At 37.1% G+C, this 70,238-nt stretch overlaps 6 protein-coding genes across 6 annotated transcripts; 4 read left to right on the forward strand and 2 right to left on the reverse strand.

Moving 5' to 3' along the window:
- The first annotated feature begins 13,078 nt into the window (after positions 1-13,078).
- LOC143555137 (F-box protein SKIP8-like) lies at positions 13,079-16,105 on the forward strand. Its single transcript, XM_077044753.1, has 3 exons — positions 13,079-13,529; positions 15,420-15,616; positions 15,726-16,105. The coding sequence occupies exons 1-3, from the start codon at positions 13,143-13,145 to the stop codon at positions 15,991-15,993; spliced, it is 852 nt and encodes a 283-aa protein (XP_076900868.1). The 5' UTR covers positions 13,079-13,142; the 3' UTR covers positions 15,994-16,105.
- An 8,425-nt stretch (positions 16,106-24,530) lies between these two features.
- Positions 24,531-27,331, forward strand: LOC143555138 (RNA polymerase II transcriptional coactivator KELP-like). The gene is made up of 4 exons (XM_077044754.1): positions 24,531-24,732; positions 24,883-24,987; positions 25,966-26,071; positions 27,039-27,331. Exons 1-4 carry the CDS (start codon positions 24,538-24,540, stop codon positions 27,131-27,133), a joined length of 501 nt encoding a protein of 166 aa, XP_076900869.1. The 5' UTR covers positions 24,531-24,537; the 3' UTR covers positions 27,134-27,331.
- A 787-nt stretch (positions 27,332-28,118) lies between these two features.
- On the reverse strand, positions 28,119-28,739 carry LOC143555161 (uncharacterized). Its single transcript, XM_077044770.1, has one exon. The coding sequence runs from the start codon at positions 28,737-28,739 to the stop codon at positions 28,119-28,121; it is 621 nt and encodes a 206-aa protein (XP_076900885.1).
- A 9,911-nt stretch (positions 28,740-38,650) lies between these two features.
- LOC143555162 (uncharacterized) lies at positions 38,651-39,277 on the reverse strand. Its single transcript, XM_077044772.1, has one exon. It carries the CDS (start codon positions 39,275-39,277, stop codon positions 38,651-38,653), a length of 627 nt encoding a protein of 208 aa, XP_076900887.1.
- Positions 39,278-41,490: 2,213 nt separating this feature from the next.
- On the forward strand, positions 41,491-42,639 carry LOC143555139 (uncharacterized). Its single transcript, XM_077044755.1, has one exon. It carries the CDS (start codon positions 41,514-41,516, stop codon positions 42,615-42,617), a length of 1,104 nt encoding a protein of 367 aa, XP_076900870.1. The 5' UTR covers positions 41,491-41,513; the 3' UTR covers positions 42,618-42,639.
- Positions 42,640-55,826: 13,187 nt separating this feature from the next.
- LOC143555163 (3-oxoacyl-[acyl-carrier-protein] synthase I, chloroplastic-like) lies at positions 55,827-58,524 on the forward strand. Its single transcript, XM_077044773.1, has 5 exons — positions 55,827-55,896; positions 55,993-56,351; positions 56,475-56,906; positions 58,143-58,316; positions 58,396-58,524. The coding sequence occupies exons 1-5, from the start codon at positions 55,836-55,838 to the stop codon at positions 58,522-58,524; spliced, it is 1,155 nt and encodes a 384-aa protein (XP_076900888.1). The 5' UTR covers positions 55,827-55,835.
- Positions 58,525-70,238: the final 11,714 nt, after the last annotated feature.

Raw genomic sequence — 70,238 nt, forward strand, 5'->3', positions numbered from 1 at the left:
CTCTAGGGTCGTTAAAACGAAATAAAACATCAAACCCTAACTTTCCCGACTATGGGGACCATCGCGTAGCGCGATGGCCATATGACCATTCCATCGCGCTACTCTATGGAAGTTGACCTTATATTTGGATTCCTCTCGTTGAGAAACCCGAAATTCATATATTATGGGTCCCGTAACTCATTTTCTAGCCCAGGATATGCTCGTTTTACTTCCTGGTCGCTTTTTGTGAACCCATCTTGTTCAGTTTTAGCATCGACTTTAGGTTCCTCATCCAAACTCTTCCCGAATCCTTCTAACACTTCCTAAGACTTCAAGTTATGCTCTGGTCATCCCGAGATATCATTCCATGCTCGTACAAGTCTCCAATTTAGCATCTTTAACGATCAATGACCTGAAATACAAAAGCACGTATGAAGTACCAAAGTTTTAACAATATACTAAACAAAACTACATAATTAACACACTAATATATATACAAAATACCCGAACATTACATCCCCACACTTATCTTTTGCTTGCCCTCAAGCAAAACTCTAAAGCAAAAATCAACCTCCATCATAGGTATATCAATTATCACCATTAATACTAGCAAGGTTTAAGGTCATACCCAGTTTCCCAGACTGACACTTTCTAGATTGACAACCCACAAATAAAGTTAATGCTACAATAAAACTCTAGAATCACCCAGACAAGTGTACTTTGTTTTCGGTTAAGGCATACATGTTCATACCCCTCACACTATCAACACTCCACTCGGTTTAATATCTGGACTAGCAAAAGATGTGCTAGTATATGTCTCTGCCCTCAAAATACCTAATATGAGTTACAACTTAATACGCTTGCAGGTCAGTCTTATCTCCACCCATTAACCATCGGTTGCATAAAGACTCGGACTAAGGTTTTGCTGAGGCTTAGGTTCGGGTGCGGATCAGGCTTATTTAGTGACTCAGGTGGATGAAACCCAGTTAAACAAACCAATAAACAGACTCACGAATACAAACGAACTAATTACACAATCACTGCTATTTACAACTGAACAAACTAAACAGATAACTTCTTTTTGTCTTTTTGCTGATTTTTCAATTTTTTTTCTTTTTTTTTTTATACCAATAACTGATAATTACAGCTCAGAACTTTACAGCTTTACAACTCGTCTGACTAAATACAACTCGATATATATATACGACTCGATAACGAACTGGATTTCATCACATGGGTTAAAATAAAATAAAGGCCAAGGCTACAATGGTGTGTAATGTTCAGTTAAGCAAACAAAAAAGGATAAGGTCCAAACGGGCTCCTAGGGGATAATGTCAGGTAAGGAGTTTATTTAGTGAGGAAAATATGTACGGAACGGGTTTTCTAAAGTCCTAATCTCCATGCAGGTGGTGGTATTAAGATCTCAAAAAGCATGTGACAAGCAAGTTCTAATTCTGTAAAACATACCGGTTTCCCTCAATAAATGACAAGACATGTTTTATATTTACTATATAATATGTGTATTAAGTATAGGGGCTAATCTCACAATATGTCTGGAAATAAGGGCTGCCGATATGAAACATGTATACCCGTCCCCTTGACTCGTTATCCCCGCCTAAACGATTCCAACTTCTCATTTTAAAAACATTTGTCGGGAAAACTATCGAGAAACTGAAAAACTAACCATGACCAAAAACCTCTAACTTGGCATTAATAGCAATAAGTGACAGTTAAAATAACTTAAGTTTCTGAATACTGTTCGAGGTACTATCGGGCTAAAATTTTTCAATTTTCCCCATCCCGACACTTGAGGTTGACATTGTCCTCAATGTTAAAATTTTAAAACAATTAACGAACATTTGAGGGACGACGTTGAAATTGAATGTTTAACAATTTAAAAATCGGGCTCTAATGTGATAGTTCTAACACAAAAATCTACAATTACACTCTCAACACGTAAACTAAAATAACAAAATAGATTATGAAACTGAAATCACCTGATATGGCTGATAAGACAATACTAAAAAAAATGGCTCGCAAACCCTCGTGAAAATTCGTCTTCTCCAAAGACTAAAACTGAATCTGCAAAATCTCAAAACGTGTAGAAGCAAGCTTCTCACCATGTGTAAGACATAGGTTTTTTAAGAGTTTTGCAAAAAATGAAGTATTAAATCATTTTATTAAAAATTATTACTGAGCAGAATTAGTTAAGTTTCATAATAAATTTTGTTAAATGAGTTAAAATGTTAAAAGACCTAACTCACTTTCGTAGGAATCACGGTTGCATTTAGCGTATGCAACAAGCTCTTTAAACCCCCCGGTAGCTCGGGTGGACGAGTGAGGGTTTCTAGTGAACTACACCCACAAAGTTCCAATACAACAAAATATACGCGTACCTGGATTAACCACAGCAAAAAAGAACACGAAAGCACTTTGGGTAGCTTAACTGGAACCTCGTTTTCTGACATAACTTTATTGCACACATCAAAATCCCAACTTTTTCCTTGCGGTATCCCCATACTTAGCTTTTGCTATGATGGTATGCTTGAAATACAATTAGTAATATAAAAACAAAAAACAAATACAAACTAAAAATATACAAAATATACAATTACCACCCTTTTGAAAACTTTATGACATTCAAGATGGGCGGCTGGCCCGTTTCATGCAGCCTTCTCGTTACATAAAAGCTCCTCCTCAAGAGGTTGCTTCCAACTTTTTGGCACGCCATAATCTGGCCCAAACCTTGCCAACCTCCATTTCACATCACAGTCAGGTGGTTTCTTTACCTCTTTCATTTTTGTTTTCTTTCCCTTTCTTGTTGTTACTTCCTCACCATCTCTAACTCCATGCAATATCTCATTATGTCCTTTCACCTCCATGCTACCATTTAGCTCATTCCTGTCAATCACAAAATATTTCTCTTGTGTGTGATTCTTGCTCAAGGATTCACACTTGTCAATAAAAGGGTTAGTAGTATTTTCAAACAATGGTAACCGTTTATCACAGTCTCCACACTTAATTCCCAAAACTCCCTTAGCACAATCAATTACCGCATGTGCTGTGGCAAGGAATGGCCTACCCAGTATGACTGCAGATTGTGTATTATTTCCTTTAGCATAATAAAGTACAAGAAAGTCAACTGGGTAGCAAAATTCATCCACCTGAACCATTACATTAGTAACCATGCCCCGAGGAAGTGTATGAGTTTGATCCGCCAACACCACGGTGGTGTTCACCCTTTCTAGAGGGCCAAATTCATGCTGATCATATAAACTACCGGGCATGATACTAACACATGCTCCAATATCTAGAAGTGTTCGATTGTCACACCCCCACCAACGGCGGAAACGCGAGGGCGTGATGACGTCATGGATCATAGGCATTGTTTATAGAGTATACAATAAATACTTCACAAAAATGCTTCTACATGCGTGTGACTCCATATGTGTTTCCAATGCTTCAATTACCTGAGAATGCATGCGTAAAAACGTCAACAAAAATTGTTGGTGAGTTTCACAGGTTTATATGACATCTAAAAATAACGAGTCAACCAATTTCTCAGACAGTTACCATGAGCTCTATAATCAAGACTTAACAGCGTTTCTATGATCGCCCCTCTTGATGTTCTAATGCGAAAAACATCTAAGACAACTATGGACAAATATCACTTGCTAGACCTCCAATCTAAGTTAGTGCGACTAACCACAAGTGGGGTGTGTTACTCCCAAATAGTACTATTCATATCGACCACGTCTACAATAGCTAATGATCACAGATTCTAGGGTACTTTGACCGCATTATTGATTCAACCCATGTAACAAAATGAGACCGCGTTTCTACTCGTTTCCGAACATGTGTTTCTCCATGCATTCTCCCCCAAAGTTTCAAAACAATTTAATTAAAAAGGGGCCGTGAAACTCACCTGATTCTCAAATGCGCTAGATATTATATAAGTCCAAGTCTCGTCCTACAAGTGCCCTATAATGTGTAAGATCAATTTAAGTCTTATGTTTCGTTTCCGACATCTAAGTGTTTCATGACCGCGTTTCACCCAACTTGTTAAACTTGTTTCAATCCGAGTTTCATTTTACTAAATGTGTTTCGACGAACCGTTCGTGATAGGTTTCGTGACTCTTTATTTATATAATAGCTTGTATAAGTATTAAATTATTGTTTTTCCCGCATAACACTATGCCAGGTTTGCATATCCGACATGCTCGCTTTAAACGCTAAAATATATACTTGCATTATATATATTTTTGTTTCTATAGATTTATAATTCTCATGAAATATAATCTACAATTTTTAAACCAAAGTAATCGGTTATTTTTTTTAAAACCAATATACATACATCTATATATATGATTTTTTATTGGATTACATCGAAACAGAAGGCAAGCGGGCAACAAGCTGCGCCGCTACTCCTTTTTGAATCGCAAAACCCAATCTACAATTATATTCGTAATTTCCGAAATACAGTTTTTCGTTCGTTAAAGTTTCACTCTTTATATATTTTTCATATATATATATACACACCTTTTTTAAACAAACTAACATATTTTCAAATTTCTTTAATTCTTCTACACATAATTACACTTTGCAATTATGTTTATGCATTCATATATGTGCGTTTTCGTAAAACCCATTTTTTTCTAAATGGGTTTATATATTTTAAATTTAAAGAGTAGTAGCTTAATTTGTTTATTTTGGCAACTCACTTCGTCAGTTACTAACATTAGATTCATGTTGTGATAACTCACCATATACTTCATAATACAACAAGTTCATTAATAAAAATTTCTTGAGTTTTAGATGAGCTTAACTACTTGGGTGAGTATTTAGGCATGAACAATTCGTAAAAGTAATATTAGTATGGTTAAGACTTACTTTGAGCAAGCAATGTTTGATTAGAGAAAATAAGGGTTATAAGATCTTGAGCTTGAACACCAATTTGAAACCCTTAGACTTGAAGTGTTTTCTTTTTCTTTAATTCAAATTGTATGTTTTGGTGTTTATGGGGTGTTGGCCAAGTAGATGGAGTCAATAAAGAGAGAGAAACTGAAAGTGTTTTGTGTGTTTGTGAAGTGTTGTTTTATATGGAACGTGAGTTTACTTTCCTTGATAGGCTTTGTTTATATACTCAAGTGAGAACATCGGATATATATTAAAATAAATAACTAAGGTACAAGGATGGGATGATGGAGTGTAGGGAAAGTAAACCAGAAAAATAAGGGATGGAGACTGTGAGCATGGGTCAGCCGAAGATTTGATGGGGGGTGGCTTTTGTTGAATTGGTGAGGTTTGTTGATTTGTTGGATAATTAGACCAAAAGTTTACTTTTTTTTTATAAACCAACACCAGCTAGTTAATTATAAACAAACACCAGCTAATTATTAACGTACACAATATTTGATCCTACATGTTTATAATTACTCACATATATAAATATACGTGTAGTTAAGGTTTTACGAGCAATCGTTCTTTTAAAATAAAAATACGTTTATTCGAACATAAATATAATTTTAAGTTTCATATAAGAATTTATAAATATAAATCTCTATGCATTATTTACTCATTTAATACTTTCTTAGTATTAATATTTTATCACCAATGTTCATGTGTGTCGAACATACTAGTGTGACCCGGTAATCATCCATTGATTATCAATAGTAGACATATAACGATATGGACTTTTAGGTGTACATGATGAACTCATCACTCCAATTCAAACTTTCCAAAATGTTTTTGATTTAATTATTACTTAAAGTTGTACGGATAGTAACCTGTTTTGATAGGGTGTCACACCGATCAGTTTTAAATTCTCCAATTTGAATTGATAAAAATGGCACTCCCGGGTAGAGGTGCACAAATCGGTTTTTTTGAAAAAACCGGTTCGGTTTTTAACCGGACCGGTTTTTTTTATCCAGAAAAAAACCGGTTCGGTTAATAACCGGACCGGTTATTAACCGGTTATTATTGCTGAAAACTCAAACCGGCCAAACCGGTTTGGACCGGTTTAGAAACCGGTTAGAACCGGTTATTAAACCGGTTTTTTTATAACCGGTTTTTAAAAACCGGTCTAACCGGTTAACCGGTTTTTTTTTTTTTTTTTTTTTTTTTTTGCTTTAGGGTTTAGGGTTTCGTTGTTAGCATTCTTTGCTTGGAAGATTAAAAACACATAACTTTCATTTATAGCTTTTACATTAAAAATACAAACATTAAATCGTTATCGCATATTCGTAACTCAAAAATACAAACATTAAAGAATGTTTAGACACGATTACATTAACAAGTTGATGTTTGTTACTCATTTTCTTCGCTACCCGATCCCGAGCTATTCCTTAGGTAATCGTCGTACGCGGCTTCTTCATCGGTCATTGGTTGAGTGTGTCCTTGATTGACCTCGTCTTCATACAAGGCCGCCTCATAGTCCATTTCCCCCTCGAGTGAGCGTTGATGTTGTGCCCTGTCTAAAGAGTCCAAGTAATCCTTGTAGCAAATCGACATCTCTACAGCTGGTGGAGTGAGTCGAGTCCTCCTAATCGATATAACCCTGCCAGAAACAGAAAAAGCAGACTCCGAAGCTACCGTGGAAGCTTGGACCGTTAGTAAATCTTTGGCCATGGCGGCGAGGATCGGAAACTCATCCTCCTTACCTCTCCACCAAGCCAGCAAATCAAGACTTCTAAATTCATCCGGAGTCATGTGTTTCACAAAGTTGGTACCACCATACCTTCCAAGTTCACTGCTTGGGGTGTTTACCCTTTGACGTTTACCGGCGTCTTCCCAAATCATGTAGTACATCCCCATTTCAAGGTCGGTTTGGGATTGGGATTGGGCAACAGCTCTTAACGAGTCATGAATTTGGGAAGACGACCCGTATCTTGTAAGGTAAACATCATACATGTTTGCCAAGGTGGTGTTGAAATCATTCTTTAAAGTTTGGCTATAATAGGGGTTTTGATCGTCGTTTAACCCTAGCTCATCACAAATTTTTTCTATTAAAGCTTCAACACCACCAACATTGATGCAAGGGTTTAACGCAGCAGCACAGGTCAAAACAGCGGGTAGTTCTTGAAAATATTTTTAAAATTTTTCTTTCATTTTTACACCCATATCAAAATAAGGTGCACCCCTACAATGAAGGTCACTCAACTTTGTGCACATGACAGCAATTTTTGGTAAAGCAATGGGGCTTGTTGGATAGTAAACCCCGGATAAACTACTTGTGCAAGATTTAAAAATTTGAAGAACCTCCGTAACGATCTCAATCAATAACCAGTTTCTAGGATCGTACGGTGCACATTTACCCCTATTTGACAAAATTTGATGAAACGCAATTAACGATTGTTTTTGTTGGATGGCTTTCTCAAACATTTCACAAGTCGAGTTCCATCTTGTTGGACAATCCCAGTTAGGCCCCAACCATTGACAGTTAGCTTCTTCACAAAATTTTTTGTATCTTGAAAATGTTGAATTGTTGCTAAAAACATCTCGTAACATTCTTTTAAAATTGTTTCTTTGCGTTTCGATCACGTTTAACCCATCTTGCACGGCCAAGTTGATAATATGTGCAATGCATCGGCTATGAAAAAACGCTCCATCACAGATAGGTTTATACTTTAATTTTAAATGGCCAACCGCGGCCGTATTGTTGGACGCGTTATCAAACGATATTGAAAAGATTTTATCTTCAATCTTGTATTGTCGAATGACTTTATCCAAGAGTTTAAAAATATTTCTACCCGTGTGCGGGTAATCAAACAATTGAAACGCAACGGTTCGTTTCATCATTTGCCACGACCGGGGGTCAACCCAATGAGCCGTCACACAAATGTATGAGTCGGGCGAACCATTAGGTACCGACCACACATCCGTGGTTAAGTTCACACCAGTTTGTAAGTTTGAAAAGTATGAAATTAGTTCGGATTTAGCGTTTTTCCATGCTTTAAGCATATCTCTTCTAAGGGTCGAACGACTTACGTGTTGGTAGCGTGGTTGAACATACGTTTGCATCATCTGCGTGAATTGAGGGTTGTCGAAGTGGTTGAAAGGAAGTGATTGTTGAATCACAAAGTTGCCAAACTGTTGACGTACCGCTTCAAGGTCGTACGTAAACACCGTTCCTTGATTCGTCATCTCCGGCTGCGAACTACTTCCGGATTCGTCCTTCAAGACCTTGCAAGAGGGCTTTTCTACATGAGCTCTTAAACTGGAGTTTGCTTCTTTGTTATAAAACTTCAAACAATGTTTGCATCTAGCTTTTTGGGTTCCGTTAGACATTTCGCATAGGTCGAAATGTTGCCAAATATCTTGGTTTCGTTTCGTGGGGATGACCCGAACGACGGTTTCTCCCGTGTTCGAGGCACCCATGTTGACCGATGAAGCAGCACTTTGGGAGGCCATGATAATCGACTACGAATTAAGAGTGGTATACTCGAGTATGAAATAAACGACTACGAAAGAAGAGCGTTTGGAGTTGTATAATCGCGTATGAAATAAACGTTTAGAGCTTTTGGAGTTGTATAATCAAGTGTGATCTAACCAATACCCAACCTAAACTATATATAGATGTTTGTGGGGGTAAAATGGTAAAAAAACCAAAAAAAAACGGCTAAAAAACGGTCAAAAACACAAAAAAACGGCTATAAGGCCGTTTGGTAACGTTCGAAAACCGGTTAAACCGGTTAACCGGTTATTAAAAAACCGGTTAACCGGTTTTTTTTATAACGGTAATAACCGGTTATTTTAAAAACCGGTTAACCGGTTTTTTAATAACCGGTTATTAAAAAAAACCGGTTTTTTTTATAACCGGTTATAAAACCGGTTTTGGGTCCAAAACTTATAACCGATACGTAAACCGGTTACGTAAACCGGTCAAACCGGTTTTTAAAAAAACCGGTTTTTAAAAAACCGGTTTTCGGTTAAACCGGCCAAACCGGTTCCGTAACCGGTTTTTTTGACCACCTCTACTCCCGGGTCTTGGAGTTTACTTGAGGTGGTATTATCCTCCACCTCCTCATCTCTCCTGTTGGTCAATTTACCATTTAAACATTTTTCACAAATGCAATTTTCACAAAAAGACAATTCATCTGTATTTAGTTTCAATTCATTTTGAAAAATTGTTTCATTTTAACCAACACAATCATTCTCATCACTAACATCTTTCACCACCGCCTCAATAAACTGTGGTGGTGAATCAAATTCAACACAAGTACTTTTAAAATGAGGTAAAAGGCTTACCGCATTGATGTGCACATTGTTTCCCTTCTTTGAACTTGAACTGAAGTGCTGCGGGTTTACTATGGTATCGCTCGGTAACTAACCCGCGTTTTTTTGAAATCTCGCCACATCTGCTGCGAGTTGACCAATCTGCTTCGACATCGCCTCTGAAGACTTGTCTCTCAACTCGAACTGTTTCTGCGTCTCTTTCTAATTATCTATCATCAACTTCAACAACGCATCTAACTTCGAGTGTACCAACTCATCTGAATTACCTGAATTACCCTTCTGCTGGTCCTGATTCTGATTACCCGATGGACTGTTACCCCGGTAACCGTCTCTGTTATACCCCCGACTGCTATTCTGAATGTATGAACCCTACTGATAACCGCCCTGACGGTAGCTGTTCTGCTGTCGGTTCTGACTGGACCCCTGAAAGTTCGGGTTCGACTGACTCGAGGCGTTCCCGTATCTGAAATTCGGGTGGTTCCTCAGGCGGGGGTGATAGGTGTTTGAATTAAACCCCTGACATTTGAAATCCCTATAAGCATAATTAACCTTTTCGGGCTCTTATTCGTCTTCATACTCGGGGCAATCATCTGCTGTGTGTCCCAGTTCCCCACAATCTTCACAAACTGAGAAATTTACCCCGACTTTACCAACCTCCTTTTTACCCTTATCATTCTTCAACATTGCCAATTCTCGTTCCAAAGCTGCTATACATTCAGATTCACTCGCTGTTGATGTTACTGATTTGGTTGTCAAGTGTTTTCTTCTTCTTTCAGCAGAGGCTTCGGCTTTTGAATCTTGGCATATAAATTTGAGGAAATCCCAATCATCTTCCTCGGGTTGGTTTAACAGTTGACCATTACATGATGCCTTCAAATACTTCCTATCCTCATATGTCAACCCGTCAACAAAACTCTTAACTAACTCCCACAACTCTATCTGATGGTGTAGGCACTTTCTAATCATTTCCTTAAAACGAGTAAATGTCTCATGAAATAACTCACCCAGTAACTGTGAAAAGTGAAGAATCTCGATCCGGGCTTCGTTTGTCTTCGACTGCGAATAATACTCGTTAAGGAAAACCTGCTGCATCTCACCCTAGTTCTCAATACTGTGCATCGGTAGCGAGTTGAACCAGTGTTTGGCTTTGTCTTTTAATGAAAACTGGAAAAACCACAACCGAACCTCATCCTGATCGTATGTACCGTCACCGATAGACCCGCAAATAGCTGAAAAATCTGACAAGTGTGAATACGGGTCTTCAGATCCCAGTCCGTGAAAATGAGGAACTATGTTAATGTAAGACAGACGGGATTTGAATGTCGGTTGTCCCTGTACATGAGCCTGTGGGACAATCGGTGAGGCACCATCTGAAATAGCCGGTCTGAACCGACTATTAACACCCTGAGCCGGTAGCCCATAATTCCTTCGTCTGACCCTTGGCTCCTCAGAACCTCCCCGGTTAACCTGAATCGGCTGTCTTCGTTCCTCCCGATATCTTCCAATACCACCTTTGTCTGGGTTTCTGTTTCTCTACCTGTTACCTCTCACCCTAATCGGTTTTTCCACCTCTTCAACCTCCTCAATCCGTATACCCTCATTTGCATTTCTTGGCCCAAACCCGTCATTCCTTCTAATCCTCCAATCATCCCCATTACTACCATCATTCCTCGGTTCTTTTTCTTCCTCATCTCCCTCTTCTTCATCTTCAGTATGAATACTAACGTGATCATAATCTTGAATAATCGGCTGTCGGTGGCAAGGGGTATTGTTCGGGGCTGATGGTCCGGGTCTGTCATAGTTTCGGTTTCAGTTTCTGAATTGTCGGGCTGAAATTTGTGGTTGTTGGTTTGTATTGATAGGTGGCATCTGGTCATTGTTTGGTGGATTTTGGGTATTAGGTGGGTTTTGGTTATTTGGTGGATTTTGTTCGGGTTGGAAAACATTGATCTCGGGTGGTGAGTTTTGGTTTTGATTATGGTTCTGGTTCCGACCTTCCATGTCTGGCTGTTTGATCTGAGCTTGGTTCTGCCGAGCTACACGTTCAATTTCTGGCTCGTAAATCAGTTAAGAACCTCTTCCGGAATAGCAGGTGTACATAAACCTGTTACCTGCACAAACAACATACCGCACGTAAAATAGGAAAATAAAACTACACTAAAAATAAAAATAACAACTAAATTAACTAAGAAATCAATTAATCACAAAAACACTAAACACACTAACTCCCCGGCAACGGCGCCATTTTGATGCTAGACTGTCGCTATCTAGTCAAAAACAAGTAAATCAGTGTCCTAATCACCTAAGCAAGCTAGGGTAAGTAGTGTGTCGAACCACGAGGAGTATGTGGTTAGTGTGCAGTGAAAATGATTCCTAACATTATGAAGTGATTCAATTAACGAAGTGCTGATCACACTAGCAAACAGTTTGGTTTTAATATTGATTAAACAAGTAAACAACTTTCAAACAATTAACAAAGACAAGTCATACCCGAGGATTCAAGCAAGTAAGCAAACAACTATCTCATGCAACTTAACAGATTAACAATCAATGATCAACACAGACTGACTAACTATATAAACCTTAGGCATCCACGCTCGCTAACACACGACACTGGTTATCAAACGTTCATTGACAGTGTGACTCAACTAAGGGTAAACGTATGCTTCATCATATTCAACTAGTCAAAACAATCCCATAAGCAATTATCATAGCAACTGGCATAATAATCGTTCTAATCGAAATAAACCTAAACTGACTGAGTGCACAATAATACTAGACATCAATACTCATAGATTAATCAAAGATGGTTACAAATAATTCGTTCTTAATACATGAGAAAAACTGAAAGATACAATACTCTACATCCCGGGCATGACTCGAAGGATCTAGCCGCGTCTCGGCATCTCTCGGGCTTCGGTTATGATGTGGTAGAACATGTATGATGCCTTGAGATGATTGGAAGTGATGGTGGCCCTCCTTGCTGCTTTGAAAATCGTCTGGAAAGTGAATTCTCGCCTCTAGGGTCGTTAAAACGAAATAAAACATCAAACCCTAACTTTCCTAACTCTGGGGACCATCGCATAGCGTGATGGCCATATGACCATTCCATCGCGCTACGCGATGGAAGATAACCTCTTAATTGGATTCCTCTCGTTGAGAAACCCGAAATTCATATATTATGGGTCCCGTAACTCATTTTCTAGCCCAGGATATGCTCGTTTTACTTCCTGGTCGCTTTTTGTGAACCCATCTTGTTCAGTTTTAGCATCGGCTTTAGGTTCCTCATCCAAACTCTTCCCGAATGCTTCTAACACTTCCTAAGACTTCAAGTTATGCTCTGGTCATCCCGAGATATCATTCCATGCTCGTACAAGTTTCCAATTTAGCATCTTTAACGATCAATGACCTGAAATACAAAAGCATGTACGAAGTACCAAAGTTCTAACAATAAATAAACAAAACTACATAATTAACATACTAATATATATACAAAATACCCGAACATAATTTACTAGTTGATATTTAAACTGGACGAGTTTTATCTCACCGCACTACCGTGCCTTTGGGTTAGTGTTCATGACATTAGCTTCCTGTGAGGGTTTTTCTCGGATCGAAATACGAGTTTATCCGATATGATAATTTTAAAAATCTAAAAAAAACAGTAAAGTAAATTGAGTAACGGAACCCTTGACGGCATCCAGAATACAGATCCACTCACCGAGTACCAGTTACTACTTAGCGAACCGGCGTTACTTAATACTCTTCCCGTCGTCAGTGACACATCCTCCTCAATCTCTCTCTAGCATAATAACATAAGGGTTTGATTGATAAACACACAGTGACGTCATCGCTTCATAATAATAATAATATTGACTCACTCTAGGGTTTATGTTAGCCCTAATTCCCATCTCCTATGAATATCGTCAATGGAGATTACCTCTAATTTCTCCGGCACCGGCGATTACCCCTTCGTTTCCTTCTTTCTAGCCCTAATTCTAACCGTTCTCTGTTCACTGTTCCTCCGATTGCTCAAGTTTCCGCAATTCGATAAACCTAGGGCTTGTAATTGTAACTGTGAGTCTATGGCTGTTACGGCGGCGGCGAGGGTGATGAACGGTGGCGGCGGAGTGGTGGAGAGGGAGCGGCAGCAGCAGGTGATTGGCGCGTCGATGATGGAACAGTTGGTGCCGGAGATTACGACTCACGCGCTGAGTTATTTGGATTATCCGAGTCTGTGTCGGCTGTCGATGACTAATTCTTCCATGAGGAAGGCTGCTAATGATGATAATGCTTGGAAGGCTCTTTATCATAAGGTTGTTCTTCTTTTTTACTTTTTTTTTAAATGTTTTTATAATATTATGATGTATGTTATGTGGCTAGTTGTACTACAGGTAGATATTTGTAGTTTGATATAAGTATGTGTATATTGCTAGTCTAGTGGTATTGTATAACTGTATGAGAATTTAGTTTACCGTGTTTGTTAAGTGATAGAGATCAGCCTGGTAACAGATAGCAATTTGAATTTGACAAGGAAATTGAATACTAACGGAAACTCGTGTGAGGATTCGATAGGGCAAATCTAGTCAACCTTAAGGATACAGAAACACTCCCTTAGGTCTGAATAGAGTCCAAAGATCACCACACAAGGAGCCAACTTGTGCTAGCAGTGGTTTTTACTAGTCACGAAGGAAAGAACCGAATGGAAGAAAATTAAACATAAATCACCACCCTTCATTCATCGATAATTGCAGTACATAGTCATAAAGAAACCAAAAAATAACTGACCCACGATCCTAAACAACAGGGAAAGTTTTATAAAACTGCTTACTACCTAAGAAGCTGAAAGTACAAGTAGATAAATCTAGTTAAAATGCAAAGAAAACATGTTAATAAACAGCTGGTGGTGATGAACGTTGGAGAAACTTGACCCGTCACCCGCTTTCATGAATTGCGAACCAGCTCCGTGTTAGACCCGACCTGCTTTCTACGGCTAGTATTCGTTTGCTGAATTGGGGTCCGTCATTAAGTCTTCATGTTTTTGTGCATCTACAACACCCTTTGGTTCTGTTTTGTATGATCAAACATGTCTTCATTTGATTAGTGTTTTTCTCTGTTCTTTAGTTTAGGCCATATGCTTCAATGTTTAGTTTTCAGGATTGATGCAGTTTAGCTGTGTTTCCATGCTGATTTATGTTATAGATTGCAAATCTTCATCAAAGTTTGAAAATTTTTATTTAGAGGTAATTTATAAGTATTCTGTGACTATGTATTAAACTAGTTATATAGCTATCATATTTAGAAAGTATCCAAATGTAATATTATTCTCTATACATATTAACATATAGTTTCTATGGATTTCTGCAACCCTATACTTATTAGCCTGTATTACTTATAAACCGAGAATGTAACCATTTAATTGCTGTGTAGAATTGAAGTGAGCAAACTATGTGCAGGGATGTGCTAAACATTGAGTTGCATATCATGTGTAGTTATCATTGCATGATGAGGCTGCTATCCGAAATATTTAGAAAGAAATTTGAATGTATGGTTGAAGTTTATACATGTTTTGAACCAAGATGAACCTGTAAGCATGCAACAGAAAAGGCAACTATATGCTAACCAAATCTTCTACTTTGCTTCTGTACCATTCAAAATCAAATTTTAAAGGAGGTGTCAGATGGAGTATTTGACACCTAGCTTACTCAAAGCTAACGGACACATATTTTAGAAATGATTCTTACTTATTGCAAAATTTCTTTTACTTACAGGAATAAGCATTTTTTCATGCTAATCACATAGGAAATGCAGTTTATGGCTTAAACATGGCTCTAGAATTGTAGGCGATTTGTGTAGCATGGTTGTATGTGTATATTCAAGATATCTTTGTGAATTGTTTGTATGTTTAAAACTCATGTGAAACATGGATGTTAATATGCCATGGGCCTATTTGTATTCACATGTCATACTATCATTAATGAAAGCACACATTTTTTTGTGTAATCTTTGTGTTGTTTTAACATTGATTTTGAGTTCACGACATTTTACATACTGTAAAAATTAGCTACTAGTATTACTTATTTCTTGTATGTCACGTTTAAGTTTTTCTTATTTCATCTCTTTAAGTGTTTTAGATTAGAAAGGTTTCAGCTCATGAAAATATTCTATTTATCGTGTGTGAATTTGGTACTTGTACTTTTTCTCAGGATTTTACAATGGAACAAGATAGCATAACACCTGCAAATGGGTGGAAGGCCTACTATGCAGCTACTAGAGCCATTGTGAATATCAATCAACAATTTTTTGATATCATTAGAGAAAGATCTCTTCCAGACATGGGCCGACTTTGGCTTAATGCTGATTATGTCAAATGTATTCATGCCTCAGGGGAGTTTTTTACTGGGTGAGCTTCTCATTACATCTTTACTTGTGTTATTATTATCATTAATATTCCTTTTATTTTTATGTATATATGACAAGTGGCGGGTTTATTTGTTTATACTATGATGCAGGTACAGTGGTGTTTTGGGTAGCTGGCAGCTGGCTTTGAACTGGGAGCCAGCGGTTAACTTCCAGGTTCGAGATGTAAGGTCAAGGGTGCTGCCAGGTGTGGCTTGGGTGACAATGAAAGCCTATGCTGAGGTGGAGCATAACCCCCATCCGGTTAACATTACTAATGTGTTTGAGCTCCATAATGGTCAGTGGTTCATGGTTCACCATCACAGCTCGGCCATGAATGTTGATGGTGAGGTGGCTCATCAGCCACCTATGCTTGGTTGACTAAGAGGCTTCTTTTAGAAGATGGTTTTTTAAAAGTAAAGGAAAAGGAAAATGGTACAGTTATTTTGACTAGGAATCTTGAATATTACTTTCATACTTTGGATATGATGATTGGTCGTATATGATGAATCTTTGTTTTTTTACATTTTGGCTTCCCTGTGGCGATATATGATATGTTTATAAATGCCAAGGTTATGCTTGGTTTACACCCCATTGTGGGGATTTGATGCCATTATGAAATGAAAATTGACAACCTTTTAAATGGGTATAGAGTGACTCTTAAACCAATCCTACATTTTCAAATTCATAGCCTTAAAACTAAATCATTAAACCAAGCATTAGGTGGCTACTTTTCCACCTTTAGAGGTTTTTTATTTTAGATCTTATAAGTCGCTAAACTAATTGGCATGCAAGAGGCACTTGCATGCGGGGGTCCAGGTGTGCCCGGTCGAATTGTGCTTACGTGCACATTTTTGCAAGAGCTTGTTTTCATGATTTAGACCCGTAACCTTTTGGTCAGATGTCAATAGTTTTACAGTTACAGTTCAAGGTGGTTTGCAGTTAAATCGCTAAACCAATGAAACTAGTTATTTGGATCGCTTGGCTAGTGTTTAAAAATGTGGTCACGTAAGAGCTGCACGGGCGCCCTATTGAACGAGCACATTCGCACTCCCCCATCTTACAAAACCAGTTCTTGTGGCCACTCAAAAACTAGGGTATAATGGACTTTGCTTCTAGACTTGTAGTCCATTTTCATATTTTGAGTAACAAGATATGCCAGTTAGACCTTTTACTATCTTCCTAGTTTGTACTCTTTCAGAAACACAGGGTAGCCACAAGACCAAAAAGAAGAAAATATTAAATTCTTTTAGCTTGTTTTTTTTGAACGGCCAAGAATCTCATCTGTAAACCTAATCTTTCGGGGCTATGTCCAAGGTCGACTCCTCGACCGCTGTGAGACCGTAACTCCGTGACGCGCGGGAACCGGACGGAATCCGTAAACCCTTGCCCCATGTTGAGTTTATAAAGCCCCTCATCCCTTCACGCAAATGTCCTTCGAAGTTTGAACTGGTTCAATTAAGAATCAAACCAGCGTCTACATTCTTCCAAATGAAAATTATTATATTATATATAATCATTACCAAGTTTGGTGCCGCTAAGTCCCGATTGGGCCACTTGGCGGCACCTTATTGGCCACAGACATTTTTTTTGTTTTTTAGTTATGGTACCGTAACAAATATAACGAAAACCAATCGAATTCGTGTAGATTTATAGTCTCAACGCCCAAAACCGACAATGTTTTTTTAATATTTTTTAGTTATCAACGCCCGAGTTTACCAGCCGATGTCACCCCATTGGTTCACCTCCATTTTGTTTTAATATTTTTTCCGTTTTTTAGCTCCCCTACCAAAAAGAAAGTAATTGAAACCGACCGAAATCGTGTTGAGTTACCGCCTCAATGCCTACGCTTGGGTTTTACCACCGTTCGAGTTTCACCAACCTGTCCCGGACAAAACACTGGTTCAAAAAATAAAAATAAAAAGAGTTAGCATTGGCTTCTTCTCAACCTCTCATCAAGATACGGTTGTGTTGGGTTGGTTCCATTCTTCTCTAAGTTTCCCGGTGGAAATGGCAGCCACCACTACCCTCTTCTCCGGCCCAATAAAACCCCACCACCACCACCACCCATCTTTTTCTTCTTGTAACAAATCATGGCAGCCGTTAACAGTCACCAAATCTCCACTCATCCTCTTCCGAGCTTCCTCCTCAACTCCCACCGTAGAATCTGAATCTGAACAACAAGACAACTCTTCTTCTGACAACCCAATCAATTCAATCCCCATTGGGTACTATGGAACATGTTTTAATAAGTTATAAGTTAGGAGGCAAAACTAAGTTAGATGATTTTGTCTTGCAGGGGATGTAAGGGATGTGGGAAACCAGAGATGGAGAAAGGATGCAACGGTGAAGGAAGGATCCAAGGCGGAATTGCAACCGTCCCAGGCTTTGGCTGGTGGCCCATTAAAGCTTACAGGCCTTGTCCTGGCTTTGTTGCCACTGGCGGACGCTATCGCCGCCAAGGCCAGAGCATGGATGAGGTTGCGGGCTTCGGAACCGTCCCAAGAATATCTGCTGACACCACTACCACTGCCACTACCACCGCCACCGCAGTCGCAGATGCTACTGAAACTCAATGGAGGTAGCCCTTAGGTCTGTAAGGTTCGGTTTGGGTTGGTTCTGGGCTAAAACTGAACCAAAAACCGAAACTTTGGTTTTTGAAAACCGTTCGGTTTCTGTTTTGCCATTTGAGCTGAAATAATATTTTGGCCAAAAACAATGAATTTGGGTTTAAAAAATTTGGTTTATTGATTGATTAATATACATTTGGGCTAATATATGTATATTTATTTAACCGGCTAATTTGGATCACTGAGAAACAACTGGTCCACCCACTCTGGCTAAAATATTTGGGCTACATATTAATTAAGTTCTTATAAATTACTAAATATAAAAATTGAAACTCTCTAAATTTGGTTAACTTTTTATTGCATGCGAAACCAAAACCTAGCTGTAAGTTCGGATTTAAAAAAACAGAAAACCAAGCCGTTGGTTTTTGTTACAGTTCGGTTTTTGTTGTATGCTTTTCCTATATTTCTTAAAGGGATCATATCAATTTGAAGTTTAATGTAATGAGTATGACTTTTTAAAGTCAAAGTGCAGCTGGTTTATGGTTTCTTAAAAATTCTTCCAGTGAGAAAAAAGGACCTAGGAAATTCAAGAGATGAAGATGCAGATGAAGCTGAGTTGATACTGATGAAAATCCTATATGATTTCGGGTTTCATAAATGCTTTCTTGTTTCTGCAAATTCTTATACAAATCATGTAGATTATAATCAAATGAGCAATTATTAAATTGGTTAGACCCGTTGGGTTGCTTCATTTGAACTGTATAATGAAATTCATATTCGAATTGGTAATATGTTGTATCTTTATACACTTCTTTGTATTAGATATAACAGATTTATGGTAGTTTCGTGTATTAAACCTGTTTATTTTTCTAAATTATTGACACTTTTGTTTTCTTTATTCATCGCATATATATCTATAGTTCCTTTTCGTTTAATCCTTTGGGCCCGTGATCTCGTTACATTGTCATTGACCTCTCTGTCTCATGAAATAGAGGTGCATTGATCTGTTGTCTCTCAGTTGTATCTATGTATGCAGCAGCCATGCTGCTGCAACTGAGGCTAGTAACTTAAGCCCGAGAACATACATCGATGGTAACAAATTCGTGTCAAAAGCTGAACAAATTTTGAGAGCCAAATAATGAAGAACCACGATTAAAGGGGCAGTTCTACATTGGCGTGCTTGGGCAAATTAATCGAATCAAACTTCAAAATTCTCAGGTCAATAACGTGTCTGCACACCGGTTAAAAGACACATCAGGTTATGTTTGAATTGTGTTGCAAGATCACATATAAATCTCAATAAAATATCTTTTATAAGTTCAAAAAATATTGTTTTATAACATAATTTGAAGTTGATTAAAGGTTGTATTGATGGGGATATGGCACCATTACGTGAAGTTGAAAATGATAAATAAAACAGGTTTGTAAAATCCAAATAGTTTCAAAATGAAACTTTATAGAAAAATAAAATACGTTAAGATTCTATAGAAAACTTATGAGAATCATACAATGTTGGTGCAAGCTCGAATTTGTCTCGACACATAATCGACAAGCAATATTGAAGAAATCGCAAACACAATAAGAAAAGTATCAGGTTTTGCGAAGGCATGTTCCATGCTCACAATGATTAATTAAACAATGTTCGGTTCATATGTTATACCTGTTTAATTAACGCGTCGTGTACTCGTGTTTGGTTTAACATACTTAACCCGTGTAATTAAGTATGTTGATCCGTCAATCTATTTGACTGAACATATCGACCCGTAGCTCGTTTAGTGTGTTCACTATTTGATTAATGAGGAAAAAGAAAAAGAAACTATCGGAAAATTCAGTTGGTATTTTGTTTTGCCACGTAAACTTTACTCTTTTATCTTTTGGCCGCTCAAAGTTTGGTTCTTTGGAGTTTTGTTTCACGCCTTTACCTTTTGGCCCTTCAACTTTAATAATAAACTTTTAGACTTTCAACTTTGGCCATAAAATTTATAGATTTTTAACTTTGACCACAGAACTTTTACCGTAATGAATCGAACCGATACAGATCGAGTTCCCGCTGCAAAACGCCGCGAACATGTAATGCATTTAGCGTGCTCCGCCAAAAGTCGCGGGCATAAATGTTTTCGTTTATTAGTCAACTATATTTATTATTTATATATAAATAATATTCCTTAGGCTAATTTAGAAACGGCTAATTTAATAGTTGTTTAATTAGTTATATGTATATACACACGTGATTTCATATTCGTTAATGAGGCTTAGGCAGCCAATTTGTAAATTTACAAGAAAAAATCAACTTAAATGGTGATAAAGAACAATGTCTCTCTAGAAAATTACTAATTAGGTTATGGTGAAAGCTCGTAACTCAAACGATGTAGTATTGATATTTGTGAAATATATATTATTGGAATGTTCCTATACTATGAATGAAAATCTGATTTGATAGTTGGATATGTTTTCCACTTTCCAGTATGTTTTATGTTCATTTTTATTAAATTTCAATGTAAACCAATATATAGTATTACTTCATTTCACATTAAATTGTATCATCTTTTAAACAAATAAGACACTCCCCACCTAGTAACCAATGTAAGATGATCTCCAATAACAGATTTTTGACGTTTTTAATTTTTAAAGCTATATGTTTATTCTTTATCGGCCCATTAGTAAGGTGTGTTGATTATATCTTTAGACATGGGTCAAACATAATCCTTGATTATGTAAGGTCCAATGTTGTTGCGACCGGACCGGACGGTCAGACGGGTCCGACCGGGATTCGGTCCACTGACTGTTCCAGTTCTGTGTAGTTCGCTCGGCTCCCAGAGAATCGGCCGGTCCGAATAGGTTCAATCAGTCCGACCGGAAAACCGGACCCGTTGAACCGGTTTACTAAGTTTTTTTTTAAATCTTTTTCTCAGCCTACCCGTCATTTTTTACCAAAGTTGTTCGGTCGGTCCGACCGGTTCGGTTGTTTCAACCGGTGAATTGGTTGCCTGCCCGGTTTGCTGTCCGATCCAGTTATGAAAACATTGGTAAATTCAATTACAATTAAGAACTTAGACATTAAAATAATCATACTCGTGGGAACGTGATATTCTACGATGATTATGACGAAGCCGTATTGATTCCCGTTATGGAACCTTAATTTGATGGATGATTTTAGAGACAATATTCAGATGGTGTTCTTATAGAGTTTTTATATTTATTTATCTCTTATGACCAATCCTAATGATTAATAATGATGACGAGTTATGAAAACTCATATTACCTAATGGGAAATCTTAGCTGCCCTTAAACTAATCAATATTTATAATTACTACCATCAAACAATTGTCGGGGACTAGTCATGTCATATTGATAAGGTTACTCGAATGATCTATGATACGTGTCTAAGTTAGCCATGAACTAGACACATTTATTATTATCAATGTGTTTTATTTGTTAGTTTTTTAAGTCATGTTAGTGGTTAGTTTATTATGTTAGTGGGATATGCATTATAGCCATGTTCTCCTAATTAGTTGCATATAATGCACCTTAAATGTTTTGTATCTTTGCATGCTTATTTCACGGCTTTATCATTGAGTATTAAATTAAGAAGAAAATTATGAAGTAAAATGTCTTGTTCTTTCTCTTATTTCTTTAAAGTTTGATCCACTCAACGAATTAACTATCTTGGGAGATTGACCATCTCGAATCGGTCTTATCACTTGATGCTTTCATTCTCGTACTCATCCATCCCTCATGCAAGAAGATTCCTATCAATGGGATTTCCGATCACAATTGTATTATCATGCGAGAAGTGGGTTTTTATCACGATCTTGTGGCCGGTTGGTCTTATAGTTCTCATGAAGGTCGCTACTTCCGATTTGAAAACGGTAGTTACGTGCGATGTGAATTTGATCAGCAACCTACAACCAAATCTAATTTCAAAGCCATCAAATCCCATTTTAACGAGCTACATGAAACTCTAGCCAACCTGATTACCACCATCACAAAACCTAAAGGCAGTTTCTCACCCTCCCACACCTTAGCCAACAACAGCAACAACGACCCACAATCCACAGCAACGGCCACACACCTGGAACCATTGCCGACACGGTCCGATGCTACGCCACAACAAAAACCGTACCAGTCACCTACATTGCAAGGTGAAAAGGTTATGAAGATTGGCATTATAGATGCCATCACAGTTGATGTCACATTCGGTGATTCAATTGCAGTGTCACTCACTTTTGTACATGCGTTGAAAGGTACATCAGAAGTGGCCAAAGAATGTGAAGGCTGATGTTCGGTTTATTTGTACATATATTAGTATGTTAACTTAGTCGTTTTACTCGTTTAGTTTAGGAACTTTGGTACTCACGTGGTTATTGTATTTCAGGTCACATGTACTTAACGCACTTAATTTGGACCTGTACGAGCACGTAATGAAGACCCAGAATGTCTAGCACGCGAACCGAGGCATTTATTTGGACCGTCTAAGTGAAGAGACCATCGCGTAGCGCGATGGGTGTGGAAGACAGGGCATCGCGCTACGCGATGCCCATTAAATTATGACCATGCGTTGACTTTTGGTCCATCGCACTGACCATCGCGCTACGCGATGGTCCCCTGTATCGTGAAAGTTAGGGTTTATTTTATATATCACATTTTGACGACCCTAGACGCCATTATTGAGTTTCCAGAGCAGTTTCCAAGGAGAATAGCAGCCAATCATCATTTCCATTCATCTAGAGTCCATAGATATGATCCAAATCATCATAATCGAAGACCGAGAGATGCCGAGACGCGGCTAGACCCTTCGATTCATACCCGAGATGTAGAGTATTGTATTTAACAGTTATTTTCTCATGTACTAGAACGATTGATTGTAATTATCTTGATGTTAATCTATGAGTATTGATGTCTAGTATTATTGTGCACAACGTCAGTTTAGGTTTATTTCGATCAGAACGATTAGTGTGCTAGTTGCTATGATAATTGCTTATAGGATTGTTTTGACCTGTTAATTGTGAGAAAGCATACGTTTGCCCTTAGTTGAGTCACACTGGCAGGGACCGTTTGATAACCAGTGCCGTGTGTTAGCGAGCGTCGATGCCTAAGGTTTAACCGGTTAATTAGTCTGTAGTTGACACAAGATAGTTTATCTGTTAGGTTCCATGAGTTTGCTGTTAGTTTGCTTACTTGAATTCCCGGGTGTGATTTGCTTTGTTTGATTGATTGAATACTTGATTAATTGTTTGAATATTATAAAACTCAAATTGTTTGCTAGTGTGATCAGCACTTTGATATAGTTCACTTCATAATGTTAGGAATAGATTTCACTTCACACTGATCACATACTCCTCGTGGTTCGACACCCTACTTACCCTAGCTTGCTTAGGTGATTAGGGCACTGATTTACTTGTTTTTGACTAGATAACGACAGTCTAGCATCAAAGGCGGCCGACGAGAGTGGCGACCACCATGGAGCATGGTTGCGACAGCTCCAAATGCCCTCGGAAGAATTGAGTGGCGACCACCATGGAAACTTAATTTCGGCCTTGAGGACAAGGCCGTTTTTTAGGCGGGGAGTAGAAGGACGATATAGGGGGGCTGCAAGGGTGGGGTGGTGAAGGGAAAAGCGGTGGGGCCGTGTGTTTTTTTTCTCTCTCTCTCCCTACTTTTCACTCTCTCATACAGACACACACTGATACGACCCGATCGACCCGCGAAGACATGCCATTGCCAAGAGAAGCCACGCTTATTTAGTTAATTTGCAAGTCCAAATCTATCCACTACTTCCTTTAGTTTAGCGTTTATTATCTTTGTGTTAGTCCATGATCTGAAATCATGTTAGTGCAACTATTTTTCTTATTATTGTATTTAAGTAGCTTTGGTGTTTTAATGAAGATAAAGAAGAAAATTGAAGTAAAATGTCTTTTTTTTTTAATTTTTTTTTGGAGATTGATTCACTTAATGGATTAACTATTTTTGGAGATTGATCATCTCAAATCGGTTATACCATATATATAATGAGACGATAAAGAAGTTTCGAACCATAACAGGACAACATAGTGAAGAGGGTTTAAAGCCTCTAGTGACCATGTGACGATGGTTGAACATTTTAGAGAAACTTTAAAGCTCTCTATAGTGACAAGGGCTACCTCTTAATGTCTCGTAAACTTTAATAATTAATAATTGTTTGAAGCCCCTCTGTTGGTGTGGAAGCCCAATTTATTAAAAATAAACAAAAACAATAGTATAAAGTTTGTTTTCAAACGCTTTCCCCAAATATCTTCTTCTTTGCCGTCAAGTGTCAGTCAGATCGGTTAAGTTTCAGACCTTCAGACAGACTGAAACGTAATCTAATCTAATCAAAATGGATACGGAATTAGCAAAGGAAATCAAGGAAGCAGTCCTGGAGGTCCTCAACAATTCAGACATGGACTCCACCACCGAATTCCAAGTCCGTAAGTCTGCTTCGGACCTCATCGGCATCGACTTAAACGAGCCTTCCAGGAAGAAATTTGTCCGTAACATCGTCCAGACTTACCTTGAGGAACGCCAGGCTAAAGCAGAGGCTGATGATAATAATAATAATAATAATAATAATAATAATAATAATAATAATAATAATAATAATAATAATAATAATAATAATAATAATAATAATAAACTCACCGAAGAAGAAGCCGAACCAGAAGAAGACGAAGAAGAGAGTGAGGATGAGAATAATAATAATAATAATAATAATAATAATAATAATAATAATAATAAGACGAAAGGTGCTCAGGAGTTTGATGATGAAGGAGATCTTATCATCTGTAGAGTAAGTTTTTTTTAAACCCTAATTGTGGTTTTTAAACCCTAATTTGATTTCATGGCCATATAATATTTGTATAGTGGTAACTGGTAAGTGTGTGTTAAGTTGCCGTTTAAAAAAAAGTGTTGTAGACTCGGGTGGTAGGGTAGGGCCTAGCGAGTAATCGGATTGTAATTTATGTGTATTATGTAACTAGTGTTTTACCCAGGGCATTGCTGTCTTTAAAAACCAAACGTTGAGGTGGTAAGTCGACGTGAACTCGGTAGGATTAGGTTACATGCGTTATTGTACCGGAACTAACAGCAAAACTAAAACAAAAAGATTATAAAAATTGAGGTGGACCAATGGCCAGTCGGTAAAACTTGAGCGTTGGTACACCTGATGGTTTTCGATCCCGGGCGTTAAGGCGGTGAGTTTGCGCAAATTCGGTCGGTTGCTGTTACTTTCGTTACGGTATTGGAACTAAAACAAAAGGTGGTGTGTCTATGCGAACGCGTTCGGTTTTCGTCACGTCGTTATGGTACCAGTACTAAAACAAAAAAAAACACAAAATTGGCATTCAGTTGGCTTTCGTTACGTTCATTACGGACCGGAACTGAAAAAACAAAAAAAAAGGCTTAAACCAATAAGGTGCCACCAAGTGGCCCAATAGGGTTCTTGTGGCACCAAAGTTGTCAATTAATTCAAATATACATATATATACCGAATTTTATTCAATTTTGACCGAGTTGACCAAACAATGATTAATCGGCAACAAATCGGTGAGGGTACTGCTAGCGATTAATGGGGGATTAATCGGCACCTAGTCGGGATTTTTACAACCATACTGGTAACTTTGATGGTGCATAATATTCATATAGGTTGAATTTGTCTTGATTAAATCAGCAAATTTATCTGTTGATGCACTTATGTTCAATAATTTATGCTGTAACTATGATATGTTGAGTTTTAATTCTGTTCATTTTGTGTTACTGTTTGTTGCAGCTTTCTGATAAAAGAAGGGTGACTCTTACTGAATTCAGAGGCAAAAATTTGGTGTCCATAAGGGAGTACTACAAAAGAGATGGCAAAGAGCTTCCGAGTTCAAAAGGTATTAATGTTTGGCATTTTGAACGCTCTGTTGGTAATTATGTTAGATGTGTCAATCTGATTGATTTTTGGATAGACCGATAGTCAATTAATGTTAGATTTTTTTACATAAACAATATGCTGCATGTATGGTGGTTTGCTATTCACCTCATTTACCTTAAGTTAGTTTCGATACATAAACAATATGCTGCATATATGAGTGGCTTGCTATTCACCTCATTTACCTTAAGTGAAAGGGATTGAAAAAGATTTATTTTCATGTCTGTATCAGCATGAAACTGGTAACAATGCTGTAAGCCTGTAAACGGACTAGCTAAGGTATGACAGGAGTCTAAGGGTGCCTTAGTTATTATAGGAGGTCAATATTGATAATCATCTATAGTTATCAGTGAGTAAATATGTGACTTTGTTTTGGAAACTTTTGTTTTTTCATGTTGTCGATTTGAGAATATTTAATTTGTCTATATGACAATAGTCATTGGTGGCATTGGATCCATTCTAACTGAAGCCTAGTGCTTTTTAGGCTGTTTATAAACTGTTGAAAACTGAGCGAACCAAAGCAAATTGGCCAGTTTCAGTTTGAGTCTTGACTCTTGAGGTTTATGGTTCACAGCCTGAAGAACTGCGTTTGACGGTTTAGTTCATGGTTTGGAACTTGGAATCAGCCATTTATCTTTATTATTTATTCATTTTTGGAATATGCAGCTAAGCATATGTATAATATATATACACACATCATCTTTATCTTTTTTTAAAGTTAAATACAAACTAAAGAGTTTGAATTTTAAAACGTACTGGTTCAAACTACTAAACCACACCTGGCAACACCAACCCGACCCGTTTGGTTTAAAGTTCTTTTATGGTCAAACTGCTTTTAACTTATTAAAATTCTTTTCATAATTTGGTTGCATACATTTGTTGTAATCTGTTCATTATCGTGAGATCTTCTGTCTGGCTGGTGTGTTTAGGTATCAGTTTAACTCCTGAGCAGTGGGCAAACTTCAGCAAGAATGTACCTGCAATAGAGAAGGCCATCAAGAAATTGGAAGGAAGGATGAACTAAACCTTTTGATCATTAGTCTGCAACTTGAACCTCGACGGCATCCTAGTCTTTTAAACTAAACCTTATCTGTAACGTACCATGCTTTCTTTTCTGACCGGCCTCATGTTTCTCATCCATTGTTGGCAACATGTTAAAGACCCTCAAAACAGGTTATGCAGACTTATATTTGATAGTTAGTATAATGCAAACTTAATATTTTCGCAATTTTAATGGTGGAATGTTAATTTTATAGCATATATGTTGCTGCAAAATCAGATGGATACTCGGTGCATCTGATGCATTGGTTAACCGGTTTAAACAAGTGATTATTGGTTCGGTTTGCCGTTTGAGTTGACCAAAACACTTTGTAAATACATTTTTTTTACAATATGAGTTAAAAGTTCTTTAGATTTAACCAGTGTTGTAAAAATCGCTAGTCGGTAGTCGGGAGGTGAGGTGGGGACTAGCGATTAATCGGATCGGACTTAAATTTATATCTTTTAGTTTTATATATACACGCACACATTATTATATGTAATTTTCAGTTTTATGCATACACAAACATATTCTGGCCAAAATTGGCTAGAATTTCGCTGGAAACCGCTGATTTTTGTCGGAATCTCGTCGGAAATCGCTGGTTTTGGTTGGAATCTCGCCGGAAACAGCTAATTTTGGTCAGAATCTCGCCGGAAACCGTTGATTTTAGTCGGGTTTGACCGTTGACCGATTAGCCAACTAGCCCAAAATTAATCAGTGAAGTGAGGACTAGCGATTAATCGGGGATTAATCGGTGCCTAGTCTGGATTTTTGCAACACTGGATTTAACAATTAACAAACACTCTAGTCGATATTTGGTATTTCTCATGTAATTCAAATCGACTCATTTATAAATAAGCTAAAAGATTAGCTTATTGAAATTCATAACAAGCTCATTTGGTTGAAATACAAGTATAATGAAAATTACATAATATTGGAATAAGGAGTTCCTTTTACAAAAACTTATTTGCTACTTCAACATTGGAGTAACTGATCTTGGTGATGAACTATCATCAACCACTGCGCTACTCACGACGCTACAAAAAACTGGCTTCAAATTCACCCTCCAGAAACTCTGGCTCTGACGATGCCCCACCTTCACCAAGCTAGTTGCTGCCACCCGCATCTGCTCAATCAACGCCTCGGTGTTAACTTCCTCGGACAATATCTCCTCCAACTGTTTGGTATTAATCACTAGTTTCACCTTCCATACTCCCTTTCTAGGTGGCGGCAATACTTCAAACCCCGACCCGTCTGATAAATTCTTCGTCAAGAGTTGCAATGCCACTGTACTTGTTGACACTCTCACTGGCTCGACTTCAGTGACACCCGATACTCTAACAGGCTCGGGTTCACTCGGTTCCTCTGATACTAGAGGAAAGAGGTAGTAGAATTGACCTCCGAGAAGTGGCTCGTGGTGGGATAATGGCGATAAAAATTGATCTTTCTTAAAAATCCTGTGTTTTGGGAAGTCAGTGATGACTTCCGAGACAAGTATCGGGGAGTTGAACTCTAGTACACGACCCGAGGGTGTCATGACCCGAATCGGGTCAAGACATGTATCAAATCCTTTGAAAGCACAATTGCCCATCTATATGCTATATCATGGATATGCAAATGGTGTTATGTGTGTGTATATATATAACATGTTTGAAGTTAGATGGAGATAGAAAACAAAACATAGACAACCGATGTTTTTTTAAATTTGAATTAATCATGCAATTATGAAACAATACCGTTGGGAAAGCATCAAACTCAAGTGATCCAAGACTAACATGTTCAATTAAATTAAGGTAGCTGCAGATGGGTAATTAAATACAATTATTATTTTAAATGGCGTCAACCATATGGGACATGGTTATAAAAAAATTGATATAAAATGATCACATTTGATATTTTTATTGCTTTTCATTTTTCATACTTGTTTTAGTCTTATATTTGAAAAAAAAAGTTTTCTTTTAAATATATTATTATACACATAATTCTGGCCATATTCATGTGTTTTATATAGGGTTAGAGGAGGGAAAGTAAAAAGTAGAGTATCATTTTTGAATATTTGGATTAAATAATTGCTAAATTTTATTATTTTCTTTAAACAACGTTTGTAATTACTCCTAATACTCGAGTGATCCTTCCTGATACGGGATGTCAACCGTATATTCTGATTTTGACGCTACAAACCTGACTCATCTAAGAACACCATCAAGGAGGAAACTCACAATTGCGAGAAAACCCTCTTGAGTCAGTTTTCGAACTTGATATCATAAGATCCCAAGCCTTAACTATCACCTTCATGCCATTGGACCAGAAAGCCAACTGCAAATGTTAAATTAATAATTTGCTTTATTCGCACGTATAGAAGTTAGAAGGCTCGCTTGTAAATGTTGAAACTGAAAGGATTTATCTAGACACGAAATGAATCTGAACGACAAACTCCGTTTGTTCGTGCATATGCTCCTTAAAAAAGATACGGTTCTGTTACACCACATTTGATAATATCAATGATTTTAGTATCTTGACTGAGACATCCTTGTCCTAATTTTATTTTAAATTTTATAAGAAAATTGCACTTTGTGGTATTTTTATAAAATGATTTAGTGTAACAACCCATCCTTCTATCTCGGCAATATAATACTAGGGGTAAGATCCGGTACAAATAAAATTAATGTACTAAACATACAAATAATTAGAGTAATTATATTTTTAAACTAGGGTAATTATGTTATAAAAAATAAAATCATGTAATAATAAGTACTCTAGTGTTAGCATAATTACTCTGATTATTTGTACACTTGTTACGATAAAATTTATTTGTATTTGATCCAAACCATTTTACAACTAAATAGCTTATAATTATTATTTTTTTAACAACCAACTAAATTCGTATATATATTAAAAATTAAAACTCCGCTACTTCAACACAAATCACAACTTTAAAATTGATGTAGTTTAGAAAAATATGTAGAATATTCCTTTTTTTTAGAGCAGCAACTTCAACGAAACACATCCTCTATCAAAGAGCTAGAGCCAAAAACGTGGGAATTAATTTTCTCTAGTAACTTTTTTTTCTTATTTTTTTAAACAACTAATACTTTCATCATGTTTCAAGTAAGACTAGAATTTATAACCTTTTAATTGAAAATAATACACCTTTATCACTAGACCAAGTTAGTGGTTTTCTAGTAAATGTTTTTAATGGTCAAAAGAGTGGATCTATTATTTTTATTTTTATGACATTTTGGATCTTAGGTAGTTTTTAAAAAAAATTAACATGATACACTTTATTCTAGAAATAAATCAATAATTGTAATTATGAATTAGGGATAAAAGAGTGGATCTATTATTTTTATTTTTTTGACATTTTGGATCTTAAATAGTGTTTTTTAAAAAATTAATATGATACACTTTATTCTAGAAATAAATCAATAATTGTAATTATGAATTAGGGCTGTCAAAACAGGTCAGATAGGACACGATAAGATACGATGACTTTTGATACTAAATACGAACACGACACGATAACTAATCGTGTCAATTTTTTCAAACACACACATGAACATGTTTACTAACATGTTAACATTTAAGTCTAGTCAAGGGACTCGTGTACACATGGATAATGCATATGTAATGAAACAAAAAGTTTTAAGAAGAGCATAAAAGTCTTAATTAGAGGTGTATAAATAGGGTTTTTCAAATATATGGTTTTGGGTAGAAGTGCACAAAATAACCGGTTCCGGAACCGAACCGGTGGAACCGACCCGGAACCGGTTCTAACCCATACCCGGAACCGGTTCCTGACCGGGTATAGGATTTCTTCTCGGAGCCGGTTCCGGAACCGGAACCGACCCGGAACCGGTGGAAAAAACCCGGAGGAACCGGTCAAAAACCCGAAAAAAACCCGGAGGAACCGGTCAAAACCCGACCCGGAACTGGTCAAAACCCGGTCAAATACCCGACTATACCCGGAACCGGTTCCGGAACCGAACCTGGTTTGACTTTTGTTGACCATACCCGGAACCGGTTCCTACCCGGTTCCGGGTTTTTTAAATACCCGATTTGTGCACGTCTAGTTTTGGGTATGGAACAATGTTTGGGTATGATCGGGTATTGGAAAATCAGGTATTGGCAATCCCAGGTTCGGGTTCGGGCATTATCTCTAAAAACCATACCTTATGCATCAAGTTCGGGTCAAGTATAGAACCGGGTATTCTATAACGGGTATTTGAATACCCTATTTATAGGTATTGAAAAAGCCCTATTTTTGGGTTTTTTCGAGCTTTTTTTTCTGGTATAGATTGAGTTTTTTAAGAGGGTTGCACTTTTTAGAGGTATTTTTTGGGTATTTTTCAGGTATTTTTTCGGGTAATTTCGGGTATAGATCAGGTATTTGATAAACCCGGTTTCAGGGTATTGGAAAAACCTAGTTCCGGGTTTGGAACCGGCTCCGGTTTTTGGGTATTACTGGGTACAAATCGGGCCCGATTTCGGTTACGGGTTTTGATACTGAAATGCATACCCTATCTGCACCCTACGGGTAGGGTCGGGTACGTGTTTGGGTATTAAAAATCCGTGTATAAAAAAAACTGGTTCCAATTTTTTTCGGTCCGGTTCCGGGTTCGGGTTTTTTTGCATCTCTAGTCTTAATCACTAAATAATTCATAACATATTCGAAATAAAAAACCACAATCCATAACATACTTGAAAAAAAAAACCATGGAGCAAATCATAACATCCATTAAAAGCATCATAATATCGGGTTTTGATGCCCAAGAATGCAACGCCATATGTATGTAAGTATGACTTTAGGTTTAGAACTTTACGAGTGTATATTAATTTTTTTTAATTAAAAATCTAAACAGATTACGAACAAGTTAACATGTCCTTAACTTGTGAGGACACATATTTAAACAAGCCTGCCTTAAACATGTCGACATGTTTAAAACATAAAACCTATCAAGCTCAAACCCAAATCTACTAAAACCTGTGTTGTGTCGTATTAACAAGTACGTTTCATAAACTGACAACCCTGTTATGAATAATTAACATAACCTTTGGACAACTATAAATTAGAAGAAAATTATTATTAGTTTTTAATATCATTTAATATTCTCATAATTATGTTCATTTAAATATAGACCTTTATATAAAGTAATAAATAAATCTAAATTATTAAAATTTAAGTGACTATCCTACCTATTTAAATCTATATCGTTATTATAAATTTTAAAATCTCTTGAATGCGTTGCATGAAAGATGCGTGGTGGTGATATTTGAGATCCAATATTTATTTAAGCACAACATTTGTTTTAGCCACAATTGATGTGGAATTTGTCTGGCATGTTACACCAATAACCAAGAAAACACCATATATGTGGGGTAATTTGTGGTTGACAAAATACCCTAATTTTTTAAAATTGATTTTGAGTTACATTTTTATTCTTATTTTACTAGAGCTAAAAAAGTATTAAAAGTGTATCAAAATTAATTTCTATTCTTTTGTGAATGTATCAAAATAGTCTTTTCCATCACATTCCAAAACCTTGTAATAGTCCTTTCCATCATCAAATGATCTCAGAAATCTTTAAATAGTCCTTTCTATCACATCCCAAAATCATGTAATTTAACAAATACCCTATTTTTTTATTTAATGTTAATAATATTTAGTTGAATAATTTAATTGCAAATGATTTTGGGATATGATGGAAAAAACGATTTGAGTGACGTTAGTACTCCGACCATCGTAAAGGTGAAGGGATGCAACCTTACTTTTTTTAAACTATTTTAAGACCCTATCAATCATGCATTTCATAAAAGTTTTAGTCTAGATTATCCTAAGGAGTGACGTTAGTACTCCTTTTAATCACCCTAAAGAATTTTAACTTTTAATTAAAATTGCTAATAAATAATAAATTTAAAAGTACAAAAATAAATAAAAATGCATCGATTTCATTTTAAAAATACATAAATAGTTAAACAATGGTCTATTCATTAAAAGAATACATAAAGTAGCTACAAACTAGTGGCCAAAAACCCAACAATTGTTGGTTCATGGGGATTCGTCGGAAATATGAACCCCAAGCCTTTGTTAACACACTACATCTTATTAATAGCTCCATGTTTGTGCCTTTCTCCTAATTCTCGGTTTGGTATTTGGTTGTCCCATCAAGTGATGCTTTGGAGAAAAATAGTTTAGGAATGGTTGTGATATAAAGTGAAATCAATGGTATGCTAAGAGAATAGCCAAAAGCTTAACTTCATTAAAATGCCAAGAAGCTATAAATACATGACCTAGAGAAACAAACTAACGGTACAAAACTAAACAAGAGATAAATAAGCAAACTACTTTGACCTACTAAAAAGGAGAAATAACAAAATAATAAAGCCTCACGTGAAGGACTTGACTTATTCAAGAGAATTCCATGCATCCATTATTCCATGTGCACCAATATGACCAACTTAACAGTTACTTTCCAACAAACCCTTCCTCAAACTAGACTTACTCAATGTCTTGTTTGCCATTTAAAGAACACACACCCAATTTGTCTCTTAGCTTCATGAATACTTCCCTGTGCAAAGGCTTTGTAAGAACATCTGCCACTTGATCTTTGGTTCCACAATACTCTAAGTTTATAATACCATCTTTCACCAGATCTCTAAGAAAATGGTACCGAACACCGATATGTTTGCATTTGCCATGAAACACTGGATTCTTAGACAACTTAATAGCCGAAGTGTTATCAAATTTAATCCCAGTTGCTGCATCAAACTTAACACCGAATTCACTCAACACTTCGCGGACCCATAAAACTTGACACACACACGCGGCTGCAGCAACGTACTCGGCTTCTGTGGATGAGAGTGCAACGATACTTTGTTTCTTCGATGACCATGTAACAGCAACTCCATCCCACAAAATCACATAGCCCGAAGTACTCTTTCTGTCATTAAGATCTCCCGCGTAGTCATTATCGGCATATACGACCATTTCACCTTTTCCACCCTTCTTGTACCACACCCCAAAATCAACAGTTCCTTGTATGTACCTTATAACTCTTTTTGCAGCATTGTAATGTTCCATCATAGGCTTTGACATGAATCTACTAATTAAGCTTACCACATACTGTAGATCGGGCCTTGTGTTAGTAACGTACATGAGACTTCCCACCATTTGTTTGAACAAGGTTACATCAACCTCCTCACCTTCATTATTCTTCAACTTTGTTCCCGGAACTATCGGATTCTTCACGGCATTGCATTCTAGAACATATCGAAACGGCTTAACATCTTTGTAGCATAAGTCCCTTGAGAAAGGTGAATGTCGTGGCTAGTTTGAAAGACCTCAATATCCAAAAAATATCTCATTTTTCCCAAATCTGCCATCTCGAATTCTTTCTTCATAGCACTTCGAAAATTTTTCATCATATCATCATCATTTCCGGTGAATATGAGATCATCGACATATATGTTAACATATAACACTTCATCTCTTCTTCCTCGTTTGATAAACAACGTGCTTTCGGCTTTACTATTCTCGAAACCTTGATCCACAAAATAGGCCTCGATCCTATTGAACCAAGCTCGAGGAGCTTGTTTTAAATCGTACAACGCCTTAATGAGTTTATACACTTTTTCTTCACTTCCCTTCACGACATAACCCATAGGTTGTTGCACGTAAACGTCTTCTTCCAATTTCCCATGCAAGAACGCCGACTTGACGTCCATTTGGAATAACTTCCATCCTCTTTGAGCCGCAATGGCTATCATTAGTCTTATCGTATCCATTCTTGCTACCGGAGCGAAAACCTCCATGTAATCAATACCGTATTCTTGACCGTACCCTTTCGCTACTAACCGGGCCTTATATTTCTCAACCTCACCCTTCTCGTTCAACTTCGTTTTGTATACCCATTTAACGCCTATACACTTGGCGTCTTTTGGCAATTCAACGAGATGCCAAGTTTCATTCTTTTCGATTGCTTCAATCTCAACATCCATGGCCTTCTTCCCTCCATCCTAACAGCCTCCTCAAAAGAAATTGAGTCTTGATCAACTATCTCCATTACGTTCACCTCTTCTTCCTCATTATCCGAATCAAACTCACTTCCATCTACATAGTCATCAAAGTGTCGTGGTGGCCTTCTTTCTCTCGTTTCCCTTTGAACCGGAACGTCATCATAACCATAGTCTCTTGTTTCATCTTCAACCCATGCTGGTTCCTCCTCATCATTCTCACCTAACTCTTGAACCAAATCAAAGGTATAGTTTCCCCAACTAATTTCACCATGTTCTTCTGCTTTTTCTTCAGTTTCACTCCAAACCCACTCATTATCCTCCTCAAACACAACATCGTTACTTACTATAACCTTCATATTCGTCGGATCAATCACCCTGTAGCCTTTTGATTCTTCGCTCAACTCGGTTAAAACACATTGAATACTTCTATCATCAAGTTTCACCCTTCTTTCTTTCTGTACATGCACGTGTGCCAAACAACCCCACACACGTAAATGTTCCACTGTAGGCTTTCTCCCACACCATGTTTCTTTGGGAGTGGTATGAGATAAAGCCTTACTCGGGCATCGATTAAACACATAAAAACACCAAAGAGTGGCTTCAGCCCTAAACACTTTTGGTACATGTTTTGAAGCCAGCAGCGTAATAATCATTCTGATGACAGTTCGGTTTTTCCTCTCGGCTATCCCGTTTTGCTGCGGAGTATATCTTGTTGTTAACTGTCTCTTTATACCATGTTCTTTGCAAAACTTGATAAAATCGAGAGATATGTATTCACCCCCTCTATCCATTCTAAGAGCCTTAACATCCCGACCCGTTTCCTTTTCAACTCTAGCTTTGAACTCTTTAAAACTTTCTAAGGCTTGTGATTTTTCTTTTAGAAAATAGACCCATCCCTTTCTACTAAAATCATCTATAAAGCTTATCATGTATTTATTACCTGAATTGGAATGGGGTGTTATGGGCCCACAAATGTCTGAGTGGACCAGCTCTAGAATCCCTTCTGTACGCATCTACCTTTCTTTGGAATACTTTCTCTTGTTTGTTTTCCAATTAAACACTCCCTGCATACTACCTTTTCAACATCAAAAGTAGGTAAACCCCTAACCATTCCTTTTTGTTGAAGTGTCCCCATGCTACTTTGACTTATGTGGCCCATCCTTTCATGCCATAGTCTTCTCATGCTTTCATCATTTGTATAATTGCACCTTTCCATCCTCTGATCAACAACTCCACCATTAATATCTTCACAAATAGGAAACGTCCTATTTGCACTCATCTTGCTTACAAACAAAAGACCCCTTTCTTCTTGATAGACTTTGCAAGTATTTAATTTGAACAAGAAGGATAGTCCCTTCTGTTGAAGTTGCCCTACACTTAGCAAAGAATTCTTTAACTCAGCCACATAGTACACAGCTTGAACTATAAAGTTAGTTCCTTTGATCCTCAACTTCACATTTCCTTTACCACCTACATTCATTCGGGTGTTGTTACCTTACTATGGTCGAGAAAGTTGGATCAAAAGTAACGAACTTTTCTTTGATCCCACACATATGGTTAGAACACCCGGAATCCAAGAACCAAAGAGGATTTTATCCATCATCATTGGTAAGAACCATTAACACATGTTCTTATATTTCCGATTCACCCATGAGCATAACATCTTCATTTTCATTGAAACCGGCATAGTTTGCCTCTTTTTCCCCCATACCGGACACTCATAAGAGAAATGTCCAAGTTTGTGGCATCTATAGCATTCGATGGTCTCCTTGTTGAATGATTATCTACCACGACCACGTCCTCTTCCTCTTGAACCGAACCTTCCTCTTCCACGACCACGACCGCCACTCGATCCTTCACTTTCATCTATCTTGAGTGCATGTTCATCTTCTTTATCAACCTTTCTGAATGATATAATGCTAAATATATATAAATCCCTTGTATATTTAATATAATATTTTATTATTTTTCGTTCGGTTTTTATTAGAATTTGTATATTACTAACATATTTGAATAATGTAGGTTCCGAGACTTGTTTATGGTTAAAAAGGGCGAAAAAAGAGCTAAAACAAGCCAAACCGGTGAACCGGAGCATTAGAATTGAACCGGACCGCATCAGGAAACGAACCGGACCGGTCAACCCCCCTCATCCGGAGCGTCGCATGACCGGGAGGCCAAATCCCGCCGCGCGACGCGCCGGGCATCCCGATTCGCGTATTTTCTTCTGTTTTTATCAGTTTTGGGCCCAGGAAACCTATTTAAACACCCCTAAACTTAATCCTAAGCATACCCAGCGAACCAGAGCCGAATTTGGAGTTTCCTGGAGCTTATGATTGCAATATTTGGTGGGTTTGAAGGCAAGAATCAGCCAGCGAAGTGCTTATCATCCAAGAACGAAGACCACGGGTTTTATCGCCTTTAATCTTTCGTTCTTATTTATTTTCGTCATGATTTCCTTTATTATCGTTTTGTTTGCTTTTATGATGTTAGGCTAAACTTTATAGACTGCCTAGGCTTATGATGAACCTTTGTTGACGTTTGATTTTGACTTGGGATTTATTTATCGTTATGGTTTTTATGAACTAGTTAAAAGGTTTAATTATATTAAATTGATGCATATGGATATTTAGGATTGTTTTATTAATTATTATTATTCCATAGTTGCCTTGATTATTGTTTGTCATTATGATATGTCGCTATTAGGTCAATTACTTTGTGTTCTTGATTATTTTATGATTGATATGCATTAAGATCATAGGAATAATATTAGTTAATCAAATAAACCTAAGTGTGCTGCTAACCTAAATAGCTATAAGATGCTAGGTTATTGATAGGTCTTTGTTGATCAGGATTGCTAGATTTAGTTCTTCGTAAGGAGTCCGTCTAGGTTTGATCGGTTAACTTTGTCTATCGAGTCAATTGAATAAATTAGACTGCCTTTGATTTCTGCGCTGTAAGGTAGGATTTCGTATAAAGGAACTAGTTTGTAATCAATTAGGTGACCGTAAGGAAACTTGATTTTTAATACTGGTGTGCGTTAAAACTTATTAGAAATCCATAGGTGTCTCTTGAGAAGGGTCAGGGGTCATGTTCGGGTTTTCTCTTAAGCGTCTATTTTACGATCCTAGTTCCATAACTAAGTATTATCCCGGGTTAATTGATAACTGAAATTTAGGGGATTCTAGCCTAGGTAGTTATCTTGTCATCATTTGAATTAAGTCTAGGGTTAAGTCGTTTTAAGTCTTAGTGATTAAGTTAATATTAGTTTAATATTAGTTTTAAGTAAAACCCCCCCAATAATAATAGATAAATAGTCGTGTCTGTAGTTAAGTCTAAATTTAGCTAGTTAACATAATTAGAAGAGTCTCGTGGGTTCGATATCTGGACTTACTTAGCTGTACTAGAGTCGATTGGTTCATTTGCCAGTTAGTAGTTTAGTTAAGTTTAAAAGTCTAGAATTTATTACTTAGTGTCTAGATTAGCGTGTTTTTATATAACTACTTTTAACACATCACTGAACTTTTGTTCATGCACTATAAGAGAACTTTGCAACTCTTCAATGGTCATTTCTTCCACATTGTTCGATTCTTCAATGGAGACTACAACGTACATGTATTTATCAGACAAAGTTCTGAGAATCTTCTCCACAATCTTCGTGTCGGTCATCTCCTCACCGTTGCTTCTCATTTGATTTGAAATGGTCAAGACCCTACCAAAGTACTCGGGTATGGTCTCACCATTTTTCATCTCCAAAATCTCGAAATCTCTTCTTAATTTCTGTAACATGGATCTTTTCACTCGCTCGTTACCGGCAAGCCTTTTCTTTATCGAGTCCCATATAGCCTTGGACGATGATCGATCAGGTATTTGCTCAAACGTTACCCTATCGATAGCTTGATAGAGGTAATGTTTCACTTGTAGATCGACCAAATGGAGTTCTTCCAGTTTCTTCTTCTGTACATCACTCACGGCGATGCCGACTGCCGGTTCTTTTATTCCCGGATCGATGAGCTTCCATAACCCCTTTGCATGCAGCAAGTTCTCCATCATTTCGCTCCAGTGTTCGTAGTGACCGTCGGACACCGGAACTTTCATGTGTTCTTCATTTGCAGCCATCGATCACTTTCTTTTCTGCTTACTTCTTGAAGACTTTGATAATTTTCTCTCTGATACCGATTGATATAAAGTGAAATCAATGGTATACTCAGAGAATAGCCAAAAGCTTAACTTCATTAAAATGCCAAGAAGATATAAATACATGAACTAGAGAAACAAACTAACGATACAAAACAAAACAAGAGATAAATAAGCAAACTACTTTGACCTACTAAAACGGAGAAATAACAAAATAATAAAGCCCCACGTGAAGGACTTGACTTATTCAAGAGAATCCCATACATCCATTATTTCATGTGCACCAATATGACCAACTTAACAGTTACTTTCCAACAGGTTGTAGAATAGTGCGTAGAAAATAGTAGAGTATGAGTTTATTTGAAAAGTAAATAAATATATCCCAACATTAAAATTTCTAGCAATTGAACGACTAGATTAATTTTAAAAACATCTGGTAGTATAATCCGGGATTTGTATTATGTTGCGTGCGTGTCTTCGTATTAGGTCTTTGAATTGGTCTTGGGCCGATTCCAAGACTGGTTCGAGAATTAATGATTGGTTTGATTGTAGATGGGCCAAGTATTCAGCCCAATTGTCCAGGACCTGTATTGTATTTTTATCTTTGTAAATTTCGTTTTAAAATTTACATGATTTGCCAATATCATAAGCCTTCATTAAAGAAGGCAAGTATTAGCATACATTTACGCCCCCTTTTTTGCTTGATTTCATGATTTGGCTTGTGGCTTGACACCTACACACAATCTTATATAGTAACTACCTTTTATCCCTTGTATCATGGGGTTATTTACATTATTCGTTTATAATGTTTATATATTTTTTTGGATTTAATTTTATTTATTGTAAGAAAGTTATAATATACTTAGAATTTGATGATAAAAGGGTTTCACAAATAAATGAGATGCTATAAACCGGTTTAAAAGCTATCTGGGTTGGTGAGATTCATGACCTACTTATTTTTTTTTAATATATTCTTAATTATGAATAATAATATTATTTAAAAAGAAATCGGATATTAATTTTTGGTATATCGTTATTTTATAGGATTTTCGTATCAAATATTTGGTGAGATTAAATTTTAATTTAACGAGATGTTATAACTCATTTAAGGGTTATCTGGGTTTGGTGAGACCCGTGCTCGTGAATTCGGGTCATATGCATGAAAAACCAAATAAAGCAATTTGGTGGCTTTAAAGAATATATGGAGCAACCAAAGAGTTTTTAAAGGTTTCGTTTATATATATATTTAAGACAATGTTTGGGATTAAGTTTGAAAAATGCTTATGGCTTTTCAAAAAATCATTTTGAAAAGCCAGGATTTGAGGCTTTTGAAAAACTGTTTTTTAACCTTTTCAAAAAGCTAAAATAAAAAAGACTTTTGTGATTGCCAAACACATTTTAACTTATTGGCATTTTGAAAACACCAATAAACCAATAAACATTTTTCAAACTCAATCCCAATCATGCTCTAAGATTGCAGTAGAATACGTCTCTAACTGGGATTTACCAAACGGGTTTAACCCAACATATAATTTAACATAATTTCATTCTCTTCTACACTCATACAATACATATATATGCGACCATGTGTAATGGAGATTTGGGGTTCCACTACCCACCACTTCACCCTAATTTTGTATGTTAAAACCGTTACACCAAGTTGAAGAAAGGGTGCCAAAGGGTATCGAGCCTCTTTGGGGCGCTACCTTGTTATCGAGCCAATAGAAAGGATGTGGGGCCGATCCTTGTTCCAACTAATCAAGTCATCTCATTCACATTTTCATAAAAAAAAACATAAAATAAATAAATATGTGTTTTCAGTTAAACCGTTACGTATTTTTTAGTGAAAAGATAATGAATATCACTTCGTCTATGTGACAATACTTCTTTTAACTATTTATTTGAAAAAGGATAGTAGTATTAAAATTTAAAATATTAAAACCCAAATAGTTTGAAGCTCATATTCAATAATCAGATAAGACGAAACAAATTTAAAGGCACATAAAGAAGCACGTTGTCACCTTACACTCCACAATAAAAACAACCCGAATATCGTGACAGTGACACATACAACCCAAACCACAAAGCCCAAAGGATAAACCTCTAGGCTTAAACCATCTAAGCCACAAAAATGTCTCCCATCACAATAATATTATTGCCACACATATCATCTTAATAGTTAGTTAACACCCGAAACGTACCCAACATTCAACCAACCATGGGTTGTGTATCATCTAAACACGTAGAAGCCGGAACCGTAGACGTCTACCATCCATCAGCCACCAGCTTCGCAGTATTCGACATCAACGCCATCAAAGAACCATGGCTAGCCGTCGAAGAGCAAGAAGTCGAGAAACCCGTGGTGGTGGAAAAACTGCCTAGCCAATTACCTGTTCCGATACTTGAAACACTTGTCAATGATGAAGATGTCCCACGACCGTGGGATGAAGTGAAAAAGGATTTGGAAGACTTGAAGCCCACCTTAAACTCTCCGACACCTCGTACACCACCCGTTGCTATGCCACAAGAGCCCGAGCCGGAGAAAAAGATGAAACGCAAGAGTTTTTCGTTCCACACGCTTGAAGAACTCGAAAACAATACGAAGATGACAAGTAAACCGAGCCCCGTATTGAAAAAAACCGAGTCGTATAAGGAGTTGGGAAATATCCGATTAAAACGGACCGACCCGGGTACAAAATCCGTGTCACGGGGCGGGGCAGTACCGCCCCCGGTGCCAGAAGGATACAAATCTTTAAAAGATAACCCTTTTTTAGTACGAGATAAAGAGGAGAGAGAAAAACAGGGTTTACCCCCACTTTGGATGAAGCGGGACCCACTTGAGGATTACCCAGAAATTTGCCCGCCGGGCGGGTCAGAAAAAGTGGTTATATATTTGACATCGTTGGGTGGGGTTAGAAGGACCTATGAGGATTGTAACCGGATTAGGTCCATTATGGAGCTCCATGGGTTTTTGTACGAAGAGCGAGACATATCGTTGCACGGTGAGTTTCGATCCCAATTGAAAGAGTTGCTTGGTGATTCGGTGACCGTGCCAAGGATGTTTGTGAAGGGTAGGTATATAGGGGGAGTAGATGAGATTGTGGGACTAAACGAGACGGGTCGACTCAGAAGGATATTGAGTCGGGTTGGAATCGAAAGGGAAGTTGGGAGACAAGCGTGTGAAGGATGCGGTGGGGCAAGGTTTGTGCCTTGTTTGGAATGTGGGGGGAGTTGTAAGATCGCGGTGGATGGTAAAAAAGAGAAAGAAAGGTGTTCCGAATGTAATGAAAACGGGTTAATGTATTGTCCTATGTGTTCATGATTTGATCAGACAGTGGTTGTCTTGGAGCGTGGTCAATTCATCATTGTAACGTTGTTTGAACCTATATGGTTTGGTTTGGTTTCATTTGATTTTTAATACAGAAGAATAATAAGATATACGTTTGTAAATGAAATATTTATTTAAAATTTTCCCATCGAAGAATAATTGTATGATACGAAAAAAGGTAATAGGCCGTTGTTTAAACGCTTTTGTTTTATGTTTTCTAAAAACGTAACTTCCGATTATGTTTAGGTTTCACATATACTATAAACTGAAAAACTGAACTTGACCATAAAAACAAATTAAATTAAACCTTTTAATATCAAAAAATCTAACCATTGCTATTGAATTTATGGTTATACATTGGATAGGCTTAATTGTGTAATATTCAAGTATTGATTGATTAAAAAGAAAAAGAGAAATTAGGCTCCAAAGTTTGAGCCTAAATTCTTATTCACAGCTGTTTTTTAATAAAAAAATTTTTAAGTTCAAATGAAAAAAACGAAAGAACGAAAACCAAATTAATTGTAAAAACTAAAAACACCAAAACTGAACCCGACTAGTTGTTGAATTTAATAAAAGAATAACCTCATTGCATTTTCGATTTGAGTTCAAAACCCCGATTCATGCACAGCCTGTTCCCTGATGTTGTTTAATGGGCTAACAAGCTATTTACATTACTAGTCCTTTATCTATTGCGCATGTGCATTTAAGCCACAATTTAATATTTACATAAATAACGCTGAAGCTAATCTAATCTAACTATATTATTAAATCAACATGATTTTTTCACATGGCATTATTCTAAAGCCTCCACATATGATGCCACGTAGATGTCATGTGAGCAATTTCCTATTTTATTAAGCCAATCAATTATGTTATATTTGGAAATCCCAATAAATAAGTTATGAAAATATTCTAGATGAATGAATATATATACAATTTTGTTAAATATCCTATTAGTATGCTATAAGTTAACATTTGAAAATGTTTAAATATAATGATTCTAACATTTCTCTTAATCACATAGGTCACTATCCAATGTTGTATTTAAAGAGGTCTTTAGATATTTATGAATTGTAAAAAAGAATTTTAATCATTATTTATATCTTATTAATCTATAAGGTATGTTATTATGTATATTATTAAATTTAACTTTTTTGTTGTATTTTTTAACCACCCGTGTATAACACGGGCTCTATCATAGTTTCTAATAAAGTGTTCAACATCACATGTGTAAAGTAGATATCTATCGGTGTTTGTTCATAGTAGTGAGATCACGATCTGGACTCTTAATGAGAGTGACACCATGACTCACAAATGTGTTCAACCGTCCAATATTCAAATATTTATATACTTTGATCATTATTCTTCTAAGTAATAATTTTATTCTTACTAAATATTAAGGGGCTGTTTGATAGCCACTTAATACCTTTTAATGATTTATAATTTTTTAATAGCCTTAAGTCTGAATGATTAAAAACTACATACTAAGAAGTAGCCTCTTAACCATCCATACTTAAAACCACATCTTAATTATTAGAGGCTATAAACTATTAAGATGCTACTTCTTAATGACCATGAAGAGGCTACCCAACAACCTCTGGCCTTTGGCCTAATATTATCGAGGTGCAATATAAAACTGTCTTTACAAATGATGAGTGATTAAATCCTACTTATGATAAACAAAAAACATAGAAATAAAAACTATTATTTATACTATTACGCAAGTACTAAGAGCATTCTTAACTTATCCCTTAAATTTTTATGAGAGGATTTTGTGAATTATAGGATAAGAGTCAGAGCATTCACATCATGTCCATCAAATTAAGCGAGTAAGGTTTATATAATGTAGGGAATGGTTTAGGGTGTCGCAAGTAGAGTGAAGAGAAAACGTAGTGATTTTTCTGTATATTTGAAAGTTTTTAATATTTTTTAAAAGTGGTTGTACGTGGACGAAATAGAAAAAATAATGATACATGTATAAAAAGGAATTATTTCATTAAAAAGGAGAAAAAAATGTAGTTTGTTTTAGTGTAATTTTGGATTTGAAGATAAGAGAAGTGATGAAAATGCTTTGAGTAGGTGTAAGTGGAGAAGATAGAAAAGTTAATGATTTCTTTTAAATTTGAGGAATGTTTGTTTGCTCAATTTATTTTTTTAGTATTAAGAGTAGAGGAGCAAAAAACTGTAATGATAAATGTATAAAAAAATATTATTTAATTGAATAAGGGAGAAAAATGTATTAATTTTTAATGTAATTTTATAGAAATGATGATGAGAGATGAGCTGAGAATGCTCTAATAGTTACAACTGGCCTTAAAGGCATCGGGCTACCCCTAAAGCCTCAGTTGGGCGATTATAAAAAAAATTACATGTGGTTGGGCCGGGTAGTTTATCGTTTAATTTTTTTATTTTTTTTTGTAATTTTGTTAATTAAACAGTTAAGCTTCGGTCAACTGATATCAATTGAATTTGCGATTGGATTTTGACAATTTTATTTTTCGGTATAGTTCTGTTGTCGTTTATTTGATTGACCGAGGGGTTTAGATCCGATACCGTTACGAATCGAACCGATACCAACCGAATGTGCAGTTGGACATTTATGAAATTACTTTTTGGGTTTAGTTTTGGTGTCGTCGATTTGATGTGCAGGGTTTACATCTGTTACCGTAATGAACCCAATTATTTCGAAGGAGTGCATGGTTGGATGCTGACAAATTTATTTTTTGGGTTTAGCTCAATCCGCTGCCGTTTCAAAATTTTGTTTTTAATATGTTAAATTTTGGTATTTGGGTGTTGGCGAATGTAGCTTTTGACTTTGACCATGGTATTGTCACGAAGCTAACCAATACCAACCAAATTCCTGAGGACTCGCAGCTACAAAGAGCAAAATTTTTTGATTTCTTTAGTGTTGTTATTGTTATGTTAATTTTTGGTTGGGTTAAGTTTCTGATTTGTGTTTTGTAGTGGATTGTGTGACTACTTTGTGACATTTGTCAATTTCGGGTTATTTTATACTTGTATTCTTAATGTAAACCCGACCCGTTTTGTATCCCGAACCTTTCGATATCATCAAAATGATGAATTGTTTGTTAAATATTTGTTTTATAGTTGTTGGATAAAAAAAACACCCTTTTCGGTTCTTAAAATTCCCCGAAAACGCTCAAAACGAACTCCAGGGACTAAAACTACCAAAATGGAGACTTGAAGGACCCATTTGTAGTTTGTGCTTTCTTGGGTCTATAACCAACCCATTTTCATGAAATACCCATTATGAAAGACCCATTCAACTTACCCTATATATACACACCCATTTTCTTCATTTGTGCTTGCTCATTTCTTCATTTCTCTCTCAAATTCTTGAATTCTAAGGTTGTTCTTCATAAGCTAATATTTCATTTTAACTAACTTCTCAATACTTAAAGCTTGATGTTACAACATATATATAATATACACTCTTTGTTTACCTTCGGTCTTTCATTTCTCCGGTCTTGGCCGGTTGAAATGTCGGGCTAGTAAGGCAAGGTTACATGGAGGACTTTGTAGTCCTTGTTTATATATTTAACAAATCTAACCATATAACTTGTTATACTTGCTTAACTTCTACATATTTTAGTTTATTGTTCATATTTGTCAAGTTCCATGGTATTGGGTATGTGGTGACTAGCCTCAGTTTCATCCCGAGTTGAGAACCGAACCAAAAACCGAACTTTTGTTTAAAAGCATTATTGTTAACTTTTTGAATGTAAAACTTGAGTATTATTATTTATAAGTTATTTTACAAGTTCCATGGTAATTGGGTATGTGGTAACCATCCTCGGTCTTATTCCGAGTCAAGGACCGAACCAAAAACCGAACTTTTGTTTAAAAGCTTTATTGTTAACTTTTTGAATGTAAAACTTGAGTATTATTATTTATAAGTTATTTTACAAGTTCCATGGTAATTGGGTATGTGATAACCATCCTCGGTCTTATTCCGAGTCAAGGACCGAACCAAAAACCAAACTAAACCGAGTTCACTCGCTTAAGACACACAAGTGTGTTTTTAGCCACCAAAACTCATATTTTCTTCAAGATTATATTTTAAATCAATTTTAGTTAATTTCTAAACATACTTGGCATGTCGGTAACCAACTTGATCTTATAACAAGTTCGAACCGATAAGGTCGTATACTCGCTTAACGAACGTTAAGGTTCTTCACAATAAACTATATATTTGGTTAAGTCTATTTTGATTTTATTGAGTTATCTCATAACATTTATTATTTTGGGAAGTTAACTGTGAGCTTGGTCAATTATCAAATCTCGAACCGACAAACCCGAACACTCGTTTAAACCTCGTTTTGGTATTCTTATAACCAAGGGTTTTGCAATATCGCATTTTAACCCACATTATTACTTAACATAGGTTGAGTAAAAAAAGAAAAAAAACTAATGAATAGAATACCGAGACCCGGTTTCGAGTAAACTTATTTTACAAAACTCGTTTATTTAATTTCTCAAATATTTACATTTTAAATCCTAAACTTTATTTATATACTTTATTTGTCATGTATTTTATTTTAAACCCTTCAAAGACTACCTACTAACACAAGACCCGTTTAATATAGGTCTTGCTCGTTAAACCGGTCTCTCCGATTATTCACGACACTATCTTTCAAGTTACTTGTTAATGTGAGTACTTTTCATCCCCCGTTTTCTATCTTTCGTTTTGGGGGTGGCATTACATACTTATTCAAATTCAAATGATTTATACTTGAGTCTTAAACCACAACACGTATTGTATATGTTTACTTAAATAAATACTCGATTTGGTGTTATATGCTTTACATGATTATGTGCAAATTCTTGAATGCTAAGGCGGGTAGCCTCTTGAATGCTAAGGCGGGTAGCCTCATCAAAGTATGATCATACGTTAATTCCGAGTATATATGGTATCCCCATATAGAAAGGTGTCGTCAATGTATTCTTATTGACGATTTCATTATTGTCATCAATGTATTCTTATTGACGGTTTTATTATCTAAATTGTTGCTATTATTTATTATTTTCATATACTAGTTGTGGATTTCATACTATATACTTATTGTCCAAAACTATGAAAATTGCTCACCAACCTTCATGTTGACAAACTCTATTTTATGCAATGTTACATGTTTGATGTTAGCTTGATTGGATTGCTTGAAGAAACTTATTATCTTGGCTTTAGGATATTAGAAAATAAAAGAACTAGTTATTTGTTTATCTATCTATTTGGCATTTTGTATGAACAATTGTTGTGTTATTTATGATGATATGGATTTAAATGAGTTGTTTAAATACTGTAACTTTATAGTGTCATTGTGCAATGAGCAATCATGTCGCGCTTCGACGTTTCCGCCTTCATTGGTTGGGGTGTGACATACTTTGTTACGTGTTGCTTTAGTCAACATACAACAAATCAAATACTATAGTTTGCTATGATTTTTTCATGTCCACATTAGGTTTCATTATAATTAAATAAATACATTTTTAGCAAGAGGATAATTAATAAAACAAATCGACTCAACTAAACAAATATACATGATGATGACTCTTACAAGAAGTTATAAATGCAACTGTAAACATATTGAGTCTGACGTAACACGGATATTCCACCTAATTATTAAAAGTTAATGGTAGACAAAAAAAATAATGGCGTCCTGATAAGACTAATTCTTGGTATCAAGTCAAATCAAATCACTATAGTTGGATTTCGTATTAAAGTATCTATCCTCGTTGTGGGAACTCTAAGTCGTGCTTTGTTCATAATGGCAATGATATAGGCTGGTGCTTTATGTTGTTTTTAGGCTATGATGGCGCCTCGCTATTTGGCTTGGCAACCTATATTGCAGTCATAGCGGAGATCTGAGCCTCAAGTAATATAATTTACATTTCGAGTTTTTTTTATAGTTTGGTTATATATTTTTTCATTGTATTTGTATTTTAAGTGGTGTTAACAGTTTTATATGTTTATGGGTTTGAGTTGATGATGACGGCTATAAGCTCAAGCTCATCTGACACTGGTTTACATATTGAGGGTCTGATTATTTTTCGTGTCACCTTTAACACGAAAAAATATTTCTTGATGAAGACACACGGATCTGATCCAGTGGGGATCGGATCGATATTTCCACCAAGTACGTATTACGAGATGAATCTAAAGTGAGATTGAATTAGATCTTAGACTAAGAGCATGTTTGGGATTGAGTTTGACAAATGCTTATTGGCTTATTGGTTTTTTCAAAAAGCCATTTAGAAAAGCCAGGATTTGGGGCTTTTGAAAAACTGTTTTTTAACCATTTCAAAAGGCTAAAATAAAAAATATTTTTGTGACTACCAAACACATTAAAGCCAGGATTTGGGGCTTTTGAAAAACTGTTTTTTAACCATTTCAAAAGGCTAAAATAAAAAATATTTTTGTGATTGTCAAACACATTTAAATTATTTTTTTAGAACACCCATAAGCCAATAAGCATTTTTCAAACTCAATCCGAAACATGCACTAAATTCCCGTGAATTATTGCGAAATAGACCACCATGAGTCTCGTTACAGGAAAGACAGGGGGGGGGGGGGGTCTTCCCGTAACCACCATTCAGCATGAGAATAAGTATTGTTCTATAAGTAGAGAAAGTACAAGAGTGATTTATGTATTATTAGGTTATTGACCCGTGCATGACATGGGCGGAACTATATAAATCGTCTAAAAACATATAATTTAAAAAGACAACATAAGTTGTAATATGTCTTTTGGAACGACAACATGATATTTGGTTGTAAATAATACTGGTATGAAAAAAAAATGATTGTCAAACACAAAATTAAAACCAAAATAGCATTCAAAGTACAATGTCTGAAACTTAATTAAAAGTTGAAAACGTAAAATTCATAAATTAATAAATACTTCCTTTTAAACCATATTGGTTGTTTTATTTGTAACTTGGCATTCATTGTCTAACATAAATCATTTTGACACCGTCTCTACTCTTCACTCTTGGTAAAGGTACATAAAGTTGATCATGTGTAAACATCGGGTATCTCAGGCATATGTCAACTCTTGCTAGAGACTGACCTTGACTTTTGTTAATGGTCATTGCTAAATAAACTACAACTGAAAACTGCTTTCTTTTCAATTTAAGCGAAGTTTCTTTTCAATTTAAAGATTGACCTTGACTTTTACTTCAATAAAACGCCTACCCAAATTAATTACTTGCAATCTAGTTGGAATGCTAGTATTAATCCTCCTAACATAAGTAGCTGCAAAACAGATGTATTAATTGAGGAAAAAATTAAAAGTAATATAATAACTTTTATACTTTATGACTCATCAATGCAATTGTTAAGTATCGCTATAGATAATTGTCTATCGAATTTGTGAGTTTGGCAATTGTGGAATCCAATTATGATATTTTAATATCACAGATATCCGTATTCCAAAAATTGTATTAACAAAATGCATTGTAACAGGTTTGTTTCCTCAAAAAACAGTTTTGATGTATATAATAAAGCATAAACATTACCGTTTGAGTGAATGTTGGTGTTTTTCTAACTTTTTTGATTTTGCCTTGGATCTAAAACCATCATTCTATGTCTTTGATTATCAACTGTGATCGCTTGTTTGATATTTATTGTCACAACTAATGAATTAAAAAAATCGATTTAAAAAGTAATCCTGTATATTAAAGGAAATCAATTGTGATTACATGTAGTATGTCCAAAAAGTAAATGTAATCAGAGAACTCACCTACGTTACTTGACGTTGTTGAGACGGAACCTTGTATATTATTTTGCCCTTTGTTTTCTTTTTCACCATCTAATCGATTAACATTGGATAATTAACAGCATACTTATCTAAAAATAATAAAACAATGAAAACACATCATAACATGAACTGATGCAAATTATGTAGCGAACATACGTAGTAAATTGTTAAATTGTTTAACCGGTATTACTAAATACGAAGTGTTTATGTGAATATAAATAAACAACTTTTTGCCATTATCAAATTTGAGATAGAAGTTCATTAATATAGAATAACCACTAAAATGTTTCTGGTGAGTACTGCTTTGTAAATATACAATCAACTATGTAAGCTTAGTTATTTTTTTACTAATTTTTGTTGTTACAGTTTGATAATTTGACACTTAATAAAAAAATCAATTGAGATTTACTTTACATTCAGTATATTCTATGTTTTGTGTAAGGTTTAACTTGAAGCAAATAACAGAAAAAAATAGTTAATATATAGTTTTAGTATTAACGCTCTATAATTAAAGCGTTACCGTTTGAAATGCTAGTTAGTGGTTCTCTTGGCGTTGAAATTGCATGTTTAGAACAAAATGCGTTATTATTATATAACATTGAAAGGGCAAATAAAAAAAACCAAAATAACTAACCGTTTGAAACACTCCTCTTATTGGAAGATGTTGATTGACCAAAATTACGCTTCTTTTATTGTGAAGACATCTGTAATAGAATATAATTAGGTAATCACACGAAAATGAGGAAAAACATAAAAACAAAACAACAACCATATATACAACATTAATGTATGTGTTATTGATATATTGAAGGAAGTTAATACACAGGACATAACAATAACAAAATCCGGAAAAACAGAGAGTATTAAGTATAGTCACAATTGTAGGTTATTTCAATTGAATGTTCGTAAGGATTTTAAATAGATGGAGATTAGACATATTACACGGAAAACATTAATAACATACCTTAGTCTACTAAATATGAAGACTATCAGCGTACTTCAAAGAAGCTTAGAAAATCATTACTCTAAAAGTGTGTAACCTACCAATAATGTGTACTTTTTATGAATGAATAAAAATTAAAAACTTAAATAGTATAAACCTGCCATAATGAAGTTAGTAAACTGTGATATTAATTTCTTGTAACTGGATTATATAAGGAAATTAATAAATGTTGATGTTATAATGAAATATTCTATGTGTCTTTTAACAAAGGAGAAAATGTTGTTAATATAATTCCAACCAAATTTTGTGCGTTAATTTTTGGTAGACAATAACCACTATTTTACGGTTACTAATTATTTGAATATTTAATTCATTTATAATAAGATATGAATTAAACAAACATAGGTTGTTACTGAAAACAGTTTATAAAACATAACAAAAAATTGAATATGCTTATTAAGAAAGGGGAGAAAATTTTGTTAATATATTTCAAACCAAATTTTGTGGCTTAATTTTTGGTAGACAGTTCCTGTGTTACGTAACTAATGATACTACAATTTACAGTTAGTAATTATATGAATATTTAATTCATAAACAATGATATATGAATAAACAAACGTAACTTGTTATTAACAAAAGTTTTTATTATGTAACACAAGATTGAATGTATTCATTAATAAAGAAGAAAATTTTGTTAATACAATCCAACTAAATTTTGTGCTTTTCTTTTTGGTAGACAATATTGAACCATAATTTATAGAACCTAACTATTTAAATATTTAGTTCAATAACAATATATAAGAATTAAACAAACAACAAATCAATTAAAAATCGAACAATAGAATGAAATATCGGATATAAAAAGACGACGAATTAGATCTTACAAACATGATTTTCTGAAGTAGAAATTGAAAATGGAGAAGTGGCGACGGTAGGGTTTTTGGATTGGAAAGAAAATCAAGGCTCTTTGATAATAGAAAATAGGGTTTTGTTAAATGAAAGGAATATTTTAGTATTTTGTATAATAAAACGGGTAATTTTGTATAATAAAAAGGGTAATCGGGTTAAAACAAAAACAAAACGGGTGACTTCATGGATATAAAATTAATTTTTTATTGAATTATTATATTAGTAAGAAAATTTGAGAATTATTAGTATTTTTGAAAGTTAGAGTAATTGACCAATAAGATAGGGACAAAGCTTATTACTTTAATAGTATAAGAAGATGTGGGTGTGAATGAATACCTTATGATGGTGATGAAGGTATTTATTGCCGGGGATGAAGGGAATGTGATTGGTGAGGTTGTCACAATCCAGAGGATTCTTTTTCTACCTGAATGGACACTTGTCGTGCATTGATAGGAGGTGATAGTTGGCCATGTGCATGGTTGTTACCAGATGTCCAGTTGTCTCTTCCTCATCGCTATCCTCCCTTGTATTCTTCATAAAGGGGTAAGTATTCTTGTTAGGGAATATTTCAACGATCTTCAAGAAGGATGTTGTTACAACCGTTTTCCCTCGCTAAGTAAGAACTCCTATTGTTTCTTCCTTGTGCGGGGTTTTTCTATGGTCCGTGGGTATCCTCCGCGGGTATTGTTGGTGACCCGTGGATGTTATTGATGGCCCGCTAATATCTTTCTTGGGATTGCGAGTTGTTTTACTACCCTATCACTATACTTGAGTTCTCATATTTTTTAAGGAATTGACTGAAAATGTAACAATCATTTTTAACACTCAACCATTTTTAACATGAGTAAGCTAAACAATAGAAAAGGCAACTTTGGTATATGGGAATTGTTTATGCTAAATGTTTATCAAGCAGTTTATTGCGGCAAATTTGGAGTCAAAGATCAGGTTGTCTAACTCCGGGTTATAATCAAACTGAAAGGAAGATTTGGAAGTCATATATTTTCAGTGCGGGTCAGTTTTGGTATGAAAGCAGGTCGGTATTTGGAGTCTTTGTTAACGGGTCAACACGTTGTGCTTAAAGCTTTTGCTAGTCTGCTTATTCACACAGTTGATTTTAAAAAAAATATGCTTCCTTCTTGAAACAACCTTTATCTTTTTCATAATCGTTGTAAATTTATCAAAATTGAGTTACTTATTATCTGTGTGATTTAGCATCAAAGCTTGTATAGATGTAATCCGGTAGAGAATTCCGATGTGCTCATGATTCTGAAATTACGAAAACTGAAATTATAATTTCTCTTTGGGATGTTTATATCAATTGAAATTTGGAATTCCATTCATTGGCAATTCAACATTACTTTAGCATTTGCGTTTTTATGCCTCAATATTTGAGGGTTAGTAAGAGTCAAGTATGTTTTCCATCACCCTAGCTTGAAGTTGCGGCTAATTTACATTATAATCACAAACCCGCCCAACACGTGGGTTACAAACCCAGACACAAACCCGCACAATGCGCGGGTTAAAAATCCTAGTTTGTTTTATATAGTATTGATTAATTATCCGTAAGGCAATTCGTATTTCAAATATTTCTTATATCATTATCTTGTACACCATATTTATTTAGGTGAGAACACTTAGATCAATTAATGGGAAACCATGAGATTTTTCACCTATATAAGGCAAATTGGATTTTAATAATTCAAATTAACTGTTATTAATCGATAATAATCTCAACTTAGTTTGTTGGCACTGGTGGTCCCAAATTTAAAAAAATTGGCTTTCAATGATCCCCCGTTAAAAAAACTTAACGGCGTTAAGTTTTTTCTGAATTCAAACTGATTTTTTAGGGCTTTTGGTTGGAAGGAGGATACGAGTCGATTGATGTAAAACTTAGCTCGAAACGATGCTCCAAACGGCTTGATTAGTGCTTCAATCGGGTGTTTGAATTTCAAATTAACAAAAACTAAGTAGTTTGGAGCAACGTTTCGAACTAAGTTTTACATCAATTGACTCGTATCCTCCTTCTGATCAAAAGCCCTAAAAAATCAGTTTGAAATTCGAAAAAAAAAACTTAACGCCGTTAAATTTTTTTAGCGGGAGACCAGTGAGAGCTAATTTTTTTGAAATTTGAAACCACCAATAGCAATAAACTAAGCTGAGATTATTATCGGTAAAATTTAGTTGGGTTTACTAAAATTCAATTTGCCACTGTATAATCGCTTTTTTATGGGTTGTAAACATGTGTATCAAAAAGTATTATTAAAAGATATTATAATAATATCGATGCATATTATAAACTTATGCATCACAAACACTCGTTATGTATTTTTACGTTATTATTTTCTATGTTTTCAACATTAGATGTACTCTAATTATATTTCAAACTAGATTTTATCCTCGTATTACGGGGATTGTTTTACATTATTCGTTTTTAATATTTATATATGTATATTTGGATTTTAATTTTATTTATTGTAAGAAAATTAATAATTAATATACTTGAGGTTTGATAATGAAATGGTTTCACAAATAAATGATATGTTATAATTTGGTTTAAAAGTTATCTGGGTTTGGTGATACTCATTACCCATTTATTTTCTTTATTATAAAATTGTTTCTTAATTTTAAATAATATATTTTTTTAAATAAAACAGGATATTAATTTTTAGTATATACCTATTTTATAGGATTTTCATATCAAATATTTGATTAGATTAATTTTTAATATAATGAGATGATATAACCCGTTTAAGAGCTATCTGAGTTTGGTGAGACATTTACCCGTGAATTCGGGTTAAATACGTGAAAAGACTTCATTTACAAATAAAGCAATATGATGGCTTGAAATAATGGTTGTTTTACATTTTTTGTTTTTAATATTTATTTTTTGGATTTTAATTTTCTTTATTGTAAGAAAGTTCATAATATACTTAGGGTTTGATGATGAAAAACTTGCATAAATAAATGATATGTTATAACTCGTTTAAATATTATCTGGATTTGGTGACCCATGACTATAAAATTGTTTATTAGTTATAAATAATATCTTTTTTCTTTTTAAATTGGATATTAAATTTTAGTATATCCCTATTTTATAGGATTTTCATATCAAATAATTGGTAAGATTAATTTTTATTTTAATGAGATGTTATAACCCGTTTAAGAGTTATCTGGTTTTGGTAACACCCATACCCATGAATTTGGGTTAAATCAGTGAGAGGCCTCCATTTAAAAATTAAGCAATCTGATAGCTTCCATAAAAGGGGGGAGCGACCAAATTGCGACGCCGCAGGATTCTAGGGGTTTCGTTTATATATATTATTATATATAGATAGATAGATAGATATATCATTCACTTATGAGATATCACCGTAATATTTCAATTCTTAATACATTGACATGCACACAGTTTTAATATTTTAGGAGTCACGAAGGATGACCAAGGCATCATGTATATAAATGAACATGCAAAAATGGGTTACCAACTACCACTCCATAACTATTAGCCATCAACCATTCACAAAAGTGTTTACTGGTTGTTTCAGTCTTTAAGAAACAAATCAACAATTATAACATTTGATAATGGCAAGCATTGCAGCCACTTGTAATTCAGCTTCTATGCTTCACTATAAACGTTTCAAAGGTTAGTAAATTAGTAATCTTTTCAATTTGTATTCTTTATAATGTATTAAGACATTAAGTTAAACTTTAACTTATAACACAATCTTCATATTCTAAGCTTCAAAATCTCGACCGATCAAGCCGATGGCTGCACGAGCCATTTCACCACCTAAACGAGAAACCGACCCCAAAAAGAGGGTTGTCATTACCGGAATGGGAGTTGTTTCGGTGTTTGGTAACGACGTCAACACGTTCTACGAAAAGCTTCTAGAAGGCCAAAGTGGAATCACCCTTATCGATAAATTCGACGCCACCCCTTTTACCGTTCGTTTCGCTGGTCAAATCCGCAACTTTTCGTCAGCGGGTTACATCGAAGGAAAGAATGACCGTCGTCTCGACGACTGCTGGAGGTATTGTTTAGTCGCCGGAAGAAAAGCCCTCGATGACGCCAATCTTGGTCAACAAGCTCTTGAAACCGTACTTACGTTACTTAATAATAAAGTAGTAATAAAGTAGAGTAAGAGTAACATTTTACTGTTAAATAAAAGTTCCAGATAAAAAAAGAACCTCTTTTTAGGCTTTTACAATTTTATGTAACAGATTGATCGAACAAGGATCGGGGTTCTTGTGGGGTCGGGTATGGGGGGTCTAACGACGTTTAGTAATGGCGTGGAGGCGCTTATTCAGAAGGGGTTTAAGAAGATCACACCGTTTTTTATTCCTTACTCGATAACCACCATGGGGTCGGCTTTGTTGGCGATAGATAGGGGCTTAATGGGGCCTAACTACTCGATTTCAACGGCTTGTGCGACTGCGAATTATTGTTTTTACGCGGCTGCAAACCATATTAGAAGAGGAGAAGCAAATGTTATGGTAGTTGGTGGAACTGAGGCTGCGGTTAATCCTACGGGGGTTGGCGGGTTTATAGCGTGTAGGGCCTTGTCGCAAAGAAACGATGAGCCACACAAGGCGTCTCGACCATGGGACCGAGATCGCGATGGGTTTGTGATTGGTGAAGGTGCAGGTGTCCTGGTATGCATCTCTTTATTAAGGCAATATGAATGCTAATTATGCAAACTAAAATTCGTAATTTGACTAATGACACTCCATTTCACTCTTGTACTAATGATAGTTCTGTTCTAAGTACTAACCAAAAAGTAACTCCGTATAATTGACTCAATTTTGTCCCATATATAAACTGTTTTATAACGATATAAATGAAAATTAGGGGTGTGCGGAGTTACTTTTTCGTTAGGGCTAGATTGTCTTAAAACGAAAGTAAAAGTTAGAATTGTTATTTACAAACTAGTATGAATTATTATCGATCAGTCGCTTGGATATAACTTGGATTACTAAAATCCAAGTCATACTATTGTGTCAAGTTTTTTTTGTTTGGCTAAATGCACCAACTGATATGACATTTCTTGGACATATATTTTTATTTGCATTTTATTACTTTTAATATTTAATGTTTTATAAAAAAACAAATATGGTGTTGCAATGCTATGCTTTTATCTCAATTTCGATATAAATTATGTGAAAAAATATGGAATCCTACAAATATACTCGCTCGACCAGCAAAGTTTATATTTGATAAGATTCCGTTTTTAAAACTTTTATCGAAGTGTAGATAAATATCATTATATCATATTCATTTTTCTTAGAAAATGTTTTATTTAAAAGTTAGGAAGAAAAAAGAAAATACATATCATTTCAAGTCAAATCACTATGTGTAATAAGCAAAAAAAAATGGTATAACAATATAAATAGACACTTGGGCCCATTAAATTGTTGGGTTTGTAGGCCTTTTTATTAAGACTCGGTTTATTATATGAAGTCAAATGAGGAGATGGGTGCGGGCGGCTGGGCCCAAGCCCAGCCCAGTTTAGATTTCTTGTTTAATAAGATGCAAACCCTAGACTAATCTCTATATATATATATGACGTCATGTATTTGTAATCTTTTGTCACTCAATAAAGAAATACCTAGTTGCCACCCGTGGACGTAGGTCAGTTTAGACCGAACCACATTAAATCCTCGTGTTTGCTATTGCTTTCATGTGTGTGTTCAGTTTCGTGTGTGCTTTTAATCATAACATAAACAACGCCAAGTTTTTGTGATATTTAGTTGGGCTTTAAAAGTTTGAGCCCAAGCCTAGAATCCAACTCCAATGTTGCCATATACATGGATTAATTTGAGCACGCATTCACAAATCACACATGTTAAATGTTGTGATTGTAACTTGAAATAAACTGGATTATTAAACAGATAATGGAAAGTTTGGAGCATGCAACAAAAAGAGGAGCAAATATCATTGCCGAGTACTTGGGAGGTGCAATCACATGTGATGCACACCACATGACTGATCCTCGCAAAGACGGGCTTGGAATTTCGTCTTGCATAACCAAATGTTTAGATCATGCCGGTGTTTCTCCTGAAGAGGTCACATTTCTACAATTTAGTTACCCTTCATACGCAATACCTTTTGGTTTCTAAATATCCAAAATTTATAAATTTGAAGGTTAATTATGTGAATTGTCATGCAACATCAACCCTAGCCGGAGATATGGCTGAAGTTATCGCCATTAAAAAGATCTTCAAGAATACGTCTGAAATGAAGATGAATGGGACTAAGGCAAGAAACATTTAAATGATAAATATGTAGGGAGGTCAATGAAGAATACTAAATATTGCGATAACACACATAATGAAGAAACACTAATTGACCCCGGCATACTACGGATAATCTGGGGGTTAAGTAGATGTTTTCCACGAGGGTTAGGTCCGGAAAAGATGGTTGTTCCTCTGATGACCTGCAAAACAGACACCGTGAGCTCGTCACTGAGAAGGGGGGGGGGGTACCTCCTTGTGACCACCCTCCGGCGTGAGAATCAGACTAGATTGCTCTTGAATATAAGTGTATATTAAGAGAAATTGCTAGAGCAGATATCAGATAATATATGAAGATATAAGATAATGATACCGTTCCAAGGTGTTGGAGTATTTATAGCCGAAGGTAGGTGTCCAAGAAGGTATAGCCGGCTGTATAATATTCCTTTTCTACCAACTGTGGGCTACGCACGTGCCGTGCTGGTGGTTGGTGGGTAGGCAGCGGCTGATAGTGACATGGCCGGCTGTGTACTATTCCTTTTCCACCAACTGCAAGCTATGTACGTGCCACGACAAGGGTTGGTGAGTAGGCAGCGGCTGATAGTGACATTAAGTACTAGAGCGTGCTGCTCGTCGTACTGTTGTCAGTGAGCTGTCGCAGCTTTGGTCAGATCTTTTGTCCATACCTTGGCAGGTATAGTACAAAAGGTCCTCCAGTAGCGTACAGACTGGCTCATTTGGGTGGGAGAATTCCCGGCTTTGGGCGGGAGTATTCCCGGCTTGCTCATTCCCTCTTCAGGTGACATTACTGAATTATTTGAGAGTTAGTGCCTTGTGCGTGTAGCCTTGCTGTTAGTGCGGGTAGCCTTCCCTGATGGCTAGTATCCGCAGCTGCAGAAACAGGCGGAGTACGTCACCATTGGGAGGCTTTTCCTGCTGGAACAGCTTGCGTACTGCGCGTAAGGACGTCATCTCTCTGAGCATGGTTGGTCCTACGGATCCAGTTGGTCTTTGCGCAGACGTCCCTCTTTAAGGTGAGTCTTGCGAGTTCAACTGCGCAGACGTCCCTCTTCGAGGTGAGTCTTGCGGGTCCAACCGCGCAGACGTCCCTGTTCAAGGTGAGTCTTGCGGGTCCAACTGGGCTCTGCTGGGACCTACCTCTTCAAGTCCCCCTAGTATAATGTTCTTCTCATGAATTGTTAATAAGTGAGGTGAACTTTTGGACTTAAGCAAGGGGTTTTGAAAAGGGTTTAGTTTTAAGGTTTTCCATGGGGATTCTTCCCGCGGAAGTCCTAATGTCACGTGCAGAAATTCCCGACTTTTCTGCTTGATCTTTGGGTATGATGCGGGTAGGTCTGTAACCTCCTCGCAAGTCAGGAGCGTTGAGTTCCACTTGTGTAGATTCTCCATGAGGTTTTGGTAGTTTTAAACATAGTGATCAATTATGTTAAACAACCAATTCCATCTTGGAGCTTCAAACAATCTAGTTCTAAACGTTCCCGCTATGCGGGGATGTTATTTCCGTTTCCACAAGCATGGCCCAGAAGATCCTTCTTGGTTTCAATTCCCTGCGAGTGCTAAGTATGTGAAGGGTTTTGCCTTGACACTGTACCCGCACCTGTCTCATAGTTACTTGGTTGCCAAGGTATTCTTGGCTTCAATTCCCTGCAGGTGCTAAGTATGTGAAGGGTTTTGCCTTGACACTGTACCCGCACCTGTCTTATAGTTACTTGGTTGCCAAGGTAAGGGGGTATAGTCCCGCTTACTTTTGAATCTTTTTGACTTGCGTTATAAACGTTATATGACTTGCTCATGCATATTTTAGTTTAACTTAGCAATTTTCCCAGTATTTTGAATAAGTTAACCTTTCGACGCGCGGTTGTCAATAGGTTAATGTTCAGTTTCCTCTATCATGGTTGTGCGGGTAGGACCGTCACTTTCATTTAGTAGGATGACCAAACTTTACCTATAACTGACATGCGTGAAGGTTTTCTTCATCTTTTCCTTAGAAACTTTTGCCGTTTTTTGTGTTTATGCGGGTTTTGCCGCCGTCCACACGCAACGACTTCTTTCCATATTTATGCGGTGAATACCGGCATATCCGTCCGGAAAGTTCACAAGTATAAATGTAAAGCGATCAACACAATGTGATAAAGGAGAATCATTTCCATTAGAAGTGGCTCCAGGCCGTTTCTTTATATAAGTTTGGAATTGATCTACATGTAACATTTGCGTAATTGAGCTCCATTCCATGTTCTTGGGACGGGAGTGCCATCGAGCCTCTCGAGCCGGTATGTGCCCTTTCCCAAGACTTCTTTGATAATGTATTGACCTTCCCAGACCGGGGCCAGCTTTCCTGGGCGCTCTTGGTTCGAAGCCTCGTTGTTACGCAATATGTAGTCTCCTACATTGAAGTTGCAGAGTTTTACCCGCGTGTTGAAGTACTTTTGCATTTGTCGCTTGTAATTCTTTTCACGTGCTGCGGCTAAGTCTCTGCGTTCTTCGGTTAGCATGAGGTCTAACCGTCTTTCTGCATTATTGTCTTCTGGTTGAATCATGACCCTTGGTGAGGGTAGACCAATTTCGACCGGGACCATGGCCTCAGTGCCATAAGTGAGGCTGAATGGGGTTTCTCCCGTGCTTGCCTTTTTCATTGTTCTGTTTGCCCAAAGGACGTGTGGAACTTCGTCCACCCAGCCGGATCTGTGTTCCAGCAGTCTTTTCTTTATGCCGTCGACGATGCTCTTATTTGCTCTTTCCACCTCACCATTACCCTGTGGGTGCGCCACTGAGGTAAAGGTGTGGGTGATTTGAAGTTCTTTCAGCCACTGTTGTAGCTTCTTGTCAGCAAAGGTGGTGCCGTTATCGCTCACCAAATTCTGTGGAAGTCCGAAACGACAAATAATAAATTCCCAAATAAATTTTTTGATATGTTTTGCGGTTGTTTGGGCTAATGGTTTTGCTTCTATCCACTTGGTGAAGTAGTCGATGGCTACCACTAGATACTGAACGTTCCCTGCTGCTGTGGGAAATGGGCCTGTCACATCGATGGCCCACTTTTGAAATGGCCATGAAGAGGTGACTGGAACAAGTTCATTCTTCGGGCGATGCGTGTTGGGCGCGTAGAGTTGGCAAGACCTGCACTTTCTTATGTATGCCAGCGCATCCGTATGCATCCCCGGCCAAAAATATCCCGCGTTGTTTAGCTTAGCTACAACAGCGCGTGGACCTGCGTGTATCCCACAGATGCCCTCGTGTACTTCCCTTATGAGGTAGCCAGCATCTTGGTCGTCTACGCATCGTAGGAGTGGGCCAAGAAAGTTACGTCTGTAAAGGATGTCATCGATGAGTTGATAGTTCAGTGCTTTACAGCGTAGTTTTCTTGCCTGTGTTTTTGACTCTGGTAGTATACCCGCCGCAAGGTAATTTATTATTGGTGTCATCCACGTTTCTGTGCCGGTTTGGATGACACAGATTTCCTTGTGCGAGACTGAGGGTGCTCCCAGGAGTTCAATGCGGATGTCCTTTCCCAAGTGGGTGAAGGCCAATGATGCAAGCTTGTTTAACGCATCCGCAGATTTGTTTTCGCTACGCTTGACGTGTATGACTTTACAATCGTTAAAATCGCGCATAATGGTTTTTGCTTGCGCGAGGTACAGGGCCATTGTGTCGTTCACGGCCGTTTATGTCCCGTTTATTTGGTTGGCTACTAACATGGAATCCACGTGGGCTTCCAAGTTCTTCACTCCCATCTTCCGCGCAATTCTCAGCCCAGCCAAGAATGCTTCATACTCAGCTTCGTTATTCGTACTTGGAAAATCCAGTCGAATAGCGTAAGTGTATTCTTGGCCTGCTGGGTTGGTTAGTTTCAACCCTGCGCCTGAGCCCTCGTTGCTGGCTGCTCCATTAGTGTAGAGTCACCAGACATCATAGATGTCCTGTGCTGGAGAGGGTTGAGCCTCCTCCTGGCACTCTTTCTCCCGCGAAGCGGGGACTTCTGCAATAAAGTCGGCCAAGACCTGGCCTTTTATGGCTGGCCTCGGCTTGTACTTTATCGCGTATTCTCCCAATTCTATTGCCCATTTGGCTAGGCGTCCCGACAATTCGGGTTTGCCTAGAACGTTTGCGAGTTTGAAGTTGGTGAGAATGGTGATTGGGTGACCTTGGAAGTATCGTCTTAGCCTGCGTGAAGCCTGTACAAGTGCTAAGACTAATTTTTCCAGGGTAGAGTACCGGGTTTCTACGTCTGTTAGGACACGGCTAACATAGTAGATTGGCATCTGGATGCCTTTTCGCTCGACTAGCAGGACGGCCCCGGTAGCTCTATCTGTGGTGGAGAGGTATAGGATTAATTCCTCCCCCGCTTCTGGTGCTGTGAGCGTTGGGAGTTCGATCAAGCGTGACCGAATTTCCTGAAAAGCTGCCTCCGCTTCTGGTGTCCAGCGGAAGTGCGTTTTCTTTAAACAGTTTCTCAGCGTTGACACGAATGGGAACGACCTATCCGCATGGTTTGCCAAAAAGCGGTTAAGGGCGACTAAGCGTCCATTCAGTGTCTGAGCTTGCTTGATGGTAGTAGGTGATTCCATTTTGATAATGGCTTCGACCTTTTCAGGGTTCGCTCTGAAGCCATCTTTAGTAACGATGACTCCTAAGAACTTCCCTTCTTCCAACCCAAAGGAACACTTGCTCGGGTTGAGCTTCATGTTTATCTTTCTGAGCGTGTTGAAAGTTTCTTCGATGTCTTTCAACATCGTTTCTGGGTCAAGGCTTTTGATGACCAAGTCATCCATGTAAACTTCCAAGTTCCTCCCAATTTGGGCGTGAAACTCTTTGTCCATCAGGCGTTGGTATGTGGACCCGACATTCTTAAGTCCGAATGGCATCATTTGATAACAAAATGTGCCATCGGGCGTCCGAAATGCGGTTTTGTCCTGATCGTCAACGGCCATGTGGATTTGATGGTACCCCTTATACGCATCAAGGAAGCATTTAAGGCGAAACGGTGCTAACGAATCTACCTTAAGATCAATTTTGGGTAACGGGTAACAATCTTTGGGGCATGCTTTGTTCAAGTCTTTGAAATCTATGCACATGCGCCATTGTTTGTTAGACTTCGGTACCATGACGGGATTTGCAACCCATGTTTGATATCTGCTAACGCGTACGATGCCCGCGTCAAGGAGTTCCTTGACTTGGGTTCTACATGCGTTAGCTTGTTCCGCCTCCATTACTCTGCGCTTTTGTATGACTGGCGTAAAAGCCGGGTCACACTTGAGCTTATGCTCTGCCTTACTTCGGGGTACACCAGTCATGTCAGCTGGTGTCCATGCGAAGATGTCAGCGTTTTTCTGTAGTAAGCGTTTGAGTAATTTGCGCGTAGGATCAGTGACTGTTGGGCCAATGGTAACAGCCTGGTCAGGGTATTTGCAATTGAAGGCCCATTCTTCTGGTTCGGTGATGGTTGGTTTAGCCATCTTTGGTTTAGGTGTTGATGAGACAGATGCGATGCATACATGGGGAATACCGGTGATCATCGCTACACCCTCAGCAGTTGGCCATCCCATCATGCCGTGGACTGAAGATACCACGGCGTTGAATCTTGCCATCCCGTCTCTCCCGAAGAGAATGTCGTATGTGTGGTGTGGCTTCCTCATTACGACAAAGTCCATGTCTTCTGTGCGGGAGTGTTTCCCGTCCGTGAGAATGACGGGGAAAGATAGGATACCCAGGGGGGTGTTTGTGCTGCCGTCGAACCCTTCCATCGAGGCGTAGACCGTTTCTAGGCGTTCCTTGTCTTCGTCGTCTAGCTTGTCGAAGAACTGCCTGTACATAACCGTTGACGAGGCGCGTTGTCAACAAAAGTGCGGGAAGTGATGTAGTGCCCCAGCTGGCTTTTGATGACGATAGGGCCTTCTTTGCTGGGTCCTCCTGGCACTCGCGGGAAGCGCACCTCAGCTTCCTTCCATGCGCATGGTTCTGTCGTTCGTCTTTTTCTTCCTCTGATGTTACTATGAACCATGTGGATGCTGATGTCAACGGGCTTTCGTCCGTTGCTTTTGTATCGGTTATCATTCTTCTCTCCATTTTTGATTGATGCCACAAGGTGTGTAAGTTTTCCATCATTGACGAATGTTTCAACAATATCCCTCAAGGATATACACTTCTCAGTGGTGTGACCCTTTGTCCCGTGGAAGTCACAAGATTTGCTCTGATCCGCGTCAGGTCGGTGCCGGACCGTTGGAGCTTTTGGCCATGGGAGTTTCTCAGTGGCAAATATCTCCGTGACGCTTTTGGTGAGCGGCGTCCACCGGGGGTATCGGCTTGATAGGTGCGTGTTATCCCTTCCGCCTACTAAAGAGCGAGAGCTGGATGAGGTGTCAAAGTTCACCCTTGACTGCCAAATGCCTAGCTCCCTCTTTTTGTTTTGCCGGGCGGTCCGGACGTTGTTTCCCCTAGTCCCTTGCGTGTAGAGGTTTGTACTTTGGGGGAGATCCCTACCCAGTTGCTTCTCCGTTTCGGCAAAGCGCTTGGCCGCCGTCATGATGGCATCCCATGTGGATGGCATGCCGTCTTTACCCGTCAACGTGCGGATAAGCTCTGGGTATTCGGCGCCCTGGATGAAAGCGGCGCGAACAAGATCTTCGCTTATGGTGTCCAGACTCAGCTTTTTCGAGTTAAAGCGAGTGATGAATTCTAGTAAAGATTCATCCTCCTCTCTAACGCATTTGAGGATCGTCCACTGCTCTTCAGTATATTTCCTCTGTTGAATGAAGTGTTGGCTAAACTTGTGTTGGAAGTCCGCCCAATCGTAGATGTGGTGGACCGGTAGACAGTCAAACCACGCTATAGCCGCTCCAACCAGCGTCATCTGGAACATATAACACCACGTGGGTTCCGTCCAGTTGCTGACGGTTGCCCCCGCTATGAATCTGTTCAAGTGATCGTCTGGGTCGGATATACCGTCATAAGTGTCGATGTTGGGCATCTGCTTGGCACTCTTCGGGGCGATTGCTTCCGCAATGTCCCTTGCAAACTTGGATGTTCCCTCATTTGCAGCAGTTGGTCTAAAGGTTTTGGAGAAGTCACGTGGGTTTCCCCCCGCGTTCCTTTGTTTGAAGGTTTCTCCAAAATTCCTTCTCGGTTGGAAGTCCATTTCGTTACGCTTCCTTTTCGCCCTATGGCGAGGGTTTGCGTCACTGTCGGATTCCTCCCGATCATCGTCCGAGGACTCGCACTCATTGCTCATGTTGAGCTGTTGTCGAGTGCTTCCGAATTCGTCAGCCTGTTGGAGTGAACGTAAGCGTTCGTCCAACTCAACTTGGAATTCCTTCTGACGTGCTTCCGCCCACGCTTTAACTTGATCAAGTGTTTGGCGGGGGAGCCTCTTCTGTTGTCTTTCCGCCTGGGTATTAATGAATCCCAGGGGATGATTGTTTACTGCACTTGCCCCGGCTTGGGTAACCGGGGTAGTGTTCGTAAAATTTACTGCACTTGCCCCGGCTTGAGTAACCGGGGTAGTGTTCGTAAAATTTGTGTACTCGCCGGTGTTCCTCCCAGTAGCTGGGGTTGTGATTACCGGGGTTTCTTGGTCACTCGCTGGCCTCGGGACCGGAGTAACGTTAACCATCTTTCCAGAAGTTTTGAAAAAACTGAAAAAGAATAAGTTCTAGCTTTTATGCACGGATGGCGCCAATGAAGAAACACTAATTGACCCCGGCAGACTACGGATAATCTGGGGGTTAAGTAGATGTTTCCCACGAGGGTTAGGTCCGGCAAAGATGGTTGTTCCTCTGATGACCTGCAAAACAGACACCGTGAGCTCGTCACTGAGAAGGGGGGGGGGGGTACCTCCTTGTGACCACCCTCCGGCGTGAGAATCAGACTAGATTGCTCTTGAATATAAGTGTATATTAAGAGAAATTGCTAGAGTAGATATCAGATAATATATGAAGATATAAGATAATGATATCGTTCGAAGGTGTTGGAGTATTTATAGCCGAAGGTAGGTGTCCAAGAAGGTATAGCCGGCTGTATAATATTCCTTTTCTACCAACTGTGGGCTACGCACGTGCCGTGCTGGTGGTTGGTGGGTAGGCAGCGGCTGATAGTGACATGGCCGGCTGTGTACTATTCCTTTTCCACCAACTGCAGGCTATGTACGTGCCACGACAAGGGTTGGTGAGTAGGCAGCGGCTGATAGTGACATTAAGTACTAGAGCGTGCTGCTCGTCGTACTGTTGTCAGTGAGCTGTCGCAGCTTTGGTCAGATCTTTTGTCCATACCTTGGCAGGTATAGTACAAAAGGTCCTCCAGTAGCGTACGGACTGGCTCATTTGGGCGGGAGAATTCCCGGCTTTGGGCGGGAGTATTCCCGGCTTGCTCATTCCCTCTTCAGGTGACATTACTGAATTATTTGAGAGTTAGTGCCTTATGCGTGTAGCCTTGCTGTTAGTGCGGGTAGCCTTCCCTGATGGCTAGTATCCGCAGCTGCGGGAACAGGCGGAGTACGTCACCATTGGGAGGCTTTTCCTGCGGGAACAGCTTGTGTACTGCGCGTAAGGACGTCATCTCTCTGAGCATGGTTGGTCCTGCGGATCCAGTTGGTCTTTGCGCAGACGTCCCTCTTTAAGGTGAGTCTTGCGAGTTCAACTGCGCAGACGTCCCTCTTCGAGGTTTTAACTGCATAAGTTTCAAAATCTCTATCATAAATTATTTGTCCCAAATAAAAAGATAGGCCACGTACATTCTAAGATATGAATGTATCTGTGCATATACTGTTGAAATCAGTGACGGGCGTCCATGCATGCCCACGCCACTAATAACACGTGTTTTACGCTTAGTGGACAGTACGTTTATTGTTTATGAATATGAACATGAATAAAAATGTGTGGTGGCATGCCAAAATAATAATGACTCATTGGGTGGTCCATATATACAATGTCTACAAACGGACAGATGACTTAGTCAACTGGGCCAACGTACCATACTACGTGTAACATATGAGCAAAACCGGATGTGTTGGACAATAGTTGAACAAAACCGGATAAACCTCGGATTGTTGGATTCTTTTTTTATTTAGTTTAGGCGTGACATCAAAAGGGTGGGTTTTAGGGTTGTTGGAAATTATCAAACCGGTTAATTGATAGCGTGACTGATACTTACATTACATGTCCGGTTTTCACATTATTTGTGGGCCTATATATGAAGCGTATAAAGTGCTTTCACAATGTTCACCAACCTTCTACTTCCCACGTGCTAATATGCGCTCCGTTGTATAAAACAAATAATATGAACTTTAAAATGTATAATTTCTATAATTTATAGATTGTTATTAGCGAAAATTCTCAAAATAGCCTATTTTACAGAGAAGATTCCTAAAATAGTCATTTTTTCCTCAAAATAATTTAAGATTTGGACTGGTAATACGTATTAAGAAAAAATAAAAATAATGAGGGAGCAGTCCAAATTTTAAAGGAAAGTAAGGTAGGAGACGGGATTTAGGAAAATAAAATAAAGGTAAAATCCAAATTATTTTGCAATCTTGGAGCAAAAGTCCAAATTTTTTCAAAACTTTTTTTTACAAAAAATCGTCCTGAGAGAATGTTTTTTTATGTTTCTTACCTTTGCCGTCCATATTTTCAAATTATTAGAAAAATATATTTTTTACAATTATACCCCTGAACCACCACCACCACCACCATCACCGACGCCGTCGGCCCCACCCCATCACCACCACCGTCACTATCACCATAGCCACCTCCACCGTCAATTTCCGTCGTCGAAGAAAACCACCACCATACCCGTCATGAATAATAATAAAAAAGATTAAGAAAAGAAATAAACCCCCTATGATTTCAATGTATTGCGACTACTACTTTACAGCAATTCCAGGCTATACACACACTCTCTCTCTCTCTCTCATCTTTCTTTCCCCCAATTTGTTTGTGAGAAACCCTAGAAACACACATACCTGCAATCTCTGCCACTTTCTTTTCAATTCAGCAAGCTTGAGTTTGAGTTGGTGAAGTGGATTACACCAGCGACCACAACAATGTTAGATAATTGAAATTGAAGTTGAGGCAAGGTTAGGTTAGGGTTAAATTAGGAATGGCGGATTTGCATATGAACGCTCAGATGGAACAGATCCATGGAGAAATTCGAGATAACTTCCGTGCCCTAGCGTATGGTGGTGGTTTTCTCCGGCGACTATGGGGTGGTGGGGCTATGGTGATAGTGACGGTGGTGGTGATGGGGTGGGGCCGATGGCGTCGGTGATTGTGGTGGTGGTGGTTCAGGGGTATAATTGTAAAAAATATATTATTATATTTCTAAAAGTATGAGCTTTGAACTTGCATAAACCTAGTTCAATTAATATAGAAAGATAATGCTACATTCTCAATAGCTAATTTAAGTACTTTTGTTCATTGTTTTATATTTCTCTCATACAAAAACAGAAATAATGTAATTAATATAGCAAACGTAATAATATCAAAATTTATTTATAACTTTTTCCGGATATAATTAAAACTTGAATTTAAAATAGCATGCATCATGCATGATTTAACTAGTTTACGACTTATTGAGTGGATTGACGGTGAAAGAAATGTTTTAAAAGATGCATATTCAAAATTCCACCATACGAAATTATGGTCTAGCGGCACCCTTGGTTTTTCCCAAACTTCCACTACGAAGATCAGACTTAGACTCAAACCTTGCTATTGTCAGCTTTTCTTCTTATAGGCAAGTCATGAGATTTTACAAGCTAATTAGTTTCCTTATGAAACGGTTGGCGCTATCCTCAAGCGTCAAACTAATAATGAACGGTTGTAATTCCATTTGAAGCATGGATTATATGTCTGGGTATGTCAGTGAATCCGGATAAACCGCATTTCAAGGAAAAAATGAAATTATTGGTGGGATCGTGAAATATATAGGTAAAAATGTTTTGCAATGTATCTGCTTCTACTTTCCACATTCAATGTGGGCATCAATGTACTATAACAGTTTCATTATTTCTGCACAGTAATAATAATATAAACGATTTACTATTATCGTGAGATTCGAAATCCGATTTAAAAGTTTGTTATTCCTTTTTATTAGTAAAAGAAGAGTACAATGTGTATAGTGTCATTAATTTCCGGTTTATATTACTCAAAACAAAGTAAAATTCTAGGCATGCTACGCAAATTTACAAGCACATCCTCACTATTAGTATTCCATATATGATTATTGACTGAATAAAAACAATTTTTGTAATCTAATATTTGTAGGCAAGATATATAAAATGGACATCTTTTATACGTTAATTCATAATATATCATAAAAAATCAATATTAGTCAGCTTGTAGAAAAAAAAAATGTAGAACAATTCATTTGTAAGAATGAGTAATCTTTTCCCCCATCAAATGTTTTTCTACCGGGAAAAAATAAGAAAAAGAAATTTACCTGTACTAAAATGGCTAAAATGTAACTTTTATTATTGGCAAATTTATTTGTTACATGTGATACTCGAATTCAGAACTTTTTGATTTTTATGAAACTTTTTTTCTGTCACTAGACAGACATCTACTCCTTAAGTAGGAAAAAATAAAAAAGTAATGCATGCCTAAAATTGATTAACAAATGTTTATATATTCCACTTTACATATGGTTTTAGATTCAATACAGCCCAGAAAAATAATTTATCTATTTCAAAAAACACTCAGATGTTTCTCCTAATATACACTTTACATAAAACTATTAGTTAGGAAGAAT

This window comes from Bidens hawaiensis, unplaced genomic scaffold, assembly GCF_021521415.1.
Source record: "Bidens hawaiensis isolate Kalapana, Puna unplaced genomic scaffold, B.hawaiensis_p1.1 tig00018002_1, whole genome shotgun sequence".
Taxonomy (NCBI): domain Eukaryota; kingdom Viridiplantae; phylum Streptophyta; class Magnoliopsida; order Asterales; family Asteraceae; genus Bidens; species Bidens hawaiensis.

Excerpts from the sequence above, each read along its gene's own strand:
- LOC143555137 (XM_077044753.1), top strand. The coding sequence starts at position 13,143 with ATGGAGATTACCTCTAATTTCTCCGGCACCGGCGATTACCCCTTCGTT. Across the intron at positions 13,530-15,419 it reads GGAAGGCTCTTTATCATAAG|GATTTTACAATGGAACAAGA; the intron begins GTTGTTCTTCTT and ends ACTTTTTCTCAG. Across the intron at positions 15,617-15,725 it reads TCAGGGGAGTTTTTTACTGG|GTACAGTGGTGTTTTGGGTA; the intron begins GTGAGCTTCTCA and ends ACTATGATGCAG.
- LOC143555138 (XM_077044754.1), top strand. The coding sequence starts at position 24,538 with ATGGATACGGAATTAGCAAAGGAAATCAAGGAAGCAGTCCTGGAGGTC. Across the intron at positions 24,733-24,882 it reads TTGAGGAACGCCAGGCTAAA|GATGAGAATAATAATAATAA; the intron begins GCAGAGGCTGAT and ends GAAGAGAGTGAG. Across the intron at positions 24,988-25,965 it reads GAGATCTTATCATCTGTAGA|CTTTCTGATAAAAGAAGGGT; the intron begins GTAAGTTTTTTT and ends TGTTTGTTGCAG.
- LOC143555161 (XM_077044770.1), bottom strand. The coding sequence starts at position 28,739 with ATGGGCAATTGTGCTTTCAAAGGATTTGATACATGTCTTGACCCGATT.
- LOC143555162 (XM_077044772.1), bottom strand. The coding sequence starts at position 39,277 with ATGGCTGCAAATGAAGAACACATGAAAGTTCCGGTGTCCGACGGTCAC.
- LOC143555139 (XM_077044755.1), top strand. The coding sequence starts at position 41,514 with ATGGGTTGTGTATCATCTAAACACGTAGAAGCCGGAACCGTAGACGTC.
- LOC143555163 (XM_077044773.1), top strand. The coding sequence starts at position 55,836 with ATGGCAAGCATTGCAGCCACTTGTAATTCAGCTTCTATGCTTCACTAT. Across the intron at positions 55,897-55,992 it reads TCACTATAAACGTTTCAAAG|CTTCAAAATCTCGACCGATC; the intron begins GTTAGTAAATTA and ends TCATATTCTAAG. Across the intron at positions 58,317-58,395 it reads CCGGTGTTTCTCCTGAAGAG|GTTAATTATGTGAATTGTCA; the intron begins GTCACATTTCTA and ends ATAAATTTGAAG.